Consider the following 65,069-nt stretch of genomic DNA (forward strand, 5'->3'; position numbering starts at 1 on the left):
TGACTGTTCTGCTGTTGGGCCATTTTGCTTGTGTGTACAGGTATGTGAAAACCAGTGTGTAATGGAGAATACTGATGAAAACATATGTGTTGTTTGTGGAAAGATGTGTCTGAATGAATGCATCCTAAACAATCAGCAGTGCACACAAACGAGAAAAAAGCCATACAAGTGTGATCTATGTGGTAAAGACTTTGCTCAGTCAGCACATCTAGATACACATTTCCGAACACATACAGGAGAGACGCCTTTCAAATGTGATGTCTGTGGTAAGGAATTTAGTGCATCGTCGAAACTTTTGAGACATTTCAGGTCTCATACAGGAACAAGGCCTCACAAATGTGATTTCTGTGGTAAAGAATTTATAAGAAGAGACACATTGCAGAAACATATAAGGACACATACAGGAGAAAAGCCGTACAAATGTGATGTCTGTGGTAAGGGTTTTAGCCAGTCGTGTCACCTTCACACTCACTTCATAACACATACTGGAGAAAAGCCTTATAAATGTACAGTCTGTGGTAAGGTATTTAGTCAGTCATCTCACATGCAGACACATTTCAGGACACACATTGGCGAAAGTCCTTTCAAGTGTGATGTCTGTGGCAAGGAATTCACAAGGCGTGAATACTTACAGCTACATATGATGACCCATACAGGAGAGAAACCGTACAAATGCGACGTCTGCGGAAAAGGATTCACTCAGTCCTCTAACCTTCGTAGACATTTAAGGTCGCATACAAAAGATAAACCTTAATGAGGATGAGGCGTCTACAGTGTTAAGAAATTTACCACACTTTTCAGGCAAGAAGCACATACTTGGTAATAAGCCCAGGGCACTTAGTTGTAGTAAATGTATACATTGACATTAAGCAATTTCAGAAATCAAATTACGCTTCAAAGGATTAAAACCTGTCAAAAAAATAGACATGTTCTTTCAAACTAAAGAGGCAAAACTCATTTTTCAGAGTCAAAAAAATACTCGCTGAGGTCTACTGCTGCTGAGTGCCCTAAAGTTCACTCATATCTATTGTTGTTTAGAGATTTTACCAACAAACACTGTTTCATTCTCCCATAAAAGAATTTTGTGTTTGTCCACAGGGCTTATTGCAGAATATATAGATATGGTAATTTACAGGGTATTTTGGAAGACCCCTTAATTACAAGTGTCAAAACTGAAAGTGTCGATTACTATAGAAATTACAGAATGTCTCATATTTTATCATGTGAATGTGATGTTGTTCAGTAAACATCCTTGTAATAGTATTAGGTATTGATGGAATCAATGCATCATTGCTTCAAGTGGTGAGTAGATTGGCCCTTTTCCTTTAACATAGAAACCTGAATGTATGCAGTGGATTGCTAAATAAGGGTGAGCTTAAATCACCAAGAATTAATCTGAATGGGAGAAGAAGGGTTCTGAACCTTCCTCCTGCTTGTTCAGAGTGACTCTTCTTGAGATGAATACCATTATTTATTTGTCTGGAAAAGTGTTAATGTAGTACATTTAAAACATAATTTATTCCTTCGCATTTTTACACCGGACCAAATCATCATATAATGAAAGGTATGTTTACAATTTTTAAGAAAAAGCTATTAGTATAAAAAATATCTGATATGATATCGTTGGTATTATTTGATATGTTATTAATTAGTGACACTACTGTAATTATCTACACTTAATGTATCAATGTCACGGTAATTAGTGACATCAATGTCTGCGGTAAGAACAAGTCTATAATATGTGAGTAATGACGTAACTTTTCTAGTCCTAAACAAAGAGGCTATCAATCACAACATCCTCACACGTTACCGATTAAGAGGATGTTGACTTTATTGTCAACTAGTTTCGCTTCTGTCACAGAGGCTTCTTCAGGACAAAATGCATGCAAATTTTATCCAAGAAGTATCTTCAGGGAGGAGAATTTTAACTGTGACGTAATGGACAATTATCTTTCGTAATCTCTAATTTTTGCACAGTTCACAGTATTATAAATGGTATTTATGAATTAAGAATTTTAACAATGTTTTTATTGTTTTTCTTGTCCTTAAGTTTCTTCTGGTATTTCATCTGGACAAATTGTGTGATTCTAATATGTAGGGTAGATCCCTGTAATTAATTTTCTCTGATATAGAACTGTTATAATCTGTTGAGTTGCTGAGGAAAAGGGTCCTCTTGGAGTAGTTCTACAGCCTCCTCCAGCACCGGTCTGAATTTGCTGGTGGGGTTGGCAGCAGTTACCCCTGAGGCAGGTCTTACATTGAATTTGGAGGTTTCTAGTTGTGTTTTGGTTAGGCTTTCAAATGGTCTGCGTAGCTTTTCTGGAGTTTTTATCTTCTGTCAGGTGTTATCCATGAAAATTTTAGGTTCAACTCTGTAAAATGGGTGCATTATGGCTAAGTGTTTGTCATAATTATCGTTATGGCCGAAGGCAGTTTTACATATCTTACATCTGTACCATGTGGGTTTGTTCCCATGTATGTTGTTGACGTGTCTTCTCAGATTCCCTTTAGCGCAGTAAAATTTCCCACATAGTATACATGGTATTCTGGGTTTCCATTGTGCTTTTTTTCTTTATCTTTTCTTTCTACTCCATGTGTCACCTTGGGATGTTGAGGCCCCACGGACATTGTGTCTGTAGGGTGTAGATCCCAACTTCAGTTCTTAGTCGACAATGAAGTCAACACCCTCTTCATTGGTAATGGATGGTGAGTATGTTGTGATTAATAGCCTCTTCATCATATATACTTCTTAGTCTTTGTTTAATCACCCTGCATACCTTTAGGGTATCCGTACTCCAAGCGAAGTACCTATCCAACACCCATTTACTTCTATCTGATGTTGGCTCCATCCTTTTGAAGTTTTTCTAGTCCTACACAATTTTGCTTGTCATTGTCCTAAAATTTTAATTGATGCAAAGATTATTCTGTCCTCTTGTTACACACTTTGTGTGTCTGAGATGAATAAAGAAAATAGGATTTAAAAAAAAAAAATTTGTTTTAGTATTGATTTACACCTAAAGATATTGTGATATCATGATCAGGTGTTAGATAATGAAATGACATCACATGCTGACAGATTGATGTGGAGTAACAATGTTGTAGTGAAGACTATAAAATAAGACTGGAATAACTTTAAGTTTGACGTGGGAATGTCTATGGCCTGAATAAACGATTATTTGAAAGGATTTCAAATTGGTTTTCAACATGTTTTTTTCATAGGTTATTTATGAAACTTGTTACAAATATTTCATATAGCTCGGGTAAGACAAGCTGAAATTAAAAACTCTTAAAACTTAATTCATTTAATCACATTTTAAATACAAACTTACTTATGATCCTTAGTGTTAATGTTTTAATTTTTTTTGAGAATTTTTAGTCCATGAAATGAAATTCACCAATTTTCCTATTCAGACAAACCAAATGCTGAATAAGTTGGTTTTCCATCAATTAATTTCCATGTACATTTCTGGTTTTTTCAAAATTGGTATAATACCATGTTTTAATTGTTTGTCTCTTAATACCATATAAAATGGTAGTATACCTGAACATGTACCAGCCTGTTTTACAATGATGTCACCTTGCCAATGGTACTGTCACACTATATATGTAGCTATGGGTTATCAAAGAACATGTTAATATTTCCAAAGCTTTTCTGTACATTCTATATTTTTTGATTGGATCAGCTTTTTTCAATTGTTTTCTCTTTTAATAAAAAAATGTAGTTTAGAAGAAACTTCATGATTTTCCGTTAAATGTATACATATAATTCACACATACTTCTCACAAAAATGCACGTGTAGATATTGTGTCATATATATGAAATATAGGGTATAGGATATTTAATGTGATACCATTATATAACGGGAAACCATTAAATATTCTGTCTGCCGCGTTAATATATTGATGTGATGATGATTGAATAATTACCGATTACATTCTAGACATATTCCAGACATATTTAACATTCCTTGGGGACTAAAGTTAGGTATGCAAATGTTATTAACACTCGAGATGAGTGGTCGTGGGATGCTCAAACTAAAATTACAGCACAGAGATTGCTGCTACTCTGATGTCGTACCAGTTTTTGGTTACGTTCATCTGCGCCAGGGCTGTTCTGCAGACAGTCAAACCCCTTACATCAAAACTTCAGAAACGTGATTTGGACGTGTATGAAGCCCGTACACTGATTACTGATCGTATTGAGAGGGTGAAAGAGATGAGAGGAGTAGATGTTGAGTTTGAAACGTGGTATTAAGATTGCAAACGAATCGTAAACAAACTTGAAATAGAAAAGAAGATCCCTTGAACATGTTATCAGCAAACACAGAGAACAAATATTGGTAGTTCCTGTTCGCAACAACATTACAAAGCCACAGTAGCTGCTCCATTCTGGATCATTTATCAACTGAGCTCAATGACAGATTTCACAAAGATGACAGTGTTGCATATGCATTTGGTGGTGTGGTTTCTAAGCAAATGTTGACCCTGTCAGATTCTGAAATACAAGAACTTCCTTCTGAATTTTTCTTCTGGGACTCAGATCTGCAGTGTTCATCTTCACAAGATCTACAAGGGCATTTGTTGGAGTGGAAGATGGCTTGTGGTAAACTCGATGAAAAGGACATCACAGTGGACAATCTTTTAGATACCTACCAATTGCAGACGGGGACATCTTTCCAGACATCAAAACACTTCTTCACATTGGTTGCACCTTACCTTCACCTCTTGTGATGCCGAACGCTCATTTTCTGGGCTTCGCATTAAAAGCTATATGCGCAGTACAATGAATGAGGATGGATTGTCATCACTAGCCCTCATGCACTTGCTTCATGCACAAACCATCAATGCAATCTGCCAATGATTTGTGATGCAAAACAAAAGACGAATGTTCAAGTCAAGCATCTTTTACAATTAGATATCATACAAGTCGGTTTGTAAGATTATCACTTCTGTTCAAACATTTAAAAAAAAAAGAAAAATAAATAAATAAAAAAGAAGGTTCGTATTACGGAGGCCTCTTCGTGGCCAGAAATGGAAATGCTGATATTTAAATAGTGGCTAACATCCACATTTCCTTCTAATAAGGTTGTTGCTTTTATATTTCATGAATATGTTGGTAGGCTCTTCCCTTTGGGAAAAATGTCTGGATCTGCGTATGGCCAATATACTGAGTGCTGATATCCTGGAGACGAAAAGACAGAAGAAGAGGACAAATCAGCCAGCAGCACAGTGTGCTATTCAGTTTGTCAGGCAGAGTGAAAGAGGGAAAAGAACGATGAGAAGCAACTCTTCGATCTTGCACAGGGCGCAGTTATGGAAGATGAATGTTGAATTGGATTGGAAACTTGTCTTCCAGGGTGTCGTGGAGACACAACTGAGGCCTGACATCGTTGTGTCATGGCAGCAGACCAAACTCCTCATCGCAAAAAAGCTAACGGTACCATGGGAAGAGCATTTCCATGAAAAGAAGAAAACAAAGTATGATGAGCTGATGGCGAAGTGCAGAGAGAGGGGATGGACTGTATGGCAATTTCCTGTGGAGATAGGCTGCCGAGGGTTCCCCGCCAAATACTTATGGAGGATGCTGTTGACACTAGGGATCACAGGAAGAGCTCGAAATGCAGCCATCAGACGTTTGGCAGAAACTGTAGAGAAAGCATCGTGCTAGCTATGGCACCGATGAGACGAGCCTATCTGGAAGCCAACATAGACGAGCAGTGGCTTGGCCATCACTGCTGACCCACCAGCCGGATGATGTTGTGGTTTAGGGTCGAAACTTCTGAAGAGGGCTGGATACCACCTGATGACGTACAGAGGCTTCGCTGCGGAGAGACACCAGTGACATGCTATATACAAGGAATATCACAGATAGCAAAACACTTTCTTTTCATTTTGGCTTGCCACACGCTCGTCATATTTGCCTTTCTTCACCCTCACTAACATACTGCATATATTTAAAGACACTGACCATGTATTTCCTATGTAAATACATATTCAAGACAAGCGCCATTCTAATATGGCTCGGTAAGTGCATACAATGAAGACAATCATCGAGAGTATATAATGTCGGACCGATTTCCTGTGAATAAAAACACTAAGGTACAAAGAGTGGTCGTCCGAGTGTGATGTTTATGAGAACATAGTAAGTCAATCAACTTGGCTGTTTACTGTGGTATGGCCATACGAATGTGACGGTTGTGGTGTGAGAACATAGTAAGTCAATCAACTTGGCTGTTTACTGTGGTATGGCCATACGAATGTGACGGTTGTGGTGTGAGAACATAGTAAGTCAATCAACTTGGCTGTTTACTGTGGTATGGCCATACGAATGTGACGGTTGTGGTGTGAGAACATAGTAAGTCAATCAACTTGGCTGTTTACTGTGGTATGGCCATACGAATGTGACGGTTGTGGTGTGAGAACATAGTAAGTCAATCAACTTGGCTGTGTACTGTCGTATGGCCATACGAATGTGACGGTTGTGGCAGATTAACAATCATTTGAGAAACTTCTCCTTTCCATTCTGTGGATATAACCTGAAGTGCATTGTCTGTGACCAATAAATTCACATACAGAAATATGAAAACAAGTCAAAGAAAGAAGCAGTACAAATGTGATGTCTGTGGAAGAAGAGTTCGAAGAACCATCCATCCTTCAAAGGCATATCGGGGTACATACGGGAGAAAAGCCATTTAAGTAACTATGATCAGGGATTAAGTCAGGCAGGGGGCCTAAGAATGCATTGCATATCACATACAAGAGACATCCGTGCAGGTGTGAAGTCTGTGGTAGAGAATTTTTGCAGTACTCATCAGTTGGAGAAACATTCAAACACACACAGGAAATCTAGAGAAGCCTTTTAAGTGCAATATCTATGCTAAGAGCTTTGATGAAGCCGAATGTTTAAGGGCACACTACCAAATACAAACCAGAAAGAAGGCTTATGTGTGCCATGATTGCAGTAAGAGTTTTAATGGTTCCTCGTCTCTTAAAAACATCCCCAGCTTCACACATTGAGATAAACCATACAAATGTGATGTCTATGGTAAAGAATATTGCTTTGGTGAGCATAAAGGCACATTTGAGAACGCATACAGGTGAAATTCCTTACAAATGTGTTACTTGTGGTAAGGAATACACAAAATCAATCAGTGCACTAAGGCACCACAAGACACACATAAAGCCATACGCATGCGAGCTTTGTCGTAAGAGGTTTTCACAGTCTTCAAGTCTAGAACAACATCGCAAGATGAACTTCAATAAGGAAAATTCCATCCTGTTTATAATTTATTCGTGAATTTACATTGTTTCAAGCAATGTACAATGTAATCATGTTTCATTCTGCCAGCACATGTCATAGTGACTCTCTATCAGGCATTCATCCTGTCATGTAATTATATAACCATCACCAGATTTCAACCTTATAATGAATGATCTCGTGTTATTTATGCCCAGAAGAAAGACATCTGAGGTCACGGGAAAGACACCATTTGCGTGTTGATCTATCGAAATATTTTTAGATTTATTTTTTCCTGCCTCGTTTATGTTATGTACTATTACATTGATTTATCAACAGAATTTTTAATTGATCTTATTAAAATGACGGACAATTAGTCGGAACACACAAGTCACTTGTCCAAAGCATCTTTGATCTTTAACGAGACCCTGACCAGGATGACCTATAGCCATTGTATTTTGTTCATCGTCGTGTGCTGATACAAAATTACAATAAAACAGGAGATATTATGAGATTAAATTACTACTAGTTTAGTCTGGTATGTAAAATATATAATTTTCTATTATCAGTAGTGTAAAGACGACTCTTGCACGTGTATAGAGAATCCGGAAGAAAAGGGAAATGAAATGAGCAATGCTTGCAGATATGATAATGACAAACAGTGTCATCCCAAAACAGGACCAGCCTTCTTTAACGGAACTTTCTGCCAGTCACCATTAGAGTCAATATGAACCTGTCCTGTGGGATCTTTCATTCATAAACCAAATGCATATAGCTTCCTGGTCAGCATGTTACGAGGAAGGCAATCATTAGACATGGACAGGTGACATACACGTACTCATGGTTAACTGTGTTGAAACTTTCTCGTCATCAGACCCACTGGAACCAATATCAGAGGCACCTTTGACATAAAAATATTCAAAACATTGCTGGCCTCTGCTTGGTCATTTACAATAGTCTCATATTCCTTGAAGATATAGTACTGATAAAACACCATGTGTGCATACGATGTAGTAAGAAAATTTGGTGGTGGGCCATAAATCGTTCGACTCGGAACCGCAAGCGCAACTTGACAAAACGGTGTACGAGAATTTATTTCTTGAATTTAGAACAATATTGATACGCTGTAATTGAAATGCAATAGTTGTATCCAGTAAGAACATGCGTGGCATGCTTGCAGTGTTTTTACGCATGTTTGAATTTTATCTGGACAAGTTTGATTATTCTTGGTGTACTTTCTTTTCTTGGGACATATGCTAAAATATCAATCATTTTCGGTGTGTCAGTTAAATGGCATGTACATCAAACGTATATGTAGTACGAAAAGGATAAATAAATAAATAAATAAATAAATAAATAAATAAATAAATAAATAAATAAATATCTTGTTATAACCGGTTTACACTTTCCTTTTAAACAGAGTTTACCATTCTCTAAGACCACAGATAAAAGCAAAAATGATTCATATATATATTGCATGAAACCGTGACATGAAACAGTCTTTAAAAGATGAACATTTGGGCTGTTTCGAAGATTACGGTCGATATCAGCGACTCGGTTAAAATCCTGCTGCACTGAGGCATTGCTGCCAACATCCTTGTTCTGGAACAATGGTATTTACTGTTTTTCTTCGTAATGCATATTAAATCAAATAGTCACAAATGAAATTTTATTTCAACATTGTTTATTAAACAATTTTATTAAAATATTTCCCAGAATGGTTTCTTTCATACTAGTGTAATAGAACAGGCAAGAACACACCGGGTCTCCCGAACGGTTGTCCAAAAATGTCTAGGGTGTGATAATTCCGTAGCGAGTAACAGAAGGTTGTAATACCAAATATTGCACGAACTTCAAAATGTGCCATACATGTGTAGATGCTTCGTCCTCCTAGGACTTTTCAGTTCCTAGTAAAGGTCGCATATAACAACTTTGTTCCTTTACATTAGCACTGAAGCATGAAAACTTTCATATCTTGTACGCCAAAATATTCATGTCAGTTGTCATCCTTATTCATGATTTTAGGACATACATGTATCCATGTATAATTTCCGGTTTGATATTATTAGGGTAAGCGAGAAGCTTGTCTAGATCTACATTCTGCCGGATTGAGTGCCACATTGTTATGTTTCCGAATATTTTTTGGTACGAAATAATATAAAGATGAGAATGTATCATGACTTTTAGACGCTCTGTCTCTCTATATGTCACGAACGTAAATGCAGACATCTGGATGGCCGAGTGGATTGCTCACGGCTAGCCTAGATCACAAGCTGTTGACTGCATTAAAACATCAGTCATCCAGGTAACTAATTCATCATTGAAGATGTCGGATGAATGTGCATATAATTTGTAAAGGTGATAGACATTTGTCCATAAACCATGTCAAATTAGCCATCTTCTACGAAGCTCGTGTTCCACCACCTCAAATCTGGCAGCATCACGTGCTCAACTTGAGGTATTTTACCAAAATTTACCTACTAGTTCGTTTTCAGCAACTTTGTCTGCTATATATGAAGTGAAGTGGATCAATCATAGAAGTCACTTCACCAAAAGTCAACCTCGCAGTGGATGTTAAATATTAAATATTGTACTGGCAAATATTTCTTTATTACCTTATGAACAAGAAACATCAAAATGAGAAATATATCATTGCTTGGTTATCAATATTCTGTTTCTTGTTCAAATGCAATCAGTGAAGTATGATTTTGATTAAATAAAGAGTCACTGTGCAGCAGGATTCTAGATGGTAATATATTAAATGGCCAATCCCACCACTGAATGGACAATCAATTACTATTGAGTTCAAAGACAAAAATCTTTATTTTACTTGCATGATGCCTTTGATTATATCAGAAATATTTTGTATTTGAGCATATAGTTGTTTTTCTGTAATGATTTATATTTCTGGTTAATCTCGGGGTTTATTGTCCAACACAATACATGGTCTTTTTACATGTAGATATGGCAGATGTTACCAATAACATAACCATTCCAGAATAATGGAGGGTCCATGTGTAATCTAGTGTGTAAACCCAGGGCCCCAGCATAAATCTTTGTTCCATGTGTAAGGGTCCATGTGTAAATCTAGGGTCCATATGTAAAGTGAGAGTCCTTGCGTAAAGGTCTGTATGTAAATCTAGGGTTCCTGTCTGATAGTCCCTTAGTAAATCTAGGTTCCCTGTGTAAATCTAGAATCCTTGTGTAAATCTAGGGCTTCTGAGTAAACCAATGGTCCATGTGTTTCCTGAGGGTCCCTGTTTAATGGTCCTTGTGGAAATCTAGGTTCCCTTTGTAAGGGTCCATGTGAAAATCTAGGGTTTCTTTGTAATGGTCCTTGTGGAAATTTAGGGTCCCTGTGTAATGGTCCTTGTGGAAATCTAGGTTCCCCTTGAAAGGGTCCATGTGGAAATCTAGAGTCCCGGTGTAAGTGTACCTGTGTAAACCTAGGATCCATGTGTCAGGGTTCCTGTGCAAGTCTTTTAGATTGATATTTGACCCTTGTGTGCTAGATTTTAGTTTGATTTACATGTTTTCAAAAGGTCTTCAATTTCTTTCTATTTCAGGTACATCCTAAAAATATTTGGAAGAGAAATGCTCACTAGGAAATTGCTTATGTTAGTGATACAAGTCACTGTCACATGAAACTATCTCTATCCTACTGGCCTATTGAAGGAGACGTATGCATGCTCAACATCAAAATAGGAATACACCTATCAAAGTGTCAAAATTGAATGTATCATATCCACTGATTAGGAAATAGAATACAAAAAGAAAAAAGGAAAAGAAAACAAAACACATGATGTCTGAAGTGAAGAGTCCCAAAGAAAAGTGTCACAAGTGTGATGTTTGTGAGAAAAAATTCACTCATGCGTCTACACTACTTGCCCATTCCAAAACCCATACAGGAGATGGTCTCAGCAAGTGTAATATTTGTGGCAAGGGTTTCATTGCTCAATCACATCTTCAGAAACATTTAAGGATGCACACTGGAGAAAAACCTTACAAGTGTGATGTCTGTAGTAAGGGGTTTACTCAATACAGTAATCTTCAGTCACACGTGAGGACACATACTGGAGAGAAACCTTTTGTATGTGATGTGTGTGGAAAGGACTTTAACAGGCAGGACCACCTGAAAACACATGTCAGGATACACACAAAGAATAAACCATACAAGTGTCATATCTGTGGAAAGCAGTGTAGTCAGTCGTCAAGCCTTCAGACTCACCTCAGGACACACACAGGAGAAAGGCCCTATCATTGTGATTTGTGTGGTAAAGGTTTTAAAAGGAGTGATAACCTACAGACACATTTAAGGACACACAAAAAAAGTCATTCTTTCAAGTGTAATATCTGTGGTAAGACACTGGATAACAAACATATGTTAAGGGATCATAATAGATCACATACCTATGAAAAGCCTTACAGGTGTGATATTTGTGACAAACAGTTTAGACTGAACTCCACCCTGCATGCACATGTCAAGACACATACAGAATCAGGTATTTGTAAGTGTGATGTTTGTGGTAAAGGTTTTGCAGCACCATCTCAACTTCAGAAACATTTGAGGATACATACGGGAGAAAAACCTTACAAATGTGAAGTTTGTGGAAACAGTTTTGGTCAAGCTTCACACCTTAAGAGACATAAAATCATACATTCTGGGGAGAAGCAATTCAAGTGTGATGTCTGTAGTAAGGAGTTTACAAGATTGTGGGGTCTTCAGAGACATTCCAAAGCTCATGAAGGAGAACTACGGCGACAGGACAAGACACATGAAGGAGAACTACAGAGAGAGGATAAGACACATGAAGAACTACAGATGCAGGACAAGGCACATGCAGAAGAACTACAGAGACAGGAAGAGACACATGAAGAAGAACTACAGATGCAGGACAAGACACATGAAGAGGAACTACAGATGCAGTACAAGACACATGAAGGAGAACTACAGGGACAGGACAGGACACATGAAGGAGAACTACAGAGACAGGACAAGACACATGAAGAAGAACTACAGATGCAGGACAAGACACATGAAGGAGAACTACAGAGACAGGACAAGACACATGAAGGAGAACTACAGAGACAGGACAAGACACATGAAGTTGAACTACAGATGCAGTACAAGACACATGAAGGAGAACTACAGAGACAGGACAGGGCACATGAAGGAGAACTACAGAGACAGGACAAGACACATGAAGAAGAACTACAGATGCAGGACAAGACACATGAAGGAGAACTACAGAGACAGGACAAGACACATGAAGAAAAACTACAGATGCAGGACAAGACACATGAAGGAGAACTACAGAGACAGGACAAGACACACGAAGAAGAACTACAGACACAGTACAAGACACATGAAGAAGAACTACAGATGCAGGACAAGACACATGAAGGAGAACTACAGATGCAGGACAAGACACATGAAGGAGAGCTACAGAGAGAGGACAAGACACATGAAGGAGAGAAAACTAAACAATCAGTGATCATAGAAAATTCATTGGTGTGTGATATTTGTGGTAAAATATTCAAAACGCTATTTCAACTACAAACACATTCAAGGTTACATATCACAGAGAAACATCACATGTGTGAAATATGTGGAAAACGTTTCATTGAATTGGCTTACTTGGAAAAACATTCATTGACACATAGTAGAGAGAAACCATACCAATGTGACATATGTGGTAACGGTTTTAGCCAATTATCTCACTTACGGAGGCATATAATGACACACACTGGTGAGAAACCATACCAATGTGACATGTGTGGTGACAGTTTCAGCCAATCTTCTCACTTGCAGAGGCATATATTGACACACACTGGTGAGAAACCTCATAATTGTGACATCTGTGGTAAGGCGTTTGCACAACTTTATCACCTACAGACACATTTAAGAACACATACAGGAGAGAAGCCATACCAGTGTGATCTCTGTGGAAAGGAGTTTAATAAACAGCTGATTTTACGAAGACATTTCATGTCACATACCGGAGTAAAGCCTTTTGTGTGCAATATCTGTAGTAAAGCATTCAGTCGGTTATCATACCTACAGAAACATGTTCAGATTCATACATGAAATCAGGCATAGGAATTTCTTGTTCCAACAGATTTAGAAATCATCGAATGGCAGACATACTGTCAAAGTTGTTATTTTCGAAGAGTTCCACCTTTTCGCCATTTTTGGAGTATGCAATAAAGTTGGAAAAATTAGATAATTACCTTTGAAATAAAATTACTACAGAACATAATTGTCTTCTATTATATTTGTAAAAAAAATCCTTTTTTTTTTAGCTTTTAAGCTATTTGTAAAACCATTGAAATTTAAAAAAAAAAAAAAAAGATTGTTTTAGTACTTTAAGGCACATCAAATCACTTCAAAGACAGTTGGGGAAGTGCTATTGATTCATGTCAATAGTGTTGAATGATTATTTTGTGTAGAATGGTTTATAGAAGTCTAGGCGAGATAATAATTTGAACAATCTGTTTGGAGAACATGCCGTTAAAGTATTGGTTGTTTAGTGTAACCTACTGACAGGTCTTGTTAATGTTGTCACATTAGGTTATGAGCTCATAAAAGTTAACTCTGAATCTTGTCATTTTACAAATTACATCAAACTTAAGACAATAACACACTTAAATTGTAATACTAATATATAGACAATACTATGAAAATTAGGATGCTGAGAAACCAGACTTTTTCAATCAAACCAGGATTACACAACAGATTTTTTTTCAACTTTTATCTGTAGATTACTCATTATCCATAGGTGTGCCCTTTTGATTTTGGTATTGAACGGACGAACTAAATGGCTGACAGGTGGCCATTTTGATTTTGAAAAAGAAAGCTTGTTATTGCGATTTCTTTTTTTAATTTCATATGCAGATTAACATTCCTCTTGGTCTCTTGTTGTGGTCTTTTAATTTTTTGGGACAGATCAGAAAGAAAAGATAACAGATAGGTGGCCATCTTATATTTTGATAATTAATATTTGTTGTCTCTGTTTCTTTAGAGGAATTTTCAAATTTCATAAAATTCATACCGAGGAAAGAGAAGAAAAGAAAGTAAATGATCCATGCAAATTTTAAAGACCAAATACATATCGAAAGATTTTGGAAGCCAAGATCTCTTCGAGATCTCTTTAAGGAAATCTGCGGAATAGGCATTATTCTCTATTCATATAATTATTTCTTTCCTTGGTGACGTCACAATAATTATGGCACGATGATGATATGACGTCACAAGTGGCCAATGAGTGGATGTATAATCTGTGGACATCACCTTGGTAAACCATAGAATGTTTTAGGACTTAAAAAGGCCTAGGGAAAAAAATAAATAAGAAAAACTAGTTGGACACTGGCGATTCCTATATGTGATAAACATTACCTGTAGCAACAGAACAGTATTGTATTCTTTTTAAACTTTTCGGCATTGCTCTGTTCCAAAATACCAGCATTGCATATATATCAGAAAGAATTCATGTGAACAAACTAGATAGCTCTTAACTCAAGCATGTTGCAGGCCCTTGGACAATGAGAAGTAGTTGTTTCCAAAACAAAAAGTTGATTGCGCACAATGCCACATGAACTCATCAATCCGATTCATGGTAATTCGTTGAATAAACATTGTATATATATGTGTTTACATACTATCATTTGTGTCTACTGTCCTCTTATTTGGGACCTTTGAAACTAACAACAAAAATATGGAGAAAATTCACGAAAAGACCTTATTTTGTATTAGAATAATGTAAAATATTTTTTATATAAAATCTGCTTATAGGAACGGGCCTCAGTTCTTGTATGTAAATCTTGTAAATTAATGATACACGAAGTTTGTAAAATAGTTAACGACATATTTTTCGAACTCCAAGGTTTCAAAATTGTATGATACAGTTAAATTCATAATGTGGCTCTTCTAATTTGTATTAAAACATTCTATTATTTTACATTGTGTCTCTTTTGTTTTAAGATCGACATAATGATCTCATTGGGAAATAGAATAATTGTTTATGCGATATGTCGTTTAACGTGTTTGATGCTCCAAGGTTCACCTGTTGGTCCCATTGTTGTTTACCGTTGCATTTGAGAACGTGACATTACTTACTTGGATAAACCAAGGTTTACATGGTAGGTGTCGCCGATGAAGCAGAAAACGCTTTCTCTTCCAGAACCACCTGGCCGTATTCTCTTGTACTTTTGAGTCTCCGTGTAAATATTTCTTTGGTTTTCGTTTTGCTCTAGTTTTATTGAATATGAATTTCGATTGTGATTCTGATGACAAAGCTGTGGGTATTTGTATATCATGTTGTATTGATTGTATTTGTTGGGTTCTTTTTTTTACAATCTTCGAGGTAGTAGTTTGTAGACACTGCTGGTAGTGTTCGAGGTTTGGCGTAACCTGCATGCCACGTGCACTTGTATTGGATATTGAAATTATCAGAGATATGAAAACAATTAGATTTATTGAATCATGGAGCTAGTGTTCCTCTCTATCTAGACTCTGCCATTTCTTTCTAGCAAGTCTGAGTCTTCCTAGTCGCCGAAGTTTCAAAATGTATGCCCTCAACATCACTAACGAGACCTAGAAGAAACAGCTATATGATGCAGTTGAATTCATAATTAGACTCTATATGATCCAATTCCAAATCTGTATTGAAACGTGTTATTCACAATCGTGGCTTTTGTACAAACTTAAATATTTAATACAGGAAGAGGTAAGGATCATCACTGAGTTGTGACCGAACCGACATAACCATGCTTACCTCTTCGGATCAGGTGAACTAAAGCGGTTAATTAATGTAAGGCAGTCTATTCAAAATAGTGTAATTTCGTCATACTTAACATTTGAATATGAGGATGAATGTAACCATACTTTCACGAGCTCGGAGACGCATACTTGTAAAATCTTAACATAACAGGTTGTGTTTTGAATTTAGATTTATTTTCCTTAATGTTATTTTGAGAATTTCATATTTCAAAGTTAATTACAAATACTCAGCAGCTCAGGACAACGCCATGTATGTTATTTTTGCTTTTGTATCTGTCTTGTGGCCTGTCAATATGACTTCACCGGAGACCAGTAAGTTCTCCGACAAATCACCAAGTAGAAACTATGTAGCTTTACATTCTATCAGACGTCATTTTTGTCAGTGTGTCATGATCAACCGTTTATGTCTTGTGTGGTGATTGCAGCCTTAACGAAATAAACTTAATAGGTCTCATCTGCATTAATTTTGTGTTCTCGTGATCGCCAGTTACTTCAGACTGCAAGACTGATTGCAACTTGAGTACAGAAACAACGTTCACCAGCTTCTTTTCTCTAGATCAGAGTTTTTTAATGTAATTTGGTAGGTTAGGCGACAAACTCAACTTCACGGTGTTTTGACATGGTTATTTAGCCCAATCAACCAAATACCTTGTAACTAACATAATACTTCGATTACTATCCTGTAAGAAACATGCCATGGCTTTCTCCGGTATAACTGGAAATATATGTATGCCCCCATCCCTCTCCCCCTCGCTGTAAACCTTTACCCCAAAACATGATATTTGTACGACTTCTCTCTAGTTGGTATCCGGTAGAGTTCCTTTAGGTCAGACTCCTGTACCTAAATGTATCTCCCAATTCTGTATCTTGAAGTGTGTGTATAGGCTAGATTTCAAATCCCTGGCCACAGACAAATATCGGTAGGTCTTTTCACCTGAATATATCTGTAAATGTGACTAATAATTTCTCAGCTGTAAACTATTCACTGCAGATAAAGCACTTTCATGGTTGCTCTTTTGTGTGAACTACGAGATGTTTCATTAAATGAATTGCCATAATAAATTGTTTTCCACAGACAGCACATTTGTGCGGATTAGAATTCTCAGCAATATGTATTCGGATATGCTGTTTTAGGTTCCCCGACTGAGTAAACCCCTTTCCACACACATCGCATTTATATGGTGTCTCTCCAGTATGTTTCATAAGATGTAATTTGAGACTATTTGCACTCATATACTCCTTGCCACAGACGTTACATTCGTACGGTTTTTCTCCTGTATGTATTCGTACATGTGTCTGTAAGCTACTTTCAAACGTGAAACCTTTACCACACACATCACAGTTGTGCGGTTTATCTTTTATATGTATTTTGCGATGTTTATATAGATTAAATGATCGATGAAATTCCTTGTCACAGACATCACATTTGTATGGTTTCTCTCCTGTATGTGTACGAACGTGCATCTTCAAGCTACTCCTTAATGTGAACGCTTTACCACAAACATCACACGTGTGTGGCTTGTCTTTGACATGTACCCCGACATGTTTACTAAGGTTACTGGACTGTCGAAACTCCTTGCCGCAGACATCACATTTGTAGGGCCTTTCTCCTGTGTGTATTGTGAGGTGTGTCTTCAAACTACTGGAAAGACGAAATGCCTTATCACAGACATCACATTTGTATGGCTTCTCTCCTGTATGTATCATGGCATGTCGTTTCAGACGACCTTCTTCGTCGAACCCCTTACCACAGGCACCACACTGGTAGGGCATCTTTCCGGTATGTGACCTAACATGCCATAGATATTTACTTTTACATCTAAACTCCTTTCCACAGAAAGTACACACATACGGCTTTTTATCAGTATTTATCACGATGTGACCCTGTAAATTAGACATCGTGTGTCAAACACCAGAGATCACAATTGCATTGTTTAACTCCTCTTTGTAGCCTGCGGTGTTCTCGAAGACGTTTTACCCAACCTCTTCAGGCTCTCTCCAGTATATATTCTAATGTGTTTTCAGGCAATATGGCTGATTAAACTCCTTGCTACAGACATATCATTTGTTTACCTTGTCTGTTGTGTAGGTCCTCGGATGTACACGAGACCATTAAGCAGCAACAGAGTGTTATAAGAAGCATCGTCACAGCTTATTTCATTGTCTATCAGTCTGCTATATGGGATTGCTGTTATTTTCATGCTAAATCTTACTTCACTGATGTTTCCGATTTCTTTTTGTGCTGAATGTTTATTTTTTGAAATTTGTTTTTGATTCTCGTTACAAACAGTCTTGATGTAGTCTGCTTGATACTCTGTCCTCAGCCTCACACATAGTGTACTGACATTTAGCCGAGAAGATCGGGAATTAAAGGATGAAGCACGCAAACATATCCTGAAAGTAAAAACAAATAAATTCAACACTTCATATCAATTAGAGGTTCATTGGACTTGTATCGCTCATCTGGTTTGAGTTGGTGTAAACTGCTTTATCCAACCTAATTATAAACTTTAAAGAAAGAGGCTCTTTAAGATTTACATGTATATGTCCCCTTTTGGACTCTGTTCCTCTTCCCCACCAATTTTACAGATTAATTCATATATCCAAGAATATTCCAAGCCTTACTTGGAAAAATATCCTGTTATTTCTAAAGTCAGGAGAACTTCAAAGCAACTTATATTTCAGTCCTGGGGAACCAAGATAATTTCATTCATGAATACCAAACTGGTTTCAAAGAATAGTTTGCTTTTGGCCAAAATTTAGCTCCAAACCATTATGTTTGTTGTCCCTTGCTGCTCCAACTAAGACAGAAGAGAGAAATGATTTGGACGGTGTTTTAAAAGAAAAACATAAAATGACTGTCTTTTTTATATAAAAACAAGGAAAGTTCAATAATCACATATCAATGTAAATTTAACTTGAACTGTCATCCTCTCGGATAATTAAAAGCACAAACCACTGGTTTTATATAAAAGTAATCTTGGTCTTCTGGAGCTTCAGTAACTTCTAAAATGTTTCTTTGCATATTTGACCTTTGTGACCTTGAGAACAGATCAATGTTAGTTATATGATGCACTTCAGAGTACTGAACCCCAGGTACCTGTTGGCCAAATATCTGTCCCCTGATTGTTCTGGAACTTGACAAGATTCTAAGTTTTCACCCATTTGACACCAGTGACTTTGAATTCAGGTCAAGGTCATTCATGTTATAAAAACTATATTGTGCTTCAACCCGGGTACCCTCTGATCAAATATTAGTTCTCAGTTGCTTATAACTTTCTAAGAGCATATAAAAGTTGACAGGTTACAGAAAATGGACGAAGGATGACACTTTGTGCCATGTGAGCTTACAAGAAATCCCAGAGGGGTCTCGGTGCCCACCATATCTTTATTTGTTCTTTAAAAGTTGGATCTTTTTCCTTCTTTTCTCCTTTTTAAATTGTTATCTGTTCTTCATTTTAATTCCGCTCTAGAAATAACTATAATAATATTCTATAATATAAAATATGGAATCCAAAATTGTCAGCTGTTGGCATTTTTTCTAAAATTCAATAGGGCAAAACAAGGACCAAGGAGAACCTTGGAATTTTAGAAAGGTCATCCCTCCTGTGCTTCACAAGTGATAACAATAACATACTTTCCCTGTAAAACCAAGATGGTTAATAATAATAATAAATTTATTCAGGTTACCTGTCAACCATTGTTATTCCAAACAGTCTCAAAATCAAAGAGGACAACTAATGATCATGGGGAACCTACTTCTGAAACTGTAGAAAGATCCATATCGGTACTTCTCAAGGAATAGCAATACAAATATTTCATTGTCAAATAACTTTTGCACTTATACTATTTTTCATCAAGGGTTTCCTCTAATTTTCATATCGGGTTGTACTACTCTGTCCTAAAAGAGGGGACTGTGAATGTGTGACTCATTGTTCATACAAAATTGAATCCCCTTCACCACAAACAGCTTCAGAATAATTTCTTAAACAAATATTCCTAAAGAAGAAAGTTTAAAAAATTAAAAAAAAAAAAAAAAACAAGAACAATGTGGTCAAACTTCCCTTTTGAGACCCATCATATACAAATTATTTCGTGAGAAGCTACTCAGTTGTTCAGGGCTAGCAGTAATTGGTAATAATTCAAATACTAGTGATATTACTATATTAAATAATTACAAGATTGTCACAGAAAAACTTCAGAATTTAATGGTTTATATACATTTTTATGTGACATTTAACATTTTTTAAAAATAAATACACGCATTTTTCATTCTTACTGTAAAATAAATATATCCAAACATGATAATTTGAATTGAAGCCAATGCATTCCATTGAAAAACAAGACGGATGATGACAATAATTCCTGGTAAACACCATTTTGTAATTTAGCATTGTGTTATTTATTATATAAGTACCTGGGAGGTGAACATTTACAGGCATAACTATTGTTTTCTTTATCCTTTATTGGTATTCTTTCTGCAAGCATCTGCTGAGTGTAATTATTAATTATTTGCATGATCTCCAGTGTGAATGAATGCTTTCTTCGTGTGAACACACGTCACCAGTGGAGTCCTTCTTCGTCGTGGACCCAAAGCCATAAATGCCCTTCCATCTAACAACACATTGTTTAGAATGAAGGAAGCAATTGGCCCTAGTGAGAGAGGGGTATGGTCAAGTATATTATTTTTAGAGTAACCTGAGGTAAATCTAGTCTTAGGCAACCTTTTTTCTTAAATCAGCCAAAACAAAGGCAGGGCAGTCAAAAATACCCAGGGGCAGCAGTGCCCAAATTCAGGTGTCACTTGTGTCATGTTCTTGTTGGAACACTGTCAGGTAAGCCAAAAAAATCACCTGGCGTATAATTTTATAAAATATATATCATTCACCTATGGAATATATTATATATATTATCAAAAATGAAAATATTTTACAACATTTTGATAGTCCCTTTTTCCAAAAGAAATAATAGGTTTTTAACCCATTCTGGTAAATTCCGTTATGTTAAGGTAATGGTTTCTGTTTTTACTGCGACCAATCCTTACACAGCCAAGCGTCCCGACACAACCAAACAAAATAATCGCTAATCTTACATTCAAAGGTAAGTGATGTCATTGACTGCTAAAGCATTTCCTCAGTTTTTACAATAAAGTAACGTGTGATATGAAAAGAAAATTGATGCAGCTCAAAGTACATCATAAAGGAGACAGCTGGTGTCATATAGCTTAAAATAGGTATCTTAAAATGGAGCGGGATGCTGGGACTTCCCTCGCCCGTCATAGTTCTATCTTTAAACCTATTAGTTCCATGTGTTTAACGACAATAAACCTGTTTTACAGGCGGACATGGAAAGAGAAATCAATCTGACCACACTGGGGCTCGGCATATATTTACCTCTCGCACTCCGGTTGCAATGACGAAGGGTTTCATATAGGTAGGCCTAATTACAGGAATGGACTGGTATGACGTAATGAATGCCAAAATTAATTCCTCAGCATAATTAGATCAGTTTATCTCCTATATCTTAACTAAAACGAATGTATGTGCCCACTGTATTTCTCTTTGGTATATGGATTTTAAAAAAAAAATATTGTGAAAAGGAGGGTTTATTTCGCTTAAATATTGAATTTTTTTTTACTGAATTCATTATCAATTCACTACCCAAACTTTCACAATAATCCTATTTAGACCTGAAATTCACTTACATGAATGAACCTATAGATAGATATATATAGATATATGTAAGTAGAGTTCACTTTCACCATAATCCTATTTAGACCTGAAATTCACTTACATGAATGAACCTATAGATAGATATATATAGATATATGTAAGTAGAGTTCACTTTCACCATAATCCTATTTAGACCTGAAATTCACTTACATGAATGAACCTATAGATAGATATATATAGATATATGTAAGTAGAGTTCACTTTCACCATAATCCTATTTAGACCTGAAATTCACTTACATGAATGAACCTATAGATAGATATATATAGATATATGTAAGTAGAGTTCTGACTATCTATCCATGATTTTTACTTTTGTCTTGGATAGTCAGAATAGACTATTATGTTTAATGAAGGGGATTGAAAATCAGTCCAAATATAGTGGAGCCTAATCTAGTATTAGCTCTTGTGTTTGTTCACTAATTAGTCAGAAGTCTTCAAAGTGCTCTCTTCACATCAGTGATCAAATCTTTTTTGCATGTGTCCCCATTTACTTATATGATACTGGCCTCTAGTTTAATGTAGAGTTGAGAGATTGCGTTTTATGGGCCAGTTAGATTTTTTTTTAAAAGGTTTTATGACCTTAGAACAACCAAAGTTATTTCAATGTTTTTGTAGAAACAGGTGGCTACCTCACCAAACAACATACAAGAGGCCCATTGTATGCCATCCAGAGCAATTAGGGTGTATTGCCCAAGGTCAAAGCCATGATAGCAAAAACTGGTTTTTCACCGAAGAGATGATATTACTCTGGAATTGTAATGTCATGATACTGTCATGAGTACATGTAAATAAACTGGGCTAGAACTCAACCAGGTCAGCATAGATTGGCCAGCCTCTTAGTAACCAAACCGTGATGATTTGAGTGTTAAATCACATGTACCTTGGCTTTTTAGCTGAGGTTATGTAGGCAAACATTTCTAACAGACTGCACTATCACAGCTTGTCTAATCAGCTGTTTCCTGTGTAAATTATTATATTTCCAGTTACAACTACTCCCAAATAAAGAAAACTGTTTTTGTAGAGATGACGTATTTCAAACAACTTTTCGGTCCACAATCATCAGATGGTGATTAATCATATTGCCCTTTGTCTGTGTGTCTTCAAACAATACTTTGCATCAGTATTTGTGGAGAAGCATTGGATGGATAATTCTCAATTTAATGTAGTAGATTGATCATTATTACACTTCATATGTCGATGGGCCTTTGTTTCTTTTTGTGCATAATCTATTCTGGGAATGATGGGAAAAGCAAGATGGCTAACAGACACCACCCCTTAGTTACAGTATTTCTGTTTCTTAAGATTTTGTGTGCAATAAAGATGTTTTCGTGGGAGCATTAGTCAATTTCACTGATAATGTTGTTTTCATATAAATATCATTCAGAGATCTCAGTTTTCAAATGATTCCTTTGAAACTTTGTAGGCTTAATCATCATTACAAAGGTGTGGCTTCCTTAATAGCACAGTGATTTTACATTTTTTGGAGGAGGAGTTATTGCACTTTATTAATTTTTTACAATTTGTTCTTTTCCAGATGTTTCCTTCTTCAGTTTTAAGCAATTTCTTTAAAACCTAGCAGATGTTAAAACCACAACATGAGATTGTTTTCTCATAAACAGCATTTTGATTTGACAATATTCAAAAAGATCTTGCCCTTTGTTCTTTTCAACACTTTGATATTGTCTAGAAAATTCTTTCAGTTTCCTCCCATCTCTTTATCCTTAAATTACAGGGCACTGTTTCCCTCATGTCATTATTACAATTTCCATATTTGTATACTTTGCTATGTAGTAAATCATGAATATTTCTTCGACATGGGAGGAGAGTATCTCGTTCAGCCCATGGTACTCTTGTTATCAATTTGATTGAACTTTCATTTTGTTTCCTGTTTACTTTCAGAGCTCAAATGCTTTATGTATTTATCACCAAACACCAGGACAAAAAACTGGACACATCAAAGAAGAAATGTACACAAGTTAAAGACTGAAAAGGCCACTAAAGTTTATGTCAAAATAGTGCACAACAGGGAAAAAAATATCCAATTGTATGGCAATGATTAGGGGACCAACGAGAAGAAGCTTCTGATAAAAATCCTCAGCAGACATAAAGTTGTTATAATGAATACTAAAGAAAAGTCCTGTAAGTGTGATGTGTGTAATGAGGTATTTGATGACTCGTCTAGTCTACAGACACATCTCAAGACACATCCAGACCAGAAGCCCTTTGTGTGTGATGTCTGTGGTAAGGGATTCCATGTGATGAACTATCTGAAAGCACATCTTGAGAAACATTCAGGTGAGAAGCCTTTCATGTGTGATGTGTGTGGAATGAGATTTACTTTGACAAACAGTCTGAAAGTACACATAAAGAGAAAACATACCAAAGAAAAAAACTATGTTTGTGATGTCTGTGGTAGTATGTACACAACAGAAAGAGACATGAGAACACACCTCAGGATAAAACATGAAAGAGGAAAAACCTACAAGTGTGATGTTTGTCATCATGGATTTTATAATCAGGAAAGTCTACATACTCATCTCAAGACTCACTTCTTGAAGATACATCTCGGGACGGACACTGGAGAGACACACTACACATGTGATCTGTGTGGAAAGATCTTTAGTGATCTTTTAATTAGTATGCTACGGAAACATGTACAGACACATACAGGGGTACATCCCTATACTTGTGGTGAATGTAAAAAGAGTTTTAGTAGTTCAGGAAGTCTGAATACCCATCTACGGACACATACAGGGGCATATCGCTACACGTGTGGTGAATGTAAAAAAGGGTTTAGTAGCTCATCTGATCTTAAAAATCACCTTCTGATACATACAGGAGAGAGACCTTACAAATGTGATGTTTGTGGAAAAGCGTTTAATTATCCATGTAATTTAAAGCGACACCAAGCGATACATACAGGAGAGAAGCCATACAAATGCGGTACATGTAAGAAGGAATTTAGTCAGTTATATAATCTGAAAACGCACCTCAGGGTACACACAGGAGATAAACCTTACACATGCGATATCTGTAGTAAGCCGTTTAGTGATCTTTCTACCTTGTATAGACACCAAAGGGTGCATACAGGGGAAAAGCCTTACAAGTGTGATGTATGTAGCAGGGCGTTTAGTGAAAGTTCTAAATTACAAAATCACCGAAGGGTACATACAGGAGAGAAGCCTTACGAGTGTGATATATGTAGTAAGGCCTTTAGTGAAAATTCTGCCCTGTATAGACACCGAAGGGTTCATACAGGGGAAAAACCGTATAAGTGTGATATATGTAGTAAAGCATTTAGTGAAAGTTCTAAATTACAAAATCACCGAAAGGTACATAAGAGAGAGAAGCTCAACAAATCAGATGACAATAGCAAGATGTTTATTCATATTCGTGACTTAAAAAGATGAAAAATAGTGCACAAAGATGAGAAACAGTAATGAGATGATGATGGAAGGGCGTTGCATCTAGCATTCGAAAACTCCTACAAATGTTATATCTATAGTGAAGTATGGAGTCAGTCAGCAGACCTACGATGCCACATGAAGACATACACACATGGAGCAAGGGCTGTAATGGTCACTAGAATTCTTTAAAGGCTGTCATTGTTTTTTAACATATTACCTTGAAATATTGTTAAAACACAATTTTTGAAAAAATTGCCATTCAGAATATAGCTTTTGTATAACTGGAAATTCACTGCTTCAAAATGCCAGTTACATGTGTTAAGAGTTTTATTCTGAAGCAGTTCTTTGGAAGTAAGTGTTTTTGATATATCAGTAGACATATATAGGCATATGATTACATATTTGTAAGAGCCCGATAATTATTATCATCAGGAAGTAGCTTAATACATGTACTCTGTCAAATATATAGTAGCAGTCTGATCTGACAAATGTTTGTGCGTTTGATGTCATTGCATAGACCAGCCAAAAACTAACAGACTTCTACATAATTGAAAGTTTGCAGCAAATTCGCTGCAAGCTATTCTGTTTGCAATAAATTCACAGGTTATTGCGGCTGGCTGCAAATAATTCTTTGAAATTGGGAAAAACAACTTTTGTTTGTTGGTTAGCATTATAGTGAAATTAGTTCTCATGCTGAAATGATCAAGTTGAAATTTCGTCCTATAAACAAAATAACCGAAGATCATGTGCATTTTTTTCCAAACAATAGACATGATTTATAATATAAAGAATAGGATGTATGTAGCTCTGGTTAATTAGAAGCACATGTTCAAGGTTTGTTCTTAAAATTTATTAAAAGTAATAAATTATTGACAGACTTGATTCAGGCTTTAAATTTTTTTTATTCAAAAGTCCAAACGGCCAAGTGAGTTTATGGCATATACTTCAGCATTCAGCATCAGTCCATCCATTTGTCACCTTTTCATGCAAATCGCTACTAGTCACAACAGATTTACAATGATGTTGACCAAATTTAGCCAGAAGCATCCCTAGGGAAAGCTGAATCAATTTTGTATAAATTGTAGGTCCCTGCCCACCTGGGTTGGAAGGGGCAGGGCCCAAAAGTGGTAATAGAACAAATTCACTTCAACCCTACAGTAGGCATGATTGGATTTGGTCTGAAACATTGTTGGCTGGAAGGGAATCAGTTTTATATTTATAAACGGTACATATCGGCCCCTTAGTTCAGGAGGGGTGAGACCTACTATTCATTGGGGGAAATAGAGCAAATCCTACGTCTCTTGTAAGAAAGTTTGCATTTTGCTCAAATTTAGACTTAAGCATTGTTGAGTAAAGGCAGTGTTTTTGCTACATTGATTTTACAGCAGCATAAGCCTTATTGAATTGGATAATTAAGTATTAATTTTGGTCCTCTTTGGAAAATACCACCAATTTTGACTGAGGGAAACGATTTTTGTTTATTTGGCTGTAAAATAGGGCAAAAATCACTGAAAGGGCAATAAATATTTGTATAAACGTTAGGTCTTGACCCCCTGTGGCGGGAGGGCGGGACCCAATTGTGGAAATCGAGCAAATTCTGTAAAATCCTACTCCTTCTGTAGGAACGAATGTTGCCCAAATTTAGTTTGAAGTATTTTTGGTGAAGGGGAATCAATTGTGTATAAACAGTGGATTCTGGCCCCCTGGGGTGGGAGGGACAGGGCACAATGGTTGGATATTGTCCAAGGTTGATCAGAAGTATCCTTTTGTGAAGTAAAACAAAGTCATAGGGGGCGGGGCCCAATTAGGGGAAATGTAGGTTAATTAAAAATCCTTTGATAAAAGGATTATTGTCCAAGTTGGGTCTGGAGGAATTTTCATGAATAGTGAATTTGACTTCTGTTAGACGAAATGGCCACCGAGGCCTAATCGGAAAATTATATCAGAAATCATTGGTCATATTTGATGTCTTTATTAAACATAAAATCTTTCAGATGATGAAATATTGATTGATCCTAAAATTTTAAACGTTTTGATAAAGTAGAAGCTAATTTTTTGTTTTTCAATTTATCAGCTTAGTTTGTAATTTATCCATGTTTCTGTCAGCAATCAATTTGTCGCAAGTGTTTGCATCCGTGTTGCTACAAATATTCGAGAAAAAACTTATTTGCTTATTTGATCATTTACCACAAATTAGCAGCAAACAATTATCATGGGAAACAGATATGATTAGTTATTATCATTAGTTTAGATCAAAAATGAATAAAAAGGTTACACGTGATCTAAAAGACCAATGTTAATTTCTCTATAAGCCCAACTTTTGACCTCTGACGATGTGGACATCTAATACACATGCGCACTACGTGCGTCACACAAGTTTTTGAAAAAAAAATAAACTCGGCAGGGAATAACGGGAATATCTACACACTATAATGATCACTGGCTCTAGAATTGAGTACTACACAGTAATTTTCAAAATTCAGTATATCCATAAATAACTTTTTAAACACATTGTAATTACATTTATTGTTTATGTTCATGTGAACATCCTTGAAACAAAAATACTGGACACAAAAAGTTAGTGATCTCATTTTAATAGTAAATTTATTTGCATCAAACGGCAAATCAACTTGGAATATGAAATACAAAAGTGAAGTCAAACTATTAGAAAACAGTTTTAACCCATTTTGGATCAATTTCACGCAAGCGTGTCGTGTATGTATATATAAAAAAGTTCATAATCCTTCCAAAACAATGTTAAAGTCCCAACGGCGCGGAAAATTCAAAATGCTTCAGTGGGGTCAGCAACACTCTCAATGGTTAGTGTGTCCTCCAATTATCCCAATAACGGCACGACATCCGCTTTGTATGCTGCGAACCAGGCGCCGTAAAGTCGTTTTTGGAATTCACGGCCATTCTTGAAGAAGGACATGAGCAAGTTCCTGTCGATGCGTTAATGTAACATGTCTTGTGCATGCTTGATCAAGTTAAGGTCGGATGGAAGACTAGCCCAGTAGATACGATCAATAGTTTCTTCTTGAAGGTACTCGTTCACAATTCTAGCTCTATGTGGTCGAGCATTGTCGTCTATCAGTACAAACTCAGGACTGACATTACCCGCAAAGGGTCTTACAATCGGACAAAGGATATCAACACAGTACCGCAAACCTGTGAGACTACTGCCTTCAGTAACGTACAAGTCTGTCCGACCATGAAAAATTAACTCTGCCCAAGCTATTACCAAGCCCCCGCAGAAACAGTCATTCTCCGTAATGCAGCAGTCAGCATATCTCTCGCCCACCACACGCCGAAGACACCTCCTGCCATCATGTAATTCCACGCTAAACGCAGCCGTAGAGAGAGAGAGAGAGAGAGAGAGAGAGAGAGAGAGAGAGAGAGAGAGAGAGAGAGAGAGAGAGAGAGAGAGAGAGAGAGAGAGAGAGAGAGAGAGAGAGAGAGAGAGAGAGAGAGAGAGAGAGAGAGAGAGAGAGAGAGAGAGAGAGAGAGAGAGAGAGAGAGAGAGAGAGAGAGAGAGAGAGAGAGAGAGAGAGAGAGAGAGAGAGAGAGAGAGAGAGAGAGAGAGAGAGAGAGAGAGAGAGAGAGAGAGAGAGAGAGAGAGAGAGAGAGAGAGAGAGAGAGAGAGAGAGAGAGAGAGAGAGAGAGAGAGAGAGAGAGAGAGAGAGAGAGAGAGAGAGAGAGAGAGAGAGAGAGAGCTTCATGCAAGAATAACACACATCAATACTACATCATTTTAGATATATTAGCGTCATACAAAGATAACACACATTAGTACAGCATCATTCTAGATATATTAGCGTCATACAAGTATATTACACCTCAGAACGAGACATCTTTCTAGATTTATTAGCTTCTTAAAAGAATAACACACACCAATGCTATATCATTATAGATATATTAGCATCATGCAAGAATAACACACATCAATACTATATCATTATAGATATATTATCGTCATACAAGAATAACACACATCAGTACTATATCATTATAGACATATTAGCGTCATACAAGAATAACACACATCAATACTATATAATTATAGATATATTAGCATCATACAAGAATAACACACATCAATACTATATCATTATAGACATATTAGCGTCATACAAGAATAACACATATTACTACTACATCCTACAGACCCGATGCTGATTCACTGTTTTTTGGTATATCTTTGCCTCATGAACATAATGTTGAAATGCTACTAAATGTTATTTAATCAAACATAAGAAGACTCATAAACAGTACTAATGATTATAAATGTTTTAAGCTAATACACCACGGACATATATTTGTTTATCATATTTGACTTCCTCTTCTCGTTTTTGCATATGTTTCTCGATAGCTATGCAACCTATTGTATCTCAATGTAATGGTTACACAACCATGTAAAATGAAGGCTATGATTTCGTGAGACCGAGCATACATGTTATCCACGTGATCTTTAACAAAATGCCTTGTGAAATAAAATGCTCCATTTTCCTGAAATACTGCTTGATGTAATATTACGATGTTAAGAATGGTAGGTACACATAAACCAAATTGTCAGTATGGTTATCAATAGCAAAGAGAGTCCGAACAGAAAATTGTCAATAACACGCATCACGTCCTTGTGTTTAACGAGTGAATACTCCGCATCTAGTTCAACTACCTCCGTTTTGTCACTTTCTTCCTTCTTGTTCTGCTCCAGATTTTTAATTGGTGGTGCATTGTAAGTTTTGGTTTCTTTTATCTTACAGCAATAGCGCGTTAGTCTTCTCAGCCATCTTGGAAACTCTTTGACGTCTGCGGCAGCTTCACAACGAAGTGTGAATATCGTCAGAACGATCAACATACCGCTGTAGAATAAGGTTATCAGCAAGAAATACGACATCCCAGCCATGTTTTCTGACACTTTAGGGAGAATATCTCCTATGAGTGTCATGTAGACAGCAAGTGACAGGAACATCGTGATAGTGTAGGATATCCTCTCTCCCGAGGAAGACGGCAGGAGGAACACGAACGGATTGAGAAAACATAACAATAGAATCGGCATTGTCATTGATACCACGAAGTATATGTATCGTCGAGACATTTGAAGTGTAAAATAGAGAGTCCTTGAGGGTGACCCATAACCCATGAAATAAGACACGTTTGTCTTATCAATATTCCATTCTCCATTCGTTGTATACCAGTTCATCAATATATCCGTTCTAGTAAAGGAAAGATTCAAAGTAGGCGGAGATTTCCAAAGCATCATCTCTATGTTGCATATCTGGGTATCCAATGGAAACTTTGACATATCAACGGAACAGGTAGATTTCAAAAGTTTCCCCGGGGTATAGTCACAGCGACCAGAATACGAAATATCTACGCCAAATTCGCCGCTGCCAAAATGGCGAAGGTCATCGGCAGCTGTGATTACGTAAACCTTTGGTGTCCAGACGTTTGAAGAATTCACTTGTAGAGTTTCCATCCCTCCGTACTCGCTTGGTGTCCACTGTAGACGATAATCATTCCAATCTAACATAATGCCAGCACTTAACGTGATGACACCAGAAACTTCATCAAAGTCAATAATAGATAGTAAAAACATTGATATATCTATATTCAGTGTGTCACTGAAGTTGTACACGGGGAAAATCTCCTTTGTGTAGTTAGAAAACAGTGTATTAGTCAGTCTGATCCAGTCGTCCATCGTCCCTACGTCTCCCAGTACCGACTGCTTTGCATTGTATATTAGAACCATAAACAATATAGGTCTTGCGTCAATCATGATGTATATCTGAAAAAGGAATGCAAACGCTCTTTGTACTTGACAGAAAACGTGGACAAATTAGGAACAAAGGAATATAAATTCGGAAAATCTACTGAAAGAATAAGACAAGGTGTTCCAGATCAACAAGCGTCTTCTGTTTCATTGACAATACCCATCATGTCAATTTTGGACAACCCTGATCAAAGAAAAAAATGGTAAACAGGGTAACGAATTTAGCAGGAATGTTAACGATCAATGAAAACGTCTACCTTGATGCTGCACAAGGAAATATCATCCCAATAAGACCATAGTGGTGATCATCAAGTTTCCCAAAGTCTTCTTCAATCTACATTCCTTTAATGCAGGTGGTAGGTTTTTGTGTCGGCTGTTACCAACGGAAATCATTATATCTGACACAAGTCCTAAAATATCGAATCAACAACGACAAAACATATACATAGATGAAGCTGACATGTTATCTAGAAATGGAAAAAATTCACAACATGGAAACCAATATCATCAAGTTCTCGTATAGATTTTTGCAAACTATTCGTTTGTTTAATTATAATATAAGAAAGAGGTACGCGGTGGGTGTAAACCATTTGATTGTGTCCGATTTTGATGGGTTTATACATATTTCCAATCATAAAGATCTTGCCATTTGAAGATGAAGTATCATTAGCACATCGTAAGGTTAAAATGAAGTTTTCGCATAGGCTTTGCGTCCTGTTTTTGATGAGATCTTCTGTACATGCAGCTTTCTATACAAGCAAAAATTAAGTCTTCCAGTTGAGACACACATTTAGATACAATGTATAAGTGTGTTGTACAAACGTTTTCGGAATGAATGTAAACTAAAAGAATACGCACTAATATGACCTTTAAATGCTTTATCATACAAAAGTAATTCTGGTGTATTTAACAACACGACTTTCGACACTTCAGTCAGAATCATCTTGTTTCCAGAGTCATATCATTCACCTGATATTCTTCTTTGTCTCTAAACAACATATAAAAGCATGGGAGTGAACGAGGAGGTTAAAAAGTAGCTAGCTACGGAAGCAGAATAAGGAGATTATATGGTCCCATTGCCTGTGCTTTCTGCTAATTCAACCCAACTAACTCATCAAAATGTTTCTCTAATTCTACAGGTAGATAATATAGATAACAGATATCAAACGTGCTGAAATTCTAATGTTATTTTCTGTTATTTTTGCATTTTGGATAACTAATCTTTATATCATTTAATATGATGTGCACTTAAATGAAAGTTTAGTGTTACTGTGTACTTACCGGATAGACAGATAATCGACAGCTTGAAAATGTTTACGTAAGGATTCCCAAGATTATAGATTGGAAGGCAATTTGTAAAAAACATTGTCAACTTATTTGATTTAGCCCTATACGATTTTAGCGCATTATCATTTTCTTAATTAGCGCAATGATGATTGACCGCAACCACAATAATTGCTATATTAACTACATACAGTAACTGCAATTATCGCAATCATATTTCAGTAAAATAGAATTACCTCTGAAACATGTACGTTTACAGTTTCTAAATCGAAAGAAGAAATGACAGAAAGTATGATATATATACACATCCATTTAATTATGAAATGAAATGCAAATTGCAATATTGCTTCAAATCTAGAAGATGAATAGGTCATATCAGATTTTAAACATGACAGTGATAGCTAAGACTTCCGAAATCACCTACGTTGTAATCTTTCACAATTACATGTAAAAATAGAGCGTTCAGACTTACCGAGTGCAATTAATGGCTTGTTTGTAATAAAATATCCCGTTTTCATCAAGATGTCTGATAATTGCTTACTTGTTGTTTCATCGTATTGAGAATGATGCTCCGAATCGTTATCAATATTACCTGACCAAGGATAGTTTTGATGTGCGAGCTATCAGAAAATATTCACAGACTTTTATATTTGTAAAAAAGAATCGATAAATTCTGTCTATTAGAAATGAAACAAAAAGAAAAAAAAAAAAAAAAAAGGAAATCCAAATCGCTTGGAGGTTGTAATGTAATCTTATGTAAATGATAAATATTTAACATTTGAAGACATTTCCGCCTGCCGGGGTATTGAGCTAAATGTAAAACCACTCAAATAACAATCAAGTTACAAGGTATAAATATAGATAATGTTTCTATTGTTGCGGTGTCATCAAAGAGGTTCCGAATATAAACCGTTCATGAAAAACAATGTTTTGAGAACTGAAGAACAAGGCTATTTCAGTAATGGAAAGAAAGCGCTTGGATGGGATATGAAGGTCATTTTTGATATTGACATCACAAAACTTTTTATAAAAAATTGTATAGCGTTGAGTATGGAACATCCTTTCATACTCATAATTTTAAATGTCTTTGTTTAATGACAAATCGACTTCGTGTTGGATTTATTTCAATCTACCAGCTCATCGACCCGAGTTTTTTATAACCACAGCCGAATAGAATGGATCAATTGGAATTTTGCTGGGAACTAAACCTCATTTCATAATCAGTATGAAATCACTGTATCTGTGTAGCTTTTACTGGTTTCATAAGAAATGGTCCATCCAAACGACCTTGATCCCCATTGTTTTCCTTTCCTCCCATAGACAAACATGTCTGCTTTTCTTTTATACGCCATACTTTAAAAAATTGTGTTTGGTTTTATAATTATTATTTCTATAACTTTTTAAAGCAATATAGCCTCAACCTGGAAATGTTCTTTAAACCGATTATGATGTAAGAATATATACTTAAAGTTTTGTTATGAAAACCTCACTTATGATATTCGATCATGGTTGAAATATGATATGCATGATGCTTGTCTATTTTATATAAATACTTGGGAAACAACAATAGTTCCTTTACTGTCGGTCCTTTTCTTTGATTACAAAGCTGAAGAAGCAATTGTTACGCCACCAATCGGTCTAAAAAGACACTTTAAGATTAAACATGTATGTTAGAAAGGTTCACGTGGCGTTTGGTTATTTTATTGTTCTCAGCTTTAAAACGATGATAAATCACAATGAAAGAAAATCATTTGATAAAGCTTAAGGCAACAATAATGCGTTCTTCCTGCACGGATAGAGATTGTGAATTATAGATAATATCTATGATACGTGGTATTTCTTTAAAGTAGATAAACTTAACCATCGTGGAAGACAATTTTAACACAGACATATAGTGTTATGTAAGTTTATAGACTACCTATTATAGAATGCTTAAATGTATACATATACTCCGAATATTTTGTCTCTTCAAATTTATCTATGTAGTCTATTTTGTCGTTCGCTTTCTCAGTTTTCTAAGACATATATTTACAAGAGCCTTACTTTATCCTAAATGCTATTGAATAACCATATCGAGGGTGAAATGGTTGGTATCAGTGATGCAAATGGTCCAAATAGCTGACAGTAGATATATATTTTTTATCAGCCCCAAAACGGCTAGCCAGTCTATAGGAAAGTAGACTAGGGTTGGTAGTCCCAGGTGTGACCTTCAAACTGAATCACTTTGAAGTCAACTTACATATATGACATATAATGTATTTTTCAATCTAAGAATACCTTACAATGTTCTGCCAATCCTCTCGCAACGGAGAAAAAACAATGTTTCATCATATTGGTATATTCCGTTCTATTAAGGTCTCAATTCCGGATTTTAGCGCAATCGATTTAAAAGACAATCGCTGATCACGGGGATCTCTCATATTGTGATCAACTCTTACCGCTATTCAACTAGTCTTGCAATACGCTGATGTGAGTGTGGTATAACAAGGAAACTACTATAGCTGTAAGTACATAACGCAGAAGAGAAGACAGTCGGTGTGTATTTTTACATGTAAAATGAAGCCGGTGGATGTGTGTTTTTCCCCGTCGCTGTTCTACGCTCATATAGAACCCATTAATTTCCCTTGTATAAAATTAGACGCAGTTAACGACAATGAAACTATTATACTGGAGTACCAGTATTGAAAGACAAGAAACTAAACCGATCACACTGGGGCGCAGCAAACAGTAACGTGTCGCAATATCTAGGGAGTTCTAATTACCGGAGTGGACTGCAATGGTATTCCTAAACACCGAAAAGAGTTCCATTCTAGAAATGTCAGTTTACCATTAATATACTATAGACAGTGAACAGTGATAGACCAAACGAATGCACCAATTATAACTTTCTTTAAATTGAATTTGATAAAAGTGAAAGTTAAGTTTTCTTGAAATTAAAACTTACTCGTTTTATTTATCATTTAAAAAAAATATTACAAATAAACTATCTGACTTTTACCATGGTTTTACTTATGCTTGGAATCCAACAGTTTATAACATAATGTAAGAAAGAAAAACGTCTAATGTTTGTGAAGTCTGGAATTTTTTAAAAGCAGGAAAACAATGGAAATGCTCTCTCTTCATATATACATGTTTTTAAAATTTATCATATCTACTTGTGCCCTCCCCACATATACCAAAACTGTAGTCTCGAGTTACATGTACATGTTGCGTTGAGTTAGAGCCAAAGTGTGTGCCAGTGACATTATCGCCTCATGAACAGTCAAGGTCATTTTGAGGTGGAGTGCCCTTGTAATAGCTAGTGGCAACCTCACCAAAAACATATACGGTAGACCCAACGCGTGCCATAGAGAACAATTAGGTTAAATGTCTCGCCCAAGGACACAACTACGATAGCCCAGGCCGGTTCGTTTCTCAGATTACCGAGAAAAGCGAACCGTTACATGTACATGTAGGTAGTGTCGAACCACACCTCAGGTCTTCACCTAAGGTATTGTGTATGACTCGGGCGTATGATTTCCTTGAGAACATAATGTAGATAGTTTCGTTCTGTTGATATTTGTTTCAAAAAGTGGTACCTGTATACATACACATCGATAAAATTCATTGAGCATTGAATAATTTGAATCCCGATTGGATAAACATTGGAGTAATTCCGATTGCATTTACAGTCTTGAAATAGACAATAACAAACTTATTCATCTTCGGGAAACTTGATAACACAGATATGGAAATATATAGGCTTTAAAAGCCTGCGTCCAGAATTATTATTATTATTAATAATACCACACAGTTTGTCAAGACTGCTATATTTTCATGTGATTGTACCATTAGTCATGTCTGAAAATCAAACATGTCATATATGCTTGATATTTTCACCTTGTTTTGAACATTTGGTAGCATGGGAAGTCACATATCAGCTACAGTGGCTGACCGAGCAGTCTGGATGCTTCTAGCAGGACAATCACAACGAACTGTGGCTGCACACTTAAGGATTGAATCATGTTATGTTGAGGTTTATGAGGGAATGAACCTCAATAGGTCTTGGGACAAATTTTATGAACTGCGAAGTTCAACATAACATAATTCAATCCTTATGTTTATATGTATATATTTTGTATAATTTAAGCATTCCTGCAAGATTATGATAAATAGGGACTTGTGCAAGTCTACCTCGGAACTTACCGAAATATAATACATCTGTACGTCCCTGCCGAAATGTGCGTCGTCACTCTTCATCTAAATATAGTTGTTATATTCAGAATAATAACACAAAAACAGAATTGAATCGTTTCAAGCTAAGATAATTTAAAATTAATTTTATTTTATGAAATAGTAACTTTATATTCTGATACTCCGCGGAGCAATTTCAGGTTAGTGACGGTAAAAAAGGCCATATTTGAAAAACAACATGGCGGCCTACGGCGTGGGATAGAACAATTCATCAGATCATTTGTCTTTTGTTTCTTCAATAACATTACCAGGCATTCAAATGCTCACCAGAAATTTATTGTCAGAATCTAACAAATTCAAAGTTGATGATGAATCTGGAGTTCCATCGAAATCCTGTATTTCGCTGAGAAATTCAAAATTCCCAAAGTTTGACATTTTAACTAAGCAGACGACACTGCATGAATAACACCAAAACGTGTTTTTTCTCCAATCAGTTGTTTTATTATTATTGTGACAGATTTGTTTTGAAATATCATATACATTTTTCCAATAATTAAAGACTATTTTAATGTAATATTTTAAACAAAATCACATCTGTAGGAAATGTGAAGAAATGCAAGGGTGGCAACCCCAACTTTGGAATGAAAAATGTATTCATACGCCAGTATATTGAAAAATGACTTGAATAAACTTTGGTAGGTTAATTGTATCCGGGTTTAGTGGAAATATAAATATTTCAATGTGTCACAGACTGTCATTTCTCGATTATAGAATATATTCCCGATGGCCGGAAGCGACACCGAGAAATCGAGTAGACCACGTTGTACGACTCCGTCAAGCAAGTGAAAGGAGATTTTCTGCAAAAGCGGTGAGGAATAGACTCCACAGCTCTGAATTATACGCTAACAGATCCGCGATACGCCATGTGAATCGGCGACTGCGTCAGTGGTGGCCTATTCCTTTTACGGATGGGTCCAGGTTTTGTGTGGAATTACATGATGGCAGAAGGTGTGTTTGGCGTGTGGTGGGCGAGAGATATGCTGACTGCTGCATTACTGAGAATGACCGTTTCTGTGGGGGCTTGGTAATAGCTTGGGCAGAGTTAATTTTTCATGGTCGGACTGACTTGTACGTTATTGAAGGTAGTAGTCTCACAGTTTTACGGTACTGTGTTGATATCCTTTGTCCTATTGTAAGACCCTTTGCGGGTGATGTCGGCCCTGAGTTTGTACTGTTGGACGATATTGCTCGACTAAATAGAGCTAGACCTGTGCTAGACATACACAAACTATCAAGCGTACAGACTGGACTAATCTTCCATCCGCCCTTAACCTGGTCGAGCATGCGTGGCCATGTTACAGCAATGTATTACCAATTGCCCACAGCTTCCTGTCACTCTTCGTCAAGTATGGCCTGATTCGCAGCATGCCAAGCTGATGTCGTGCCGTTATTGGGGTCAATGGAGAACACACCCACAATTGATAGTGTTGCTGACCCCACAGAAGTATTTTGAATGTTTAATTGCTTTAAAGCAATATTGATAGATCAACGTAGTTTTCAACCTAAGACTTCTTGGGAATATTTTGTCAAATCTGTTCTGTGCTGTTCTGTTCATTTTCTATACTAAAAATTACACAATAGGTATATTAGATACATGTGGTTTTTGCACTTCAAAGTGTGATAAGTGTGAGGTTCTCTTTAACAGCCTCAAACCTTAGAATGGTAAAAAACACATTTTTTTCATGACTTCTGTAAATCAGTTGACTTGTAAAATGCATATATCCATTCAAAAAAGAATACAACGCTAAATACTTTTCAAAGGAGTGTAAAGTTTTGGACAATTTTAAGTGAAATGGTCAATGTATAAAGAGTTACGAAAACATAGCCATAGAATAGCATTTTAAGATAAAAGAGTACATGTATTAAGACAGACGAAAGAATTCTTTCCGTTTGTTTCATTTTACTTTCAGAACATGATTAATGCACTTGAATACCAAGCGTCAGAGCAAAGAACCGAACGCTTCACAGAAGAATTGTACAAGAGTTCAAGACTGGAAATAGCAAAAAAGTTCATATCAAAATGTAGCACAGTGGGAACAAAACATCCAATCGTAAGACAACGATTTCGTGACAAACTAAGCAGACAATAATGAATACTACAGAAAAGGCCCATAAGCATGATATGTGTAATGAAGTATTTGATGACTCGCCTTGTCTGCAGTCACAGCTCAAGTCACATACAAAGGTATATCCCTACAAATGTAGTGAATGTGAAAAACGGTTTAATAGTTCATGTGACCTTAAAAACACATTCTGATACATACAGGAGAGAAACAGCGTTTAATAATCCAAGTAATTTAAAGAGGCACCAATCGATACATACAAGAGAGAAACCATACACGTGCGGTATGTGTAAGAAAGAATTTAGTCAGTTATATAGTTTAAAAAAGCATCTCAGAGTACATACGGGAGATAAACCTTACACATGCGATATCTGTAGTAAACCGTTTAGTGATAACTCTACCTTGTATAGACACCGAAGGGTACATAGAGGAGAGAAACCTTACAAGTGTGATATATGTAGCAGAGCGTTTAGTGAAAATTTTAAATTACAAAATCACAGAAAGGTACATACAGGAGAGAAACCTTACAAGTGTGATATATGTAGCAGGGCTTTTAGTGAAAGTTCTAAATTACAACATCACCGAAGGGTGCATACAGGAGAGAAACCGTATGAGTGTGATATATGTAATAAGTCTTTTAATGAAAATTCTACATTTTATCGACATCTAAGGATGCATACAGGGGAAAAACCATACAATTGTGATGTATGTAGCAAGGCGTTTAGTGAAAATTTTAGATTACAAAATCACCGAAGGGTACATACAGGGGAAAATCCTTACAAGTGTGATATATGTAGCAGGGCGTTTAGTGAAAATTCTAAATTGCAACATCACCGAAGGGTACATACCGGAGAGACGCCATACAAGTGTGATATATGTAGTAAAGAATTTAGACAGTCAGCAGACCTAAGACGCCACGTAAAGATACATGAAAAAGAGAAAAACTGCCCGCAGGAATTCTCTACTGCATTGATGGCTCAGTTGGACCACCTGCAGTCATCACATCAGACACAGGACTAATGAATAAAACCATATAGAAATAATGTTATTATTGACATTCATAAAGACGAATACCAGATTAAAACATTTTGAAATACAAAATAAAAGAATTTTAAGTAATAAATTGTGTGTCAGTTTTACCATGTCTGTAAGTGTCTTGAGGTCACCTGGTCCGAAGGACTTGTGTGCTTATATTATACAGAGGCATCCGTCGTTTGTCATTCGTTCGTTAACATTTCCCCAAAAAATCCAATTAGTCATAAACGACACGTGATTGGTCTCGGCTTCTGGGGCGGTTGGGTTGGACCCAGATAGGAGAAATAGTTGGTTTTTTTTTTTTTACCAAATCCTCCATCTTTACAAATGCCAGGATTTGAAGTATGTTTCATTGAAGAAGAATCAATATTGTATAATCGGTCGGTTTTGGTCCCTTGGGAGGGGAGGGACAGGTTCGATAGGAGAAATAGAGCGAATTCGACTCGAAGAAACAGATTTGTAAAACTTATGGGTCTCCATCCCCACCCCTTCTTCTGAGTTGGAAGGGACGGTTCCGAATAAGGAGAAAAAAGGCAAATTATCTTAACCCTTCCTTTGTAGAAATGCCAGGACTCTTTTTGTCTAAAACATTGGTGGGTGAATGGACATCAATTTTGAAAAAAAAGGAATCAGGAGCCCCGTGGAGGGCCAAATAAAGGAAATAGAGCAAACACTTGGAATATCACTTTTGCATAAACGGTTGATGTCGGCCTCCGAGAGGAAATTGTTTTGAATCCTTGTTCTGTGTAAATTTCAAGAATCTGTCACAATTTGGTCTGAGAACATCCTTAAGAGGAATAAGTATTGCATAAATGATCTCTCTCTACCCCCACAGGTTGGGAGGGGGTGAGGTCCAAGGACGGAAATAGAGCAAAATTTGTAAAATTCTTCTCCACAATTTGTTTGTGGAAGTGCCTTGATTCTGTCCCAAATTGATCTTGATAATACCTGACCTTGATGAAAGATCCCAAATTTGTATAAAGCAGGAGTCTGTGACCAGAGGTGTGGTGCCTGAAAGGATACACGTAGCTAGGTCTTAAAATCCTTCAAGGACATTGTCCAAGTGTGGTTTGAAGAATTCCTTGGAGAATTCATCTCAATTTTGTAGAAATAATGGTTCTGACTTGATCTCGTTGCCGAAAAGTAAAATTATTTCAGAAATCATTCTTCATTTTTAAAGTTCTTTGTTAAGTGAATGAAAAGCTGAACTAACCAGATGAAGGATGTATGCCCTATGGCCCTCTTATATTTTCCTGTATTGTTTGTACATGTTGTTGCACTTAGATAGGCATTTTCTTCGTTGACTGGTAGATGTGGATGTGAGCTCCTAACCTATGTAGTCTCAAAGTGTATAATGATACGAAATTTAATAAATATTTAACAGAAACTAACGCCTACTACACTAAATTATCATAAGGTATTGGAGTTGCACAATATTGTACCTAGTTTATTTGCTTTCTTATAGTAAATCTGAGTAATTCTGTTTATTTTTCATGAACTGTAATTCTTAAAGGCAATGAGAACAACTAAGGCAAATGGTAGAAAATTCAAAAATTGACTGCCTTCGCTTCTGAGAAGGTTTCTAAGTAAAATTCAAGATTTTTTTCTTTAAATATTTGACGCCGATTTTGTCATCAGCACTGATGTTCTTTGTAGGAATCTAAATATGCTTATTATTTCCTTTCTGTAAAAAAAATATATGTTATCTGATTTAATAATTTGTAAGTACATTTTATCGCTGTCGATCAAATTTGAAATATTAATTTGCCTCACCTTTGATGCCAGAATTTCACATATGGTGATGTTGCTATGATCCTGATCACGAATGCAGAGTAAACGATGTTCCAACCTTATCATCATTTTGGTGGTTATGTCCAGAGGCATTATTCCTTCTGCACACTACAGTCAAAAACAGTCAGACCTACAAACGCAAAACCACGCCGATCAAAATCGCGGAAAATTGTTTAGATCAGTCGCGTTTTTCAACAATAAATTTCTCATATTCCCCTTCTTCAAATGCGTTGTTTTTTGTTTCATTTTCATCTGTGATGCATTCAAAGTCAGTCATTGCTGGTTTACACTGCTCTCAAATTTATAAGTACCATTACCAGGATACTCTTCCTCTTTTAAATCCCATCCATAAAGTGTAAACAAATGACAAATAGTGTTGTTTTGTTCTTGATTGACCACTAAGATATGAGGGTTCATTTGCAGAACGATCAGAGTCACATTTTGGGGGAAATTCAACTAAGCTCATCATCTGATAGCTCATACCATGTAGTTTATGTCTACATAATTTCTTGTGTTAAAATAATCAAGATCCGTTAATAGCAGTTGCATGAAATATCCTATACTTTGGTAAAATGATCAGAGTCCACATCCTGGAATGGAAAAATGATCAGGGTCCAATCATGTGACTTATTCATCCAATCAACACATAGTAATGGCAGCTAGTTGCATGCTGTTTTTTCCTCCTGCGTTTTGTGACGAAAATGGCATCTAACACAAAGGAGAGCAATTCAGATGAATATGAGCATCCGGTAGTGACTTCCAAGCCGAAGAAAAGGAAATCACTGGGTTCCAAAAGAGAAAAGCAAAAGAAACAGAGGTTAAGTTGTCACATTGCTGGTAATGTTGCAGGTGCAAACGTTATCAATGCTTTATTAACATTACATCTGATGAACGTGATGACCTCATTCTGGCCTTTAACAATGATTATAAAAGCAAAAATGAACAGGATGCTTATCTCTCAGGTCATTCTTACATGGCATGTGACAAAAAATTGAACTGTTGAACACCAAAGCACTGGCCGAAGTTCCACAAGACTGGTGGAAGCAACTACATGTTTGCAGAAAGAAACCTTGCCCATTCAATGTCATTGAGTGTAAGAAATCCCAATTCTTCATTTTTTCTCAACAATTTGCCACGGAGGATATATATAAAACATCATGCCCCTTTCCAACGAGGCCTGTTCTGGAAATATCATTTGAAGTCTGGCAACACCACTTGATCAAGCACAGAGAATCATGGAATGGAACATGGACAGTCCTAACAAAAAAGAGGAAGATCACTAAATAAAAGGAAAGTTTTTAAGCAATTGATTCCATTATACAATGGAGCGCTGAAAATCAAACAAGCTAAGTTCAATGACTTGCGAACATTGAAAAACTTTTGCAAACCTGAAGCACGGACATTCTGCTCACAACTTGCTTATGATGGCAATGCCGATGAGTCCAATTCTGAATGGGACTGTAATTTCTGAATAGGACTGTAACTAATAAGTAGAATATCTGAATTGTGTCTTATATTAAAAAACAATAAAGACCGTGTGTATCAAGTTGACTGTGTTTCTTTTTTTGTTTGTTTTGTTTTTTGTTGCTTTTTGTGTTTTTGTTTTTTGTTTTACTGCCAATCAACAGCTACTTTCATTCAAATTAAAACAGAAAAGGGTAAACGGAGCAGAGAACCTTTACCAGGACACTTTGCCGTACATAGGGGAGAGCACCTTCACACAGGACGCATTGGTTTAACGTCCAACATGTTAACTGAAAAATTATAATGGCAAAAAAGATCCGGGTCCATACCATGTACGAAAAAAAAAAAATAACAAAAAAACATTATTAGTATCATTCTAAATTGAATGAAAATACATAGTGTTACCCTTTCATAAGGAAACCTCTGACTGATTATATTGAAGGAAGTCAAATATGTAACACAATAGTCACAGAGCGTTTTGAAAATTAAAATCCGTTTTTCTCAGTTTTCAAAACTTGTGACTCTGATCATTCTGCAAATGGGCTCTTCATATATTTTCTCTCATTGGTCTTGTTTATCCTGCCACAACTTCCCAGTAACTAAGGCTTGGAGAGTGACTTTTCCTCAAATCAAATGACCTTCTGGGCATCGAAATGATAGATGCTAGGCATGGCTGGCGAAAAGAGGCTATTGGAGAACATACACATAATAAAGTACTTCAGTGAATTAATGTAACAAGGGATGTCAATATTGTGACACCAAGACATGAGCGGTTGGAACTGAAACACTGTATCAACAAGAACGTAACCATAAAGTTAATAACAATAACTGAGGGACTATCAAACGATGAAGTGATGCCTGACATACATTCAAATATGTGAAAAAGACGTTGGCTAAGGTATCTTAAAGAGCAAAAATACCTGAGGTAAAACATGGTCTGATGAACTCATTGACAAAGTCCAAGACAATGACAAGCTGGAAATCCAAGCCTCAGGCATCAGTAACAATGCTATCTAGTATTATCACAAAAAACACGGAAATGACCAGCCAATTGCTAGGTGTCGAAAAGAGCAAAATTATGAGACATCACTTACACTGCTGAATAGTAAAATGACAAAAAAGCAAATTCTGAAAATGATTCCAGATCTGACGAATACCTTATTATACTTGTCACACTGATGATGTTTCTTTAATGTATTCATGTTTAAATATTCTATAGTTGGTGTTATTGTTGGCACTGCTGTCTCTTAATTCATTTGTTTCTTGCATTCAGTTTTCAATGATTAGTTCATTTGGTTATTTTAAGGAGTAAATTTTATCCCCCACTTTCACCGAAACGGGGGATATTAATTTGGATTTGTCCGTCCGTCCGTCCGTCCGCCTGTCTGCCACACTTTCGTTTCCATGTTCTAACTTCCCCAAATGTCATCCAATTTCGGTGAAACTTGGTCAGCAGATGCATCTTGGGTTCATTGAGACTGAGTTTGACTATCATCTGTTGATAATTATGCATACTAATGAGGTATCCTTTCATTTCTTTGGTCGGTCAGTTTTTGTGCTCTAACTTTCCTAAATATAATCTGATTTAAATGTAACTTGAAGTGCCACAAATATTATCAGTTTATCATTAAACTATATCATTCTACATAGCATTATGACATGTTAACTCCTAACCTCTAAACTATTTACTTACAATATGTTTGGAAAGCGGGGGATATAAATTCCACGAATTTGCTTGTTGTAGGTGATTTTGACTTTCTGTGCGATTTCAGATAATTTCGAGATTAGATTATCAACTTAACTGAAACATTCATAGTTTCTTTTTCAGCCCCGCGAAATCACACAGTAACAAAAGCGCACTGAATGTAAAGAGAAACAAATTGTCTCGTAAGAAGGATTACCTGGTCTGTTTTTTTTCTTTCTTTTTTTGTTATATTTTAATACAACGTCTTATTAGATTAGAGGTTGATTTTAGGCAGATAGCCAAGTCACTTAACATTGAATCAAGAACTAGATTTGCTTCAAACATAGATTACATGATTGTTTTATATCAATTTCATGGGTATATTCACATATTCCGGGAAATATTTTCCATTCAAACGTTTTTTACATGTTCTTTCCGCTTACTTGTCCTTCAGAAGCGGTTATAAACCATATGTATAATATCAAGAAAAGGTTTGGGAATTAATGTGTGTCCAAAGCAAAGTCATGGTCAGCTGCGCTTGATACGAGTCAGAACGGAAGAAGAAATGTTAATACATAATGGTAAATATTATTTGTTTGAAGGGTAAGTGTGTCTGTTAGTCACAGCAGTCCAGCGAGATGCAGAACTTGTTTTTAAATATGTCGATTATGATGCTTACTTATATATACACTGTAATAATTGTGTGTATCCTGTGGCAATTTTCTGCAAGTGTAGGACATATAGACTATAGTCTAGAGATAGAGCGTATGAATCATAAAGGATCACAATTAATTAAAATTTATTTTTACCTCAGCATGTTTTCCGGTTCAGTACATATATACATTGTAATTATTTGAACTGTGAACTGAATAAGTATAAGAGGACCATTGAATGGAATTGCTCTGACGCCTATTCGAATTACGGCAATTTCTGCAAACTTGCCATTGCTAGTCCATCGTCAAAGCACACAACTACACAAATACCATTACCATGAGCCTACTGGTTGATTGGAGGGAAGACGTTCTGTGCACATTTTACCCTGTAACTAATTAACTTGAGCAACGCCATCCATTCCATCATATCACTGTCCCAACATCTTGATTGAGCCACTGGTTATGAAAATATCGAAAACAGATTTTGACATATTTGTTCACTTCGACCTAAAAAGGTGGTGAAGGAAATTGATTTGAATAACCAAGTTGTCTTTCACCCCAGTATGCTGCTGATCCAATACTTGAAGCCCTGTTCCCATGGTTATAAAGAAATCGTTTGTAGGTGTTATACATTTGACACTCTGAGTGGGTCATTGTCATTCATCTGGACCAACTTATGGAACAATATGCGCCAATTCCATGCCAATGAAATACGTTATTGTATCCAAATGAATACGAATATGGGAACGGAAATATTCGCAAAAATACCTCGAGGAAAAACAGTGCTGTATGCTTTGGAGGTAAAGCACACCAAGTCTCAAAGAGTTGGGTTGAAAGCTGCGAGCAAAAGAAGACAAATTGGCAAATATAATTCCATTGAAGCTATTCATAAAAACTACGGCCACATTATTCATCTATCGTGTTTATACTGAATGAATCCAAATATCGACCAGTTTTTATATCATGTTTTATCTTGCATTCATCAAGCAATAAGCCTAATATTGTGGAAATAATCATCCTGTATACACAGAAGTTAATTAAAGAGTATGAACTTTCTTACCTGGGGCAATGTCATCAATTCTAGCATTATCTTCAACACCTTTAGCCTTTTAGTAACTGAGAAATGTTGTTTGAAGATTTTAGCACATTTGTCACTTCTGACCTTTGTGCAACAACGCAGCCATGCATCCATATGATACATTTGTCCAATATTATTAATATCCAAGTCTGTGAGATACATGTTATTGGTGTCTTTTGCTTTAATGTTGAACAGAGGGCTACTAGGGGGAAGTTTTCTTACACACTTTGTGAAGTTTTGTATATTGGTTAAATATATGTCCAGATTGCTAAAACATTAACGTAAGGAATAAAATGTGGTATAAGCTCTTTTTAGGTCATATTGACAACTGGAAATGGTTACAATGCCTCTATCACCAACCTCATTGTCCCCAAGAAAATCTCAGTAGCCATGACTTTCTGGTAAACACTCCACATGTTGTCTCAGCTCACCTCTGGTGCAGCTCACTATGTTTTTTTTGTGTCTAAATATGGAGAATCCTATTCCACAGAATGATGATCCAGTTTGGGGCAAAATATTAAAAAAACATCATTTATGCCTTAATGATTGGAAAAAGAAAAAAATCTTAGGAAGATTTTCGAACTTTTACCTTCATGTTCACTCAATGTTATTGATCAAATTACACAAATTCTGTTTTACCAAATGGTCCGATGGAGTATTTGGAATGCTGAAATGCCCAATGGGATACATATCAATGACTTTGTAGTGATGTCTTCCTTGGGGTCCATGGAGGGCATACCTACCACCTAGCCCTATCAATAATCTGTCTGATGGATAAAGATCTTGCCTGTTCACTCACACAAAAGCCATTGTTGTTCCATCACCAAACCAACCAGTGGACATTTGATTATCGAAAATTTAGCTTTATTACACTAGTAGTTAAAAAAAGCCTGATCGTAAACCTATGTTTCTCTCCCCATCTCACACCTTGGCTCGATATGGATGTTGCTTGAACCACATATAAATGTGAACGAGAGAATGAAACTTTGACAGTGATGCATTTTTTCTCTTTCTGACAAAATAGGCAATATTCTGCATTGACAGGCAAACTAACTGAGATGGGACCCATGGACACAGAGCCTCTTGTTGAAACACTGGTCTCCTCATTCACCCAACCAAAAATTATTATCTGTATCGGTGACAATTGATAATTTCTGTTTTTAATCTAATGCACTTTCTTTGACCATTCAGCACATACACATGTTCATAATTGCCTTGGGCATGAGCAAAACAGAAGATATGGATGGATTAACGAATAAACAAATCTATAATATCCTATACATGGCAGATGCAATTTGGTTTATTGTTGCTTTACATCCTAATGACAGCCAGAGATTGAAGGACATGCCAGGTTTGGGCAGTAGATAGAAATGGGAGTTCCCAGAGAAAAACCACAAATAGCAGCCTGTACTTGGTGACTGCCCCAAGTGACTGCCTTGAACCTGCAACCAACAGATGAATGGTATGATAAAGACGGTCACAATCAGATGTCTGAAACTTGTCTACCGCAGTCCCTCTGCAGGTGCAGTCTACATCTGTTTTTATGTACCAGCTTGGCCAAGTGTAGATAACCCAAGTTGATATTAATCTATTAAGTAAGGGCTGTCAGTTCAAACCAAACATAAGTGTCAAAAGTACAATCTTATAATAATATATATCAAACGAAAAGAATTCATCAGTTGACATAAACTACTATGGTATTTAATGTTTATTTTCAGTTCAATCTCATTACAATTGATGACAGCAACACACACTTTTTTAGTCATTCAGCAAGAATCATAAAGCACACACACACTAGTTTGTATTGAACTGATGAAATAGTTCTGAATAAAGTTTTCTTTCAAACATACATAACGACATGTACAATTTACATAAAATATTTACCACAAAACAAAGTAAAAATTAACAAAAATTAATTCCTAAGCATATATGACTACCTCATACACTCATACAATTATAGTCATTTGAATTGATTGCCAGTAAACAATTGAGTTGTCACCCAATATCTGATTGTGTATTCGGTTTGAATTATGAAGAGCAAGATTTTCAATTACATGCACTATTCAAATTCACTAATTCTAAATGTCAAGTAAAGAATTTAAAGGTGAAATGCTTTTACACAAATAGATGACGATTCGGCCTACCTGCACAAAGTCAAATTGAGCTTGTGCAATGGTATGCAGGTAAGTTCATGCTAGGGTGAAAGACTACCAAGTTTGTTTCAAGGAATTTGAATGAACTTGACCATTTCAAAGTCACAAGAGTCAAATTTGTTAAGGTTTGCAAACGTAGGAATAAGAGTCACCATGTATGTGTTCCAAAGAATGACTTCCACCCACTTTCAAGGTCACAGGGGTCAACTGTATGTATCAAAATCTATAAACAACTTCTGTTGATATTGTACTGTATCATGAGGTGGTGTTGCAGGAAAGATAAAAAACTAAGTGTCTGTATAGATCTCTTCTTTCTACTGTTCCTGTTCAGTATGGAGTCTGAGGTGTCTTTTTAAACTATGCGCACTGCTAAACATTTTCTGACATGTATCACACGTGTAGGGCTTCTCTCCTGAGTGTATTCTGAGGTGGTATTGTAGAGGAGATAAATCACTAAACATTTTATTACAAATGCCACATTTGTATGGTTTCTCTCCAGTATGGACTCTAAGGTGTCTTTTTAAACTAGACGCACTACCAAACCCCTTTTGACACTCGTTACATGTGTAAAGCTTCTCTCCTGTGTGTATCTTGAGATGGTATTGTCTGTGAGACAAATCACTAAATGCCTTACTACAAATGTCACATTTGTATGGTTTCTCTCCAGTATGGACTCTGAGGTGTCTTTTTAAACTAGAGGCACTACTAAACCCTTTTTGGCATATATCACATATGTAGGGCTTCTCTCCTGTGTGGATCTTGAGATGGTATTGTAGGGGAGATAAATCACTAAATGCTTTACTACAAATATCACATTGGTATGGTTTTTCTCCTGTATGTGTCCGCAAGTGTGTCTTCAAATTGTTTTGGTTAGAAAACAACTTTTCACATTCCCCGCACTTGTATGACCTCTCACCTGTATGTGTCTGTTTGTGTCTCCGTAGGTTATGAGGATCATTGAACTTTTTATCACAGATATCACATATGAAGCCTGTCTGGTCTAGATGTGTCTCGAGATGGATCTGTAGGCTTGACAACTCATCGAATAACTTACTACACACACCACACTTGTAGACTGTCTCGGTAGCAGGCATCATTCAAAATTTATCTTTGTCAAGTGGTCTACTTAATCCTTACAGTGATTTCAATATTTTGAAGTCACTTAAGTCCTACTTGGTTGTGCACCAATATCATTATGAAAACCATCCATCACTGATGCTTTTGTCTTTGAAAGGGAATGATACTGAATGCTGAAGATCTAATTTAAGTGCACATTTGTTGAGATTTATGATCATTCTTCTTGGAGGAAATCTGTTTTGTGTTCTTAAGTCAGTCTTGTACACACTTTTCTGCATCTTATAACCAAGCTCTGGAATTTAACATCTCCAATGGGTAGGTGTTGACATCCAACTGAAAGTATTCAGAAAAGAAATTTAATGTCACATAGATGATTTCCTGTTTTTAAACATTTTAACTGTTGTATTTCATTATTCTGACACTGGTTAATCCAAAACCTGTAATTTTGGCTGAAAAATATAACTTAATCTGTAATCATGCATTTTTATCTGTAACCATGTCATTTTGGCAGAAATCTTTAATTCAAAATGACAAAACTGTAATAATTGTTAGCTTCATTTTATTTTACTACATTTCAGCTTATTTTACATCTTTTTTTATTAGGTTTGTCAGGTTAATGAAACTAGGATTTATTATAATTTTGCCATTTTAAATTACAGGTTTTAGTCAAAATTACATGATTACAGATAAAAATACAATTTTCCGTCAAAATTACTGGTTTTTGATTTACCAATGTGATATGACTGCAGCATATATATGACAATTACTGTTTATTGTCAACAGACACTCATTGATTTTGCTAAAAAAACATTCCTATAGACATATAATGATACTTAGAAAACAAATGCTGTATGACAGTTTCTATAGTGATAGGTTTGAGGTCTGGTAGGGTAATTGATGCTGTCATGGTTGATTAAGGTATCAAACTACAATATGTGTATGTTGATCACAGAAAATATCCTACATTTCTTTCTTTGATTCATTTGGCAAAAAGAAAACATTGTATGTGAAATTCAGTCTTTGATATTTAACTCATGATTTTTCCTTTTTTGAAGTTTTTTTTAATCTTTAGGTGGCCATTTTTGTGTTTATTTTCAGTGTCATTTAATGTAGAAGTTTCGAAAGTAATTACATCTCCAATGGCATTTTAACAAATTGGACTCAAAAATGCAATGTTCTTCATCCCTTGCACAGGGGAAAATGTAAGCCCCATGGGTCAGGAAATTTACAATTCAGTTATGCATCTTAAGGCCTTTCTTTAAGCACATTTCTTTTCTACACTGAGTTGTGAGAAGATTTAAAAAATTTTAGTCAATGTATCGCTTCTTACCCCACTCACCATTCCTTTTTTAGGGCAGAAGTGAATATGTCTAACCATCAAACAGCCATCCCATAATAATAACCTAACTCTAACCTAGTCTGAATTGCCACCATGAAATTTGAAGAGTTTATGCTACAAAAAGAAAATTTCACTTTAAAAAATCAATAGTTAACTTTTCCCTGTCTCTAATGTTGGTGATCAAGACAACTCCTTGAGTCAAGCAGAGAAAAAACCTGTAGCCAACCCATAGATTTTTCCCTGTTTTACGCCTGTTTCCTTTCACAGTAAGGAAGTTCATCAGATTCCCAATCTTTTAAAAGAATAATAAAAGCCCATACATTAGGATATTAAGAAATACAGTACTGTCAGTTTATAACTGATCATTTCTATCAAAACTTACATTCAAATTCACAAACAAAACGTTTACAGACTTAAGTTTGAGAGAAAGAACATTCCTTTCAGTGTTTCCGCTCTGTTCAGACCATTCCGTTAAATAGGCCTACCCAACCCAGATCCTTTGGCATAGCAATAGAGTGATTGTTACGAACATGTTTCTTTCTGTTTCTGTACTGTATTCCTGTGTAATATTTTTGCCGTTTCTTTAATGAAATTAAATTAATTGAATGTAAATCATCGGAAATTAGGCATAATAATGATGGGTATTTTTTTCAATTCGTGTGCATAGAAAGTAACGAGAAAATCCCCGCTTCTTAGTCATGTAAATATTTCACATATGAAATTAACAGCACGTCTTCTGTATATATATTTACGCAACTATATCATTTATCCTTGTTATATCAAAAGCGCATAAATATATTGCAAGAAAAATGAATATGCAGTTATCTGGAAAGTAATTACACCAACGTACCTGGAAAATGTTCAAGGGTCGGGGCATAGAAATTATGGGTTGCACTAAATCAAGGATACGCAACCTTAAATACGTCATGAACCAGAGTGGGTGTAATACCTGTTATATTTTTGTATTGAAAGAGAAGCTGACAAAAGATGACGCATTTATGTCTTATATGTTGAAATCTAAAGAATGCATCATATATTATAAAGACTCGAACAATTACCTTCTAATACATATGTACATTGTAATCACCTATTTTTCCATATTCTGTTATTATATGGATATGCCATAGTATAATATAACACTGTCTATTGTCAGTTCTGTTATAACAAATGCCGTGCTTGTAACATGACATCTTTTTGTATGTGATGGAATCCACGGTCCTAGTTAACTTAAAAACGTCGTATCTAACTATTTGGATTGGAGTTCCCTTATATACGTGTAAAGCATATGTTTGTATGATAAAAGAACTGGAACATGATAGATTTGATAAACCCACCAGATGTAGCAATTTAAGGAAGATTAAAGTGAATTTTAAAATTGCCTTTACAGTATTGTGTACACATTTATATATTTATATTATTTTCAAGAAGAAAATCAATATGAATTCGAATTATACAGTGACCATTTCTATGGTGTGAAAATGAAAATGCTGAACCACCCCTTGGAGTTAAAGGGCGAGGCTCCAATAAAAATAATCAATTGCTTTAATATATCGGCATCACAAGTTTGTTCAAATAAATAACCATGAGCAAGCTTTAAACTCAAAAACTGTTTTGAAATCATTAAACATTGAAAAAACCAGGAAACACAGACTGATTGTATTACACCAACAGGGTAATGGTATTATGAACTGCCAAGTTTGTTCAAATGAATTACATTGACCCACTTCAAGGTTCACACAAGTCAAATGTGTCAAACTCTTAAAATCTTCCAAATAATCAGCTGGAATTATCTCAGTAGCATGCTTGGATGAAAAGCTTTCAAGTTTATTCATATCAATGACTTTGACTGAGTTTCAGGATAACAACTGTTACACGATGTACTGTTTACATTGATAAACCAGGATTCATGAGGATGCTGTATTTCCAGAAAGGTATTCTGTCAGGATTCATGAGAATGCTGTATTTCCAGAAAGGTATTCTGTCAGGATTCATGAGAATGCTGTATTTCCAGAAACGTATTCTGTCAGGATTCATGAGAATGCTGTATTTCCAGAAAGGTATTCTGTCAGGATTCATGAGAATGCTGTATTTCCAGAAAGGTATTCTGTCAGGATTCATGAGAATGCTGTATTTCCAGAAAGGTATTCTGTCAGGATTCATGAGAATGCTGTATTTCCAGAAAGGTATTCTGTCAGGATTCATGAGAATGCTGTATCTCCAACAAAGGTATCCTGTCAGGATTTACAAGCTTTATATAAGCCTAAGGTAAGGCTTTGATATTTCATTTCATGTACAAGTTATCTGTATTAAAAAACAGAGGGATATATTATATTTGGTTTTGAATCTTATCAGGGAGGGTTATAAAATACGGTTTGTGTGTAATTTGAATTAAATAAAGCTGAAAAGAAATCAAAACAATTGTAGATTAGCATTAAAGATAGCATTATACATATATATAAATATATACCAGAGAATGAGGTTGGTGCATTGACTTCCCTTTTGGTATCTACCAAGTGCAACAAACAGCGGCAAGACTCTGCAAGACTGCGTGTTTTTTTTTTCTGGTTTTCATACGAACCGTGCCCTTCGTGCAACTGCGGCCACAAGACTGCATGCTGCTGGTGTGGATAGTCAATTGGTTGCAGAAGAAATAGGTCACAGATCACCAGGAAAATAAGATCATATAAACGTGCCCCCCCCCCCCCCAAAAAAAAAAAAAAAAAATACCCGTGAAACAGAGAAAAATTCTAAGGAAGTCAATATAATTGCTGCTGATATGTGCTTCCCTAAAATTCTGAAAATATTCCCCGCCTGAATATGCAAATTATGGTATAAACGGATGTACAAGCATTTTGTGTCTGCGTCATATTTTCTTGAATAGATTTGATTGAAGTACACTGTAATCAATTGTATTTTACTTTTTTAATCAGATCTCATGTTTCAAAACATGTCTGTCTGTATTACGTTCTTTTCCATCCTATGCAGGGATTATAGAGACATTTTCTTTAACATATAGAACAGTTACAGGTAACATACAGGACAGTTACAGGTAACATATAGAACAGTAACAGGTAACACATAGAACAGTAACTGGTAACATATAGAACGGTTACTGGTAACATATAGAATAGTTACAGGTAACATATAGAACAGTTACAAGTAACATACAGGACAGTTACAGGTAACATATAGAACAGTAACTGGTAACATATTGAACGGTTACTGGTAACATATAGAACAGTTACAGTTAACATAAAGAACAGTTCCAGGTAACATACAGGACAGGTACAGGTAACATACAGGACAGTTACAGGTAACATATAGAACAGTAACTGGTAACATATAGAACAGTTACAGGTAACATGCTCACTTAAGTACAGAAGGAAAAATGGATGACATCACAGCTATGTTTTAACAATAGATAGTAAGGGGTATTTAATTTAACCACTACTTTCCATATATACCGATAACAGTAAAGTAATTATTGGCACAATGTATTGAATTTTGGAAGATTCTTTCATGGTTGCACCGACATATACAGCATGATCACAGTGTCATCTTTCCTTTCCTTTGATGTGATTACACTTAACATATGGGTCGACACCATTGTTAGCCAATCGCATCAGAGATTTCATATATTGTCAAAACATTTTAAAAAATAAGTCGTATTTTATATGTAAAAACATTTGAAAGTATAAATACAATGTTTTTGATATTCTTATGATTACATTTACATGTACAATTCATAATTTTAAACTACTTACAACATAATCTTTACATTATCGATTTAAATACTAATGCACCTTTAGATATACATTATATGTTAACCACTATAATATTAAGCTTTCCATTTCATAGACCATACCTTTGATATTTCTAGCCATGTTCAGCATCAGAGTTTCCCATTCTATATCAGTCAAACATAATTGTGAGCGATCACCAAGCAAAAAACTACATTGATCTTCAATGCTTAGTTCTGAAAATTTTATATATGACAAAACCTCAATCGCATTTACAACATTATCCATCATTTTATCCCGCCTTAGGTATAAACCAGGGCATTCAAGAATAAAATGGAGCATAATATCACTGCTTATTTTATTACAAATCTTACATTTCACTGTTTCGTTTTCGCTGGATAACGAGTACTTCAATAATTCTACTGAATCCCATTCTAATTGTTGCCAAATTCGTTTGGTGCTTAAATGCAATATCGGGTTCATACCCTGCTCACTGTGGATAGTGGCTTATCTCTTGAGTTCTTCACGTGTTTTAAGTTTATTTTCCATCTTATGAAATAAAAGTCATATACAAAGTTATTAATGAAACGTTTCCAACGCATTGTCGGTGGTACGAATGTATTAAAGATATAATCATTAATGAAAGACTCTATGTGAAATTTAACCATTATGTTATATATATCAGGCAGAAATCCTGCTTGAGCGGATGATGAACCACTATACATAACTTGGCACAATCTAACCATAAAAAGCGTTTTCCATGAAAACTTAGCACTTCCTAAACACAATTTGTTCCGAAACAATAGTTTTCGTCTCTCCACCTCGCTCCATATATCAAATGATCCTTGACATTGAACAGTCACTGCCGAGGAGGAGGTTTTGGGAAGACCAAGACAACGTCTACATGCATATCTCTGTGTGCGTTCCAGCTCTTCCACAGCTCGTTTAGTATATGAATTCCAAAGTTCACATCCATACTTGAGTATACAACACTTTTGATAATATTAAAACTTGCTACGGGATTAAGTCCTTTGGGGTGAATACCGATATTTAAAAGTGAATTCAAGTTAGTTCTTCCTTTTACACAGGCGTCCATTATACTACTTCCTGAGTGCAAGTTACTAGTAAACGTTATCGCAGCGTAAGTTTTCTGTGATGTAATTGAGATTATATCAGAACCAATTTTACATTGTATGTGTCTAAAATCATCTAAAAGTACTCGTCGACGTTGGGATTGAAATACTACCAGAGAGCTCTTTGTAGAATTATAGTTAAGACGCCATTGAGTAGAGTATGAATAAACTACATCTAATTCTTTTTGGAGCAGACCTACAGAGGTTGACAATACTAATGTATCATCAGCTAGTAAAACACAAGGCACATGTATGTCTTTTATCCTAAGCCCAAGACCTCGACTCTCGAACTCACTTACAAGGTCATCAATCATTAGAAGAAAGCACCAAGCAGAGAGGACTTGACCTTGACCGACACCTTGTCCAATGGTGTACGTTGGACTACGCTTACCTTAAAAAAACGCTGATGCTTTAACATTAATAAACGAATCAGATAAAAGTCGCCAGAACTTGCCATTGAACCCTAGTTTAGATATTTTATACGTTAATCCTTTTATCCATACAGTATTGAACGCTTTCTGGTTATCATGAAAAGCTGCATATACTTTTGATTTCTTTTCCATATAGTAAACATGACCAAAACAAAAGACCAAGTGGAATATACAAATTAAGTTTGAAAAAGTCCTCTGTCACCTTTCAAGAAAGAGCGATGACATACTTCAAATGTCAAAATCCAAGACAGCTGTCTGTCAACCATTCTTGTTTCAACATTCAGTCTCATCATCAAATTAAACTATCAAAATCCAAGATGGCGGCATATCCTGCATCTAGGGGCTATTAGGAATCTACATGTGAAATATACCTTCTGTACTTAAAAAAATAAAGATATCAAGGATTACGGACGACCAACTACGGACAGAGGGCGATTAAACAGCCTTTATAATGATGGTGAGCTTAACAAAGAGAAATATAATGACATGTAGAAACTGTTAACATTACTCTGTGCATGTAATTTTAAACAAGATGTCCCAGAGATGTCCACCATTTTAAAAATGTATCCCTTCTATGGATGTTGGATCTTATCTCCTCCGTCCACTTATTTGCCTTTTCATTAACCATTTTGTTGAATGCACCGACGTTAAGAATGCACAACGACGGACCAAGGGTGAGCGACGTAAAAAGTGGAAAATGCAATTCACTGTTATGTCTTTTGTACAATCTTAGAAGAATGAGGTTGTTGATAATGCAACAACATGACGATAGGCCTGACAAATGTGTCTTGAGCATTGTTACTTGCAATCTGGCACTTATCATGGCAAAGATGTACACTGTATCGAGATTATCTGAAGTACAAACAATGTGAGTGGGCTCGTGTGTTCTTTCCTTTTGTTTTCGTTATACGTATATACTGCATGATATATACGAGTGGTCGGGTGGCGCTGTGATAATGCACTCGCCTTTCACGGGGTTCGACTCCTGGAACGGACGTGAAAATTAAGGGTCACTTGCCCGACACGTGGGCTTTCCTAAGGTACTTCAGTTTCCTCTCACAGTAAGACCTCTCGCGCGCTTCCATCCGGGCCAACAAGAGTGATTAATATGTTGTGTAAAGGATGACTATATATACATATACACTTATAATAAATCTGTGATGAAGAACAACATCAGAATATTTATTGACACAGCTGATACCGATTTACTGAGCTATGGAAGGATCAACCAGGGAAATCAACTTTGCAATCTGTTAATATAAAGGACCATGGTAGTATTGCATATTCAACGCCACGCTTCATACCTATCCAGTTATCTGAAGTGTCTACATACTGATAGAGGGTGGGCGTTATATTAATGTACCAGGGTATCAGAGATTGCAGTGTTTCCTCCTTAGTTTGAAAACGAAGACGAAATGCATTTTCTTTATGAAAGTCCCAATTATAGTGACATCAGTGCTGATTTGCACAAGCTAATACACTTTGATAAACTGTATACACTAACTTGAGGTTTTAAAAAAGAAAGGTCTGTGAAGGGACTTAACTCTTGTCTTATAAAGAGAGCTCTGTGAAGAGAATTAACTCTTGTTTATAAAGTTATATTGAAAAGAGAGGTAGATCAGAAGTCAAATAATGTTCATTTATATTTTTTTTTATTCAAAGGAATATCTCAACTAGACTGAGTTTTGATATTATATGCCTCTTCCATTCCGCAGTTATTGTTTTTCCATTGAAATCCCAAGACATTGTACAGTATTGGTAAAACGTACTTTCTAACTTACGACGGACTAGTCACATACACACGAACGCACGCACGCAAACACACGCTCTCTCTCTCTCTCCCTCTCCCCCCCCCCCTCTCTCTCTCTCTCTCTCTCCCTCTCCCCCCCCCCTCTCTCTCTCTCTCTCTCTCTCTCTCTCTCTGTGGGTGTTGCCCATCATTTTAAACACAGAAAAAGACAATTTTGCACTTATCTGGAACTAATGAATTAGAATTGTCATCTCGATTGTACATGTCTACTTCTTTCTGGCAAAAAATATATAGAACTTCATTATTTCTTAGATTGTGACAATTATAATTACTCCGCAAAGTGTAGCGAGACGATTTCTTTTTCTGAAGATGTTATACTAAACTATTTCCAGCATTGCCAAGCGAAGAAAGCAACAATTCATCGGACATTATTTCCATTGTCAAACAGATCCACTGAGGCGTATCTGAGTTTGCAGTATTATTCCAGGTTATATTTTATAATGCAGAGTATTTATATTATGATGGCCAAGCGGATCTAGTGTTAACAAATTCTCTAAAAAAGGGTAAAATGTTGATGTTTGTGTATTGCCCTTTAAGTGCATGTTGTTTAGGCGATTATTTTGGCAATTAAATGTTGATTTATTCAGTCATTAATATGAATTATGATTTAGCTGTTTGTCTTTTATTGTGAATTTGTATGCATGCATATGTACAAGGGCAACACCTAATGAAAAAGATAAACATGCCAGGCTTTTATGCTAACATTGGTTATTATTCACCTAATAAAGTGATACTAAGGAGGATGTTACATTGTCTTTGAAATTTTTGATATTTATAGTTTTAAATTTGTATAAAAAAATCACTCATGGTGATCATGTGTACATGAAACAAAAGGTGAAAATAAAGGTTTATATCTATCTTTAAATGGCGCGAGTCTATCTTTGAAATACCACTTTACCTATATACCTAATTTCATCAGAGGGTATAATCCTCCGTCAACTGACAGGGTGATCATTACACCGTGACATTAGAACAATAAGATAAGGTAGTCAGTCCGGTGAGCCTTGACCACTGACCTGACTGGAGACCCTGCTAACATATAGACAAAAGAGATTAATTTAGAGTATAATTAGTGGTCTCCTTGTTTGGGAAACACCCTTAGGCATTCAAACTGCTAGCAAGAGGAAGCCATGGAAATTCATAGTTCAAAGGATGGTTGATATTAGAAGGATATTAGAAGGAAACCCAATATGAAATAGAGGAAAATCTTCAAAAACCTTGGTCCAGATTATTTTGGACACAGAAAAGGGGTTGCTCGGGCAACTAGGGCAACACCCCTGGATCCGCCACTGGAGATTGCAGATTCAAAAATGATCCTCGACACTTATGTTCAAAATTAGAATGTTCATTTACACTTTTATTAAGCAATGACTATTTTGCATATTGACACAGGGATGTTGAATAGGCGTAATGTTGGTCATTTTTATACTGAAAACATGCAATCCAATACAAATGGATTCACCACATGCTCCATCCCGATATCATTGATAATAAAAATAGAAATAAAACAAAAGATCAAAGATGGATCTAGGTGCCCACTTATGAATGATCTTTATTTGTTCTATGTAAGACTGATCTTTTTCTACTTTTCCCTTCTTTCCTCGAAATCATTTGAAAGCAAGAGGAAACTATGCTCACTCTGCAATTTTTTGTGGACTGGATGAATGTGGTATTGATTGTGTGTATATGCGTTGTCTTTTTGCCTGTGTCAGTGTGTGTTCAGAAATAAGGGTATGAACAGATGACATCTCAGAATTATACTGAAGTGGCAATGGAAAATAATACAGCAATAAAAATATGAAAAGACGGAGTATGATCAGCACAAAACCTATTCAGGTTTCTAGCATCGCGGATTTACAAATGTTGGACCAGATGCATGTCTACACCACGTGCACAGAGGACATAAGTGTGCATGATTTTCAGTCTGCACCGGTAAGTTTTCTGGGTTGAAAAAAACCCATAAACTTACCGATAACCACCCACCTCTTCTCCTGAAGGCCTGGTAAATCTTTTCAAGCGATTCCTTTTATCTGACATTTTTCTTTTTCTACCTCCCATCGGAGAGTTCCTTATCAAGGGACGTAACTAAGAAAAAGACAATTATTTCGCGATATGCTCTGAAACAATGTTGGGTGCGCATTTCCGATACTCTGATTCAATGTTGAACGAGTATTTCAGACGCTCTTACTCAATGTTGAGTGCACATTTCCGATTCTCTGATTTAATGTTGAGTGCGCATTTCCGACACTGTGATTCAATGTTGAGTGCACATTCCCGACACTCTGATTCAATGTTGAGTGCCCATTTTCGACACTCTGATTCAATGTTGAGCGAGCATTTCCGACACTCTTACTCAATGTTGAGTGCGCATTTCCGACACTCTGATTCAATGTTGAGTGAGCATTTCCGACACTCTTATTCAATGTTGAACGAACATTTCCGACACTCTGACTCAATGTTGAACGAACATTTACGACACTCTGACTCAATGTTGAGTGTGCATTTCCGACACTCTGACTCAATGTTGAGCGAGAATTTCCGACACTCTGATTCAATGTTGAGTGCGCATTTCCGACACTCTGATTCAATGTTGAGTGCGCATTTCCGACACTCTGTCTCAATGTTGAGTATTTCCGACACTCTGACACCATGTTCAGTGCGCATTTCCGACACTCTGATTCAATGTTGAGTGAGCATTTCCGACACTCTGATTCAATGTTGAGCGAGCATTTCCGACACTCTGATTCAATGTTGAGTGCGCATTTTCGACACTCTGATTCAATGTTGAGTGAGCATTTTTGACACTCTGATTCAATGTTGAGCGAGCATTTCCTACACTCTGATTCAATGTTGAGTCTACGACACTCTGACTCAATGTTGAGTGTGCATTTCCGACACTCTGACTCAATGTTGAGCGAGAATTTCCGACACTCTGATTCAATGTTGAGGTACATTTCTCTATTCAATGTTGAGTGAGCATTTCCGACACTCTGATTCAATGTTGAGTGAGCAACTCCGACACTCTGATTCAATGTGGAACGACCATTTCCGATACTCTGATTCAATGTTGAGTGAAACACTCTGTTGAGTTGAGTGAGTATTTCAGACACTCTGACTCAATGTTCAGTGCACATTTCCGACATTCTGACTCAATGTTGAGTGCCCTTTTCCGACACTCTGCACATTTGACACTCTGACACCATGTTAAGTGCGCATTTCCGACACTCTGATTCAATGTTGGGTGCGCATTTTCAACACTCTGATTCAATGTTGAGTGAGTATTTTTAACACTATGATTCAATGTTGAGTGCACATTTCCGACACTCTAATTCAATGTTGAGCGAGCATTTCAGACACTCTTACTCAATGTTGAGTGTGCATTTCCGACACTCTGATTCAATGTTGAATGCGCATTTCCGTCACTCTCATTCAATGTTGAGCGAGCATTTCAGACACTCTTACTCATTGTTGAGTGCTCATTTCCGACACTCTGATTCAATGTTGAGTGAGCATTTTTGACACTATGACTAAATGTTAAGTGCGCATTTCCGACACTCTGATTCAATGTTGAGTGCGCATTTCCGACACTCTGATTCAATGTTGAGTGCGCATTTCCGACACTCTAATTCAATGTTGAGCGAGCATTTCAGACACTCTTACTCAATGTTGAGTGCGCATTTCCGACACTCTGATTCAATGTTGAGTGCGCATTTCCAACACTCTGATTCAATGTTGAGTGCGCATTTCCGACACTCTGATTCAATGTTGAGTGAGCATTTCCGACACTCTGATTCAATGTTGAGTGAGCATTTCCGACACTCTGATTCAATGTTGAGTGAGTATTTCAGACGCTCTTACTCAACGTTGAGTGCACATTTCCGACACTCTGATTCAATGTTGAGTGAGTATTTCCGACACTCTGATTCAATGTTGAGTGCGCATTTCCGACACTCTGATTCAATGTTGAGTGAGTATTTCCGACACTCTGATTCAATGTTGAGTGAGCATTTCCGACACTCTGATTCAATGTTGAGTGAGCATTCCCAACACTCTGATTCAATGTTGAGTGAGCATTCCCAACACTCTGATTCAATGTTGAGTTCGCATTTCCGACACTCTGATTCAATGTTGAGTGCGCATTTTCGACACTCTGATTCAATGTTGAGTGAGCATTTTTGACACTATGACTAAATGTTAAGTGCGCATTTCCGATACTCTGATTCAATGTTGAGTGCGCATTTCCGACACTCTGATTCAATGTTGAGTGAGCATTTCCGACACTCTGATTCAATGTTGAGTGCACATTCCCGACACTCTGATTCAATGTTGAGTGCCCATTTCCGACACTCTGATTCAATGTTGAGCGAGCATTTCCGACATTCTGACTCAATGTTGAGTGCCCATTTTCGACACTCTGATTCAATGTTGAGTGAGAATTTTTGACACTCTGACACCATGTTAAGTGCGCATTTCCGACACTCTGATTCAATGTTAAGCGAGCATTTCCTACACTCTGATTCAATATTGTGTGCGCATTTCCGACACTCTGATTCAATGTTGAGTGCCCATTTCCGACACTCTGATTCAATGTTGAGCGAGCATTTCCGACACTCTGACTCAATGTTGAGTGAGTATTTCAGACTCTCTTACTCAATGTTGAGTGCACATTTCCGACACTCTGATTCAATGTTGAGTGAGCATTTCCGACACTCTGATTCAATGTTGAGTGAGCATTTCCGACACTCTGATTCAATGTTGAGTGAGCATTTCCGACACTCTGATTCAATGTTGAGCGAGCATTTCCGACACTCTGACTCAATGTTGAGTGAGTATTTCAGATACTCTAACTCAATGCTGAGTGCACATTTCCGACACTCTGATTCAATGTTGAGTGAGCACATTTCCGACACTCTGATTCAATGTTGAGTGTGCATTTCCGACACTCTGATTCAATGTTGAGCGATCATTTCCGACACTCTGATTCAATGTTGAGCGAGCATTTCCTACACTCTGATTCAATGTTGAGTGTGCATTTCCGACACTCTGACTCAATGTTGAGCGAGTATTTCCGACACTCTGATTCAATGTTGAGCGAGCATTTCCGACACTCTGATTCAATGTTGAGCGAGCATTTCCGACATTCTTACTCAATGTTGGGTGAGTATTTCAGACACTCTGACTCAATGTTCAGTGCACATTTCCGACATTCTGACTCAATGTTGAGTGCCCATTTTCGACACTCTGATTCAATGTTGAACGAGCATTTCCGATACTCTGATTCAATGTTGAGTGAGCATTTCCGACACTCTGACTCAATGTTGAGTGAGCATTTCCGACACTCTGACACCATGTTAAGTGCGCATTTCCGACACTCTGATTCAATGTTGAGTGAGCATTTCCGACACTCTGATTCAATGTTGAGTGAGCATTTCCGACACTCTGATTCAATGTTGAGTGAGCATTTCCGACACTCTGACTAAATGTTAAGTGCTGATTTCCGATACTCTGATTCAATGTTGAGTGCGCATTTCCGACACTCTGATTCAATGTTGAGTGAGCATTTACGAAACTCTGTCTCAATGTTGAACGAGTATTTCAGACGCTCTTACTCAATGTTGAGTGAGCATTTCCGACACTCTGATTCAATGTTGAGCGAGCATTTCCAACACTCTGATTCAATGTTGAGTGAGTATTTCAGACACTCTCACTCAATGTTGAGTGAGCATTTCCGACACTCTGACTCAATGTTGAGTGAGCATTTGCGACACTCTGATTCAATGTTGAGTGAGCATTTCCGACACTCTGTCTCAATGTTGATTATTTCCGACACTCTGATACCATGTTCAGTGCGCTGTTCCGACACTCTGATTCAATGTTGAGTGAGCATTTCCGACACTCTTGTTCAATGTTGAACGAACATTTCCGACACTCTGACTCAATGCTGAGTGCACATTTCCGACACTCTGATTCAATGTTGAGTGAGCAATTTTGACACTATGAATAAATATTAAGTGCGCGTTTCCGATACTCTCTCTCAATGTTGAGTGAGTATTTCAGACTCTCTTACTCAATGTTGAGTGCACATTTCCGACACTCTGACTCAATGTTGAGTGAGCATTTTTGACACTATAACTAAATGTTAAGTGCTCATTTCCGATACTCTGATTCAATGTTGAGTGCGCATTTCCGACACTCTGATTCAATGTTGAGTGAGCATTTACGACACTCTGATTCAATGTTGAGTTCGCATTTCCGAAACTCTGATTCAATGTTGAGTGAGCATTTCCGACACTCTGATTCAATGTTGAGTGAGCATTTCCGACACTCTGATTCAATGTTGAGTGAGCATTTCCGACACTCTGATTCAATGTTGAGTGAGCATTTTCACGCATTTCCGACATTCAATGTTGAGTGAGCATTTCCGACACTCTGACTCAATGTTGAGTGAGCATTTCCGACACTCTGATTCAATGTTGAGTGAATATTTCAGACGCTCTTACTCAATGTTGAGGTGCACGTTTCCGACACTCTGATTCAATGTTGAACGAACATTTACGACACTCTGACTCAATGTTGAACGAGCATTTCCGACACTCTGATTCAATGTTGAGTGAGTATTTCAGACACTCTCACTCAATGTTGAGTGAGCATTTCCGACACTCTGATTCAATGTTGAGCGAGCATTTCCTACACTCTGATTCAATGTTGAGTGCGCATTTCCGACACTCTGTCTCAATGTTGAGTATTTCCGACACTCTGACACCATGTTCAGTGCGCATTTCCGACACTCTGATTCAATGTTGAGCGAGCATTTCCTACACTCTGATTCAATGTTGAGTGCGCATTTCCGACACTCTGATTCAATGTTGAATGAGCATTTACGACACTCTGTCTCAATGTTGAATGAGCATTTACGACACTCTGTCTCAATGTTGATTGCACATTTCCGACACTCTTACTCAATGTTGAGTGCGCATTTCCGACACTCTGACTCAATGTTGAGTGAGCATTTCCGACACTCTGACTCAATGTTGAGTGCGCATTTTCGACACTCTGATTCAATGTTGAGTGAGTATTTTTGACACTATGACTAAATGTTAAGTGTGCATTTCCGATACTCTGATTCAATGTTGAGTGCACATTCCCGACACTCTGATTCAATGTTGAGCGA

At 36.5% G+C, this 65,069-nt stretch overlaps 7 protein-coding genes across 7 annotated transcripts in view; 4 read left to right on the forward strand and 3 right to left on the reverse strand.

Annotated features, from left to right (window-relative positions):
• The window catches only part of LOC132544973 (zinc finger protein 239-like), a 3,993-nt gene extending 2,374 nt beyond the window's left edge, over positions 1-1,619 (forward strand). The window contains exon 3 of the mRNA XM_060208635.1: positions 1-1,619. This exon is cut by the window's left edge and continues 154 nt beyond it. Coding sequence (XP_060064618.1) covers positions 62-754 — 693 coding nt within the window. The 5' untranslated portion in view covers positions 1-61 and the 3' untranslated portion in view covers positions 755-1,619.
• Positions 1,620-9,415: 7,796 nt separating this feature from the next.
• On the forward strand, positions 9,416-13,444 carry LOC132544968 (zinc finger protein 665-like). Its single transcript, XM_060208631.1, has 2 exons — positions 9,416-9,542; positions 10,804-13,444. Exon 2 carries the CDS (start codon positions 11,037-11,039, stop codon positions 13,323-13,325), a length of 2,289 nt encoding a protein of 762 aa, XP_060064614.1. The 5' UTR covers positions 9,416-9,542; positions 10,804-11,036; the 3' UTR covers positions 13,326-13,444.
• A 3,115-nt stretch (positions 13,445-16,559) lies between these two features.
• LOC132544970 (zinc finger protein 239-like) lies at positions 16,560-20,482 on the reverse strand. Its single transcript, XM_060208633.1, has 2 exons — positions 20,434-20,482; positions 16,560-18,410 (listed from the first exon to the last, which is right to left on the reverse strand). Exon 2 carries the CDS (start codon positions 17,913-17,915, stop codon positions 17,019-17,021), a length of 897 nt encoding a protein of 298 aa, XP_060064616.1. The 5' UTR covers positions 17,916-18,410; positions 20,434-20,482; the 3' UTR covers positions 16,560-17,018.
• A 3,385-nt stretch (positions 20,483-23,867) lies between these two features.
• On the forward strand, positions 23,868-26,039 carry LOC132544960 (zinc finger protein 664-like). Its single transcript, XM_060208623.1, has one exon. The coding sequence runs from the start codon at positions 23,868-23,870 to the stop codon at positions 25,158-25,160; it is 1,293 nt and encodes a 430-aa protein (XP_060064606.1). The 3' UTR covers positions 25,161-26,039.
• A 3,655-nt stretch (positions 26,040-29,694) lies between these two features.
• Positions 29,695-30,936, reverse strand: LOC132544961 (neuronal acetylcholine receptor subunit alpha-7-like). The gene has a single exon (XM_060208624.1). The coding sequence runs from the start codon at positions 30,934-30,936 to the stop codon at positions 29,695-29,697; it is 1,242 nt and encodes a 413-aa protein (XP_060064607.1).
• A 3,700-nt stretch (positions 30,937-34,636) lies between these two features.
• LOC132544969 (zinc finger protein 239-like) lies at positions 34,637-39,581 on the forward strand. The gene is made up of 3 exons (XM_060208632.1): positions 34,637-34,717; positions 37,159-37,255; positions 38,358-39,581. Exon 3 carries the CDS (start codon positions 38,565-38,567, stop codon positions 39,528-39,530), a length of 966 nt encoding a protein of 321 aa, XP_060064615.1. The 5' UTR covers positions 34,637-34,717; positions 37,159-37,255; positions 38,358-38,564; the 3' UTR covers positions 39,531-39,581.
• An 8,339-nt stretch (positions 39,582-47,920) lies between these two features.
• Positions 47,921-49,765, reverse strand: LOC132544972 (zinc finger protein 239-like). The gene has a single exon (XM_060208634.1). It carries the CDS (start codon positions 49,463-49,465, stop codon positions 48,683-48,685), a length of 783 nt encoding a protein of 260 aa, XP_060064617.1. The 5' UTR covers positions 49,466-49,765; the 3' UTR covers positions 47,921-48,682.
• Positions 49,766-65,069: the final 15,304 nt, after the last annotated feature.

Source organism: Ylistrum balloti, unplaced genomic scaffold (genome assembly GCF_031769215.1).
Source record: "Ylistrum balloti isolate Yb309-2 unplaced genomic scaffold, AGI_CSIRO_Ybal_v1 Utg369816, whole genome shotgun sequence".
NCBI classification, from domain to species: Eukaryota; Metazoa; Mollusca; class Bivalvia; order Pectinida; family Pectinidae; genus Ylistrum; species Ylistrum balloti.

Excerpts from the sequence above, each read along its gene's own strand:
- LOC132544969 (XM_060208632.1), top strand. The coding sequence starts at position 38,565 with ATGATATGTGTAATGAAGTATTTGATGACTCGCCTTGTCTGCAGTCAC.
- LOC132544968 (XM_060208631.1), top strand. The coding sequence starts at position 11,037 with ATGATGTCTGAAGTGAAGAGTCCCAAAGAAAAGTGTCACAAGTGTGAT.
- LOC132544961 (XM_060208624.1), bottom strand. The coding sequence starts at position 30,936 with ATGATTGACGCAAGACCTATATTGTTTATGGTTCTAATATACAATGCA.
- LOC132544970 (XM_060208633.1), bottom strand. The coding sequence starts at position 17,915 with ATGTCTAATTTACAGGGTCACATCGTGATAAATACTGATAAAAAGCCG.
- LOC132544972 (XM_060208634.1), bottom strand. The coding sequence starts at position 49,465 with ATGATGCCTGCTACCGAGACAGTCTACAAGTGTGGTGTGTGTAGTAAG.
- LOC132544960 (XM_060208623.1), top strand. The coding sequence starts at position 23,868 with ATGAATACTAAAGAAAAGTCCTGTAAGTGTGATGTGTGTAATGAGGTA.